Raw genomic sequence first — 72089 nt, forward strand, 5'->3', positions numbered from 1 at the left:
GTGATAAAATGGCTTCTTTGTTGAATGTTAGGAAAAGATGTAGGCAGTCCAAGAAAAGGGAGATTTCTTTTGTTGTTGGTCGAGGGGCTTGGAGTCTGGGCTTGGGCACTGTCCCTGAGCTCTTCAACTCAAGGTGATTTCTCTACCTCTTGAGCCACAGTGCAACTTCTGGTTTTCCTGTGGTTAAATGGAGATAAGAGTCTCTGGGACTTTCCTGTCCAGGGGGCTTGGAACTGCTGTCCTTAGATCTCAGCTTCCTGAGTAGCTAGGATTACAGTTGTGAGCCACTGGCACCAGACTAAAAATGGGGGGATTTTAGAAAAGAAAGTCCACCTCTTTACCTGTGTCTAAACCTCAGTTATCACAATTAGAACACTTCATCCTCAACTCATTTCACCAGACATTTGTAAATTTTCTCTTACTCTTTATGTAGGAATACTGCAGTCAATATCAACTCAGCTGTGGGACTGGATCAATTGTATGTTAATTGCTAGCACCTAAATCAAGAACTGTTACATCAAAACAAATGAACCACTCACTTGGAATAATTGTATTCTTTTTATTACAAATCTGTGGTTTATCAATTCCTAATGTGATATTGGACATCCTAACAGGGTGATGACATTTTCTTTCTCTTCAGCAATTGTCCTTCTCCCACATGTGTTCAAATATTTAAGATTTCAAAGATTTCTATTGATAATTCATTAAGCTGACCTCTAAGATAATGTGCATTTCTGGAATTTGGTCTGCTGTCTTGTTCTTACATGCACAGGCTTTCTATGATTTATTTGTTCTACAAGGAATTCTACTTTCCAATCTTTGTGTGATCAATTTTAGTCCCTTTCATCAGTCTTTCTGACTCTCTCTCAGGAGTCTCATTTGAGTCTGTCTCATAAAAAAATATATTAGTTATCAGCTAAATGACTCTCAATTTCTGTTTCGGGCCTGACTTCATGTAGGCTGTGATAGCAACCCTGACTGGCTGTGCTTACTGCAGTGTTTTTTGTTTGTTTTGTTTCTGGTTTTGTTTTGTTTTGTTTTAGAGGTCTAGGATTACTATTCAAGGTAGTAGCTTTTCTGGGCCCCTGTGATCCCCTGGCCTAGAGTCAATGAGTTAAGATGATTGCTAATTGTAGAATACACTTTGAATTATTACATTAATTCACAGAATTAAAACAGTAATAATATATTATTTGTTTAAATTCTGCTTCTCAATTTTACAATTCATGATATATATTAGTAAAATTAGATTCACTTTCTTCTTTTCTACAGCTGCTAAAAGTAAAATTACATATTAAACATTCAGCATTAAGAAATCAATAATAAGTAATCTATTATTAAAATGATATAGTACTAAACTGTGATTTGAATTATAGTTCTAACAAATTGTGATGTAAACAACAATTAATAGAATTATGGGTAATATTTTTTAAACTTACCAGCTTTTTATTTGTTTCCTAATTGTCTCATTTGTAATTTTTGGTCCAAGCTGTCTCTTCATCCTTATTGTTTAGTTTTCTATTTTATCTCTACTGGTTTGTATGTTGTTTTCCCTTTTTAGTGACTGACATGAGGCTGAAAATCTGTATGCTAGTTAATTACTTCCTATGCTAAAGTAAAATTATTATTCTCCACAGCTGTTCTACTCTTTGTATAGTATTTTCCCCAGTCCCATATCCTGTATTGCTGCTCTCATATATTTTATTGTATTTTTATTGTGAAAATACCATACAGAGGGGTTACAATTACATGGGCAAAATAATGAATACATTTCTTATTAAGCATTGTTGCCTCCTCCTTTGTTTCCCCTTCCCATCCCTTCTTTATTTTACTTTTTATTTAAATTTTACTGTCAAGGTAATGTACAGAGGGGTTATAGTTGCATAAGTAAGGTAATGAATTTATTTCTTTTCTAATTTGTTATCCCTTCCCCCATTTTTCTCCCTCTTCCCTCCCAACAGCCCCTCCAGATTATTTCCAACATATTGTCTTCTGTGTATCACTGTTGCATAGGTTCCCCCTTTGTCCTTTGCCTCATCATTTTTTCCCTTTCCCTTCCCTAGTTCAGATTAACATATTTACAATAACCAGGGTATCAAAATCAAATACAGTGACTACAGGGGATACACCATAGGTGGGGAAAACACAAAAGGATAAAAAGAAATCACGCAATACATTAAGAACAAAAACATCAAAGAACATGTCTTGGGGTTCATTTCACTTAGAATCACCTTATACAATCATATGTACAGAGCTATAGGGCTATTCTGCTCATTTACTAAGATTATCCTTGATGTACACAATAATGCTCCCCTATTACTTAGTAATCCCACTGCTGGGCATTTAACCAGGTGGCCACAAGCAAGGCCACATTAAAGCTACCAGCAAAATTATGTTTATCACAGTATTATTTACCATAGCTAAGATATGGAATCCATCCAGATGCCCCTCAGTAGATAAATGGATCAAGAAAATGAGACACGCGCGCACACACACACACACACACAGACACACACACACATGCGGAATACTATGCTTTCATCAGAAAGAATGATACCACCTCATTTGTAAGGAAATGGAAGTTCTTGGAAAAAATTATATTAAGTGAAGTAAGCCAGACTTAAAGAAACATAGGTCCCACGGTTTCCCTTATTTGTAATAATTAGTTTACACCAAGGATAATCTCATGTCCTATGTTGAGCATACAACATTATTGCTATATTGTTTGTTATTATTTCTGCAAACAGGCAGGTATATTTAAAGAATTATGTTCATCTTATCCATTACTGGAGGAAGAGCATCCAAAAGAGCAACCCTTACTAGGAAGAACAACTCCTACTTATTTAGCTTCATTCCTATGTAAGGCCAGTGTTGTCCCCTGTATCCTCATGCTGTACATTACAACTCTATACCGGTTCATCCTGTATATCTACTATCTTCTACATTGTGACCTAAATGCCCCAGCAATTCCACTTTGCTTTACTTTTCAAAAAATTTCACTCTTAATGTTTGAGGTTGATGTGTGTGTGTGTGTGTGTGTGTGTGTGTGTGTGTGTGTGTGTGTGTGTGTGTGTGTTCACAAAAATCAGAAGACAACATTTTTCCTCATTTACAATACATCTTTCAGGTCATTATAAGTTGTGGCTAATGGGAGAAGTCTCTTGCTATTTTAAGGATGAAACAGAAAAATATATTTGTGCATGCACCACAGTTGTTTATTAGTCTGTAGTTGAACACTGAACTTCGATTTATATCTTGGCTGTTGTTGTGAATAATGCGAATAACAATGAACTACAGATATATTTATGAGTTACCCAGAGAGAAATAATCACATGATTGGTGGGTCAGATGATATTTCAACTTTGGATTTCTTTAGAAAACTGCATACTACTTTCTACAAGGAGAGTATTAACCTGTATTTTGACCAAGAGTGTAGAAAATTTCCTTTTCTCCACACTCTCACCAGCCAACATTATTACCTTTTGAGTTTTTTTAAAGGGCAGGTATTTACTGTGTGCAATACCCAAGATGACCTCAGACCCAAATCCTTTTACTCCAACCTCCTAAAAGCTTCGAATTACAAGCCTTTACCACCACACCTGGTTCCTTTGATTTTTTTGATAAGAGTTATAATAGTTATGAAGTAGTATCATAGTAATTTTGAATTGCATTTCTCTAATGATTTTTGTTTACAAAACATTAAGCCAGCATAGAAGTTGTATTAAACACAACTTTGTAAACCCACTGGCAATTTTCAGAGCTTTTTGGTAAACATGTCTATTCAGAAATTTTGACAATTTTTAATCAAGTTTCTTGTTAATCTCATCTTTAATCTCTGTACAAAATCAATAATTAATTCAAGGTAGTAGAAAGGAAAAAATAAAGCAACTCCTAACATTTTTCAGTTTTCAATAACATGATATTGCTTAAATCATTTTCTGTTAATGCTTGAGACTATATAACTCAATTTAGTTAGACCTTATACAAGGCTATGTATTTTATTTTACATTGATTTTTCTTTCCAAACCCTGCATGACTAATTTCCCTTGGTTTCTTTCTGTCTCATGTAGTTCAGATTTCAAACTGAAGAATAAATGGAAGGAAGCAAACAAAAAAAAATACAGTTCCTCTCATCTGATGATGCCTCTACAAGAATGAGGAAAGACCTATGATAGAATATCAAAAAGGCAATTCATTCTTCTAGGTCTTCCTTATCTTTGTGATGTAACTTAAATGATGTAACTTAAATGGAAGGAAGCAAACCAAAAACTTAGTTCCTCAAATCTGATGATGCCTCTACAAGAATGAGGAAAGACCTATGATAGAATATCAAAAAGACAATTCATTCTTCTAGGTCTGCCTTATCTTTGAGATGTAACTTAAATGATGTAAAACACAATATACTGCTCAGATACTTTTGTTTTATCAGTTTTGTACATTTTCTTTTGGACTTCATCTCAGTCTACAACATTCCTTCATTATTATGTGCCTGATATTTTTACACTAACAAGACTTAAAATAACCAGTTTGATTTACAGCATGAGAAGTTATCTACCCGGCTTCCTTGGAAGTAGAGCATGATTAATAGATAACATTGCTCACTACATGTAATGGTTTCTGTAATACTTATGACATTCTATTTAGTATTTAAAAAAAACTTCTGGCTAAACTCAAAGCTCATTCATAGAAGTTTATGTTAAGTATTTTACAAGTTTTATTTCTCTTAATTCTTAAGATAACATTTGCTATAATGCTAATGTTATTAGTATTTTAGTGTTGGGAAAAATTATAATTAAAGGCACTAAGTGCATGGCCCAAAGACACACAGTGAGGAAGGAAACGAGTCAAAGTTTCCAAAAATCTTTCAGCAATACACAAAAGGTAGGTAAATTCTTTCCATTCTCTTACACTCTCAATTCAATATTCATATTGTCCAAGAAATTATAGCATAGCAAATATTGCCCATGGTGATTGTTTTCTATCACATTTTGTCTCCAACAGAGACTATGTTGGTGACATTGGGTTATCATGCACAGAGCTGAGCTTCTAAATTGAGGTCCAAAGAGAGACAAATTTCTTCTGTCCCACAGTTCCAGTTTCCTTTTTTAAAAAGTACCAAAACTTTTAAATATCATCACTTACTGTCTTTTAAGAATCCAAAAATGAAATAAATTCACACTTAATCAATCCAAAATGCTTTAAAAGTAGGAGATAATAAAACAGGCCCCCATGAAGTAAATTTTCTTCTACTTTTAAAATTATTCTGAAAGCCTTGTATTGGCTAGTCACATCTGTAATCCTATCTACTCAGGATAGCTACTCAGGAACCTGGGATTTGTGGATAACCATTGGAAGTCAATCAGGGCCAAAAAAAAAAAAATTCATGAAATTATTTTTCATACTTTTTAATGAACTAGCAAAGACCCAGGAAAGAAGATGTAGCTCATATAGTACCTCACCAACCTAGAGAGGAAAGGCCTAGCAAGACCTTTAAGCCCTGATTTCAAACTCTGAGCATACCATCACACATACATGCACATGCGTTCATGCGCACTCATTTTTTCCCTTCTCCTCCCCAAATTAGAGAAGCGTACATAAAAGAGGCAGATGCACCAACTTCAAATACAGAGAAAACAAGGGTTATAGAGTGGGGGAGGAATATACAAAGAAACAAAAATTCACATCGCACATTATAAGTACGTTAGAAACAATAGCAAGAAACAAAAAACTACTTGTTTCCCTATCGTGGGGTTCAATTCCCTTAACGTTATCATATCTGTTCATATGCACATAGCTTTTGACCTTGTCTGCTTACCCCAGACATATATTCGTTATTGAAAATAAGGGAAACCATGGGACCTGTTTCTTTAGACTTGGCTTACTTCACTTAATAAATTTTTTTTCCAAATCTTTCCATTTCCTAACAAATGGGGCAATGTCATTCTTTCTGATGGAGGCATATAATTCCTCTGTGTATATACACCACATTTTCTTGATCCATTCATGTAGTGGGGACAGCTGGTTGGTTCCATATCTTAGCTATGGTAAAAAAATGCTGCAATAAACATAGTTTTGCTGGTAGTTTTAGTATGGTCTTGTTTGTGATCATTTAGATAAATCCCCAAAAGTGGGATTGCTGGGTCAAAGGGGAGCTTTATGTGGAATCTTTTGAGGAACATCCATAATGTCTTCCAAAGTGGTTGAACAAGTTTACACTCCCACCAAGAATGTTGTATGGTTCCCTTGTGGCCACATCCCCTCCAGCATCTGTTGTTGTAAAAATATGGAACGCCCCACGAATTTGCATATCGTCCTTGCACAGGTGCCATGCTAAACTTCTCTGTATCGTTCCAATGTTAGTGTATGTGTGGCTGAATTGAGCACAGAATATTTTTTATATCAGAAGTGCAATTGTGGGGGCTGAGAAGGTGGCTCAGTGGTAGAGCGCTTGCCTTACATGCATGAGGCCCTGGGTTCGATTCCTCAGCACCACATAAGCAAAAAGAAAAAAGCTGGAAGTGGTGCTGTGGCTCAAGTGGTAGAGCATTAGCCTTGAGCTGAAGAGCTGAGGGACAGCGCCCAAGCCCAGAGTTCAGGCCCCACGAATGGATCCCCCCCAAAAAAGTGCAGTTGGATTTTATTAAACTAGACAATTCAACAAAAAATAAGTTCAAAAGAATTGTCATGAAATTTTAGAACCATAAATTTCTTACATAAGCACAAATTTAAGAATAAAGTCAAGATTGACATGTCAAAAACAAAATAATCCCAGATATTTGTTGTTCAAGAAATGTGTAGGAGGAGGATTCAATTATTCTATACAAGGCACCTGTCATAATGAACACTGCACCAAGCGTTAAGGTTTGTTAAAATTTTTAATGTATTAAATATATTTAATTTTGGGAATTTGTTTACATATGCCAAAATTAGGACTGTTTGTCAGATATAAAACTTTTTAAAAGTATTTAAGATTTATGGTAGCAGACATATACTACTAAGTATGTACATTTCAGAGTTTCGAGAAACTTTATTAATGAGAAGTTGCAAAGTTTTTGTGTAAAGAAGCAGAATGAAGTGTTAACACTTTGTTAACTACACGGTCTGTTAAAACTTTAGGGCTTCCTCAGTTTATAAGTTAATGAGGAAAAATGATGATATAAGCCATAAACAAATAATGAGAAGAGCCATAAATAGTAATCTTAGTGGGTAGCTTTAAAGACTACTCATATTCTATAAAACTCTTCTTGAACATCACAACCTCAGTCAGTGTTAAATGTACAGAATTATGAGCAAATAATAAAATCTAATATGTAGTACACTTCAAATAGGGAAAACAGTGATAATATTTGTTTTTTATTTTATTAATTATTAACATTTAATTATTGTTTTCTTTATTTGTAGCATTGTTTTACTTGTTGAAATATAGTACAACTTTTTTGGAGGGGTTTAGTCGTGGGGCCTGGGTGCTGTCCCTCAGCTCTTCAACTCAAGGCTAGCGCTCTACCATTTGTGAGCCACAGCACCACTTCCGGCTTTTTTCTTTTTGTTTATGTGGTGCTGAGGAATTGAACCCAGGCCCTTATTCATGCAAGGCAAGCGCTCTACCGCTGAGCCACCTTCCCAGCCCTAGTAAAACTATTTGTAAAACATCATTAGGAGGTACTTTGAGAAGGTTACTTGGATGGCCAAACCAATTTTTATAGGTGCATATTAATTTACAAAGAGGAAAATTAAGAACAAAGTATTTATTTAAAAAATTATCAAATAGAGTCTGAGTCAGAAGTGTTGATAAATGTCCACACCTAAATTTATTTTTTTTTTTTGGTCAGTCGTGGGGCTTGAACTTTGGGGCTGGGCGCTGTCCCTCAGCTCTTCAACTCAAGGCAAGCACTCTACCACTTGAGCTACAGCGCCACTGCCAGTTTTCTGGTGGTTTTATTGGAGATAGGAGTCTTACGGTCTCTCCTGCCTGGGCTGGCTTTGAACCGCGATCCTCAGATCTCAGCCTCCTGAGTAGCTAGGATTACAGGAGTGAGCCACCAGTGCCTGGCTTACACCTAAAATTTTATCCCTAGGCTGAAGCAGTGGTATTACAGAGTTGAGGCCAAAACAGTGATAGACTGTGTTTTGTTCTTTATTTTGATTTTGTTGGTCATGAGGCATGAACTCTGGGGCATGGGTGCTGTCCCTCAGCTCAAGGCTAGCGCTACCACTTGAACCACTGCACCACTTCCATGTTGTTTTGCTTATGTGGTGCTGAGGAATCAAACCCTGGGGCTGATGCATGCAAGGCAAGCACTCTACCACTGAGCCACCTTCCCAGCACCTGAGAAACTGTTTTAAAATATCATCTAAACAACATTTGCTTTCTGCTTTGGGTTATATAATGAAAGATATAAATATATTTTTATATTTTTGTGAATTGTACTTCTAAATTTATACTAACTTCAGCCACTTTATCCTTTTCAAAGTCATAAATATCTCTGAGAGTTTGCTTCTGTGAAGATTGTTTTTGCATTTATAATTTCATCTGAGTTATTTTTATTTTTATCAAAATAACTTTATATTTCATGTTGATTTGTTGTCATATATCAAATACCTTCAAATGTACACATAGAGTCTAAAGATAGCAGTATGAATATTCTCATACAGCTCTTGTTTGTCTGTTATGCACTTCTAGTATTGTGATATTTCTCTCTCTCTTTCACTCTCTCCCATTTCCTCTCTTTCTCTTTCATGCTCCATGTCTGGTACTTAGAATTTTGGCTGGTCTACTATTATCCTTCAGGATCCACTAGTTTTGTGGGAACATGATAGCGACCATCAGTTACCCTTGCATTATTTAAGAGTTATAAGAGTGACTTGATATTATTCTTTGCCATAATAAATGGCAAAACAGCATATCTAGGAATTCCTTTTCACTTTTACTATTATAAATTTTATCTCATAGGAATCATTGGGATGGATAAGATACTTTTAACCTGTGACCTAAAAGTTCTTTTTCTTTTACAAACAACCTTTTTCTTTTATTATCAATTAGTAAATACATATAATGAAAACAAAGCTATCCTATGGAAAGTGGACCGAAGTTGCTCACAGGGATGAAAAACAAAGGAATGTGGGAAGTGAGTACAAAGAATGCCCATCATAGAGTACAGATCCTAGGAGCAATTTATCATGTACACTTTGTGAGAATGACAATGTGCTGTGAACTATAGATTAAATCACTGAACAACTGATATATATATATATGCACATATATTTGTATAAGTATATTTATTTATATATGCACACATATGTGTATATGCCCTTATATATGTACACATGTATGTTACTGTACACACAAATACACACGTACATGTACACATGTATACATGCACACATGGAGAAAGACACATAGAAACAGCCAACACAAAGTTTCACTAGTTGTTGAATATGCCTTAAATGGAATGCTTGGAACAAAGTATGTTCAAGATGTATTTGTCTCTAAGCATTTCTTTTACCACTCTCTTATCTCTTAAAACTTGTACATTTAGAGAGATTCCACTTGCAAAATGCAGTACAAGGGATAGCAAATCACACAGAAATCTCAGTAAGTAAAGTTCATATGGTGTTTCCTTGCTCCCCACAGAATGCTTGCTCTTGTAGAAACTCTCAACAATCAAAGTAGCAGGAGAATGCCCTGGTAAAGAATAAAGTTATAAGGCTTTAAATGGCATCCTTGCTTGAGCTTTTTCCAGGGACTGGATTCTACACATACATTTAACTAACCCATGTGAAAAGTCTTATGTGAGAAATGCTGACTGAGGTCTTGCTGATTTCCTGGCCAAGAAAATAAGAAAAAAAGAAAATATTTTTAATGTTTTAAAGTTTGAGAATAATTTGTAACCTGTCAATAAATGTGTAGAACACAATTATACGAAGTAACAAAAAATGATGGCATTTCATTTATGTGCTCTTGGCCTTGATGAGTGATTTTAGGTGTGTCTACACAAGTAGAATCAGCATAAATCAAGCTAGCACTTCTTCATTTAAGATATAAGGAAAGGATACAGGTTGACCCATTTTAACAATGAGATGTACAAGACAGTCTATCAAGGGGTGGGGGGGGGTGAATGGGGAAGTTGAGGAGGTGTGAAGGAATGGTATGGTAGAGGACAAACAAATGAGGGGGTAACAATGTTAAATAAGAAATGTACTCATTACCTTACTTAGGTAACTGTAACCCCTCTGTACAGTATATTTACAATAAAAATATATATTAAAAAGATACAAGGAAAACTTCTGTACTTATAGGAAGTTGTATTTATCACTCAATATCAGTAAGGTATTGGTTTTAGGAACCCAGGTATATGAAAACTTGGGATACTCAAATTCTCTACATAAACACAGTATATTATTTACTTTAGAATCTTCCCACAAGCTAGTGCAGAGTAATTGCTATGAAAATTGTTACTATATTCTAGGTTTGTAATGAAACATAAAAATACATGCACTATCAACAGATACAAATTTTTTCAGATAAATTTTGTTTGCAGTTTGTGGACGGAATTGGGAGAGCAATTTTGAAAAGCACAAATGTCATCACCAAGACCGGTCTGCAAATTTTAACAAGAAGCTAATACAGCATCATTGAATAGTATGGAACTCCAAGGAGAAATACTTGAATTGAGACATTATCAGAAAAGGTAACCACAAGGGCAGGGAAGGTGGCTCAGTGCTAGAGTGCTTGCCTTGCAATGCATGAGGCCCTGGGTTCGATTCCTCAGCACCACATAAGCAAAAAAAAAGCCGGAAGTGGCACTATGGCTCAAGTGGTAGAGCGCTAGCCATGAGCTGAAGAGCTGAGGGACAGCACCCAGGCCCAGAGTTCAGGCCCCACAACCGGACTCAAAAAAAAAAGAAAGAAAAAGAAAGAAAGAAAGAAAGAAAGAAAGAAAATGTAACCACTCAAGGACTTTTTAGAAATGCAGCTGCTAGATTTTCATGGAGAGCTTTCATAACACTTTGTGAAGCACAAATCAGAACTTCACTGAAGTGTAAATGGATTTCCCTCTCCTTCCTGTCATGGTTAGTCATTATCAATCAACATATAGCTAATCTTGAATAATCCTCTAATAACAAAATATTGATGGAGTGTTTATATGCAGAAAACCTGGGAAGGCTAACCTTTTCCAATTAGGACATTCTGGATTCTATGACCCAGCAGAGAGAAAACTAGGTAAGCATCCATTTACGACCTTCTGAATAATTCTGATTCTGCCCACATCAGTTATCTACCCATACCTGTGCCCGAGCGAGAGGATTTTAAAAGAATTTAGTGATTTACAATTTAAACTTAAACATGGAATGAAATTAGTTCCAATGCATTACATTAAGATATTTAGAAACAACTGGGAAACCTAAAGGTCTATAAGATTTATTTTTATTGAAAATTAAGGAATATTGGAATTTGGTTCTCTACAGTTTAAGAAATTTGCAGCAGACTTGATACTTATTTAATTTTGTATATTGAAAGGAACACAAGCCTCAACAATATGTCAATACTATCCTCTTATTTATCTCTAAAGGTTTATGCTTCTGGTCTCTTAATATTAAAACTTCAAAAAATTATCTTTAGCAAGTTGTGCAAAGGGGTTTCAGTCCATCATGTCAGTGTTGAATAGAGTGTATGTGTATTTCAATGTTCAGTGCATCTGGATCATTGTCAAACTTTCCATTTTTCTTCCTTCCCTTACCCCAACCCCACCTATCCCTTCAAGTTTCCTAATATATTCTCACATATGTACATTGAGTGTTATGACTGTATTAGTACACCATTTCCCTCTCCATCCTTCTGCCCTACTTCCTTTAAGCCTAGATCCCCTTTTAAGACTTGTTTCAACTTCATGGTATTTTATTAAGTATCTCTACCTTTGGCATTTGGCTATGGGCTTGCCACATCCTCTCTTCCATGTTTGACCACATAAATGAATATATTTCTCCACATTTCTAATCTCTGAATGACTGACATAGGTCTCTTTTACTATTCACTTTCTGTCCTAAATTTAGAATTGCACCTTCAGGGCCATCCTAGAGACCTTTATTGTTCTCTACACACTGAAGATGGAAAGGAAATAATTTCCATGGTCTCAGCATTATGCAATCCATCATGAATTTCCATCACTTATCACTTCAGCAGTCTATGTTTAGGGACAATCTTCAATTTCTGATGATAGGAGCACGAGTCAGTTTTAATTATGCAGATTCCACTATGTAGTGAGCCCTGTAGTCTTCTAAATTTTCAATAAATTTCGAGTAACTTATTAATAATTTAAAAAGTTTTATTTCAGTATTTGAAATGCTGCCCCAATTATTTTAAAAGTTTCACAATAAGCTAGACTGAACTTTTCCCCCCATTTTCCCCACTAGTTCAGGTTAAGTCTCCTTTGGCTTTATTGTTTGAGAGGCCAAAGGAAGAGGGTAAACAGAGAGATGATATTACTCAGATATCTCCTTCCTCTTCTGTTTCTGCTATTCTTGTTGAGAGGAAGACTGGAGCAGGGAACAAGAGTGATGCTTGACTTCACCATACAAGGGAGCATTCCTGGCATGCCAATTATTGTTTCTCAGAATAACTTAAACAGCTTACTCTTGCCTTCTATGTAACAGTAACCTAACTATGGCTTCCTTGGTGCAGGAGGAAGCACACTAACAGGTTACTACCTGTAAACTGGTATTTTATATCTCAGCTTACTACCAAAAATATAAAGCTTTGGCTACATAAATGCAAAGGTACTGATTGTCCAACAATACCTTAGTGAGCAGTAGACAATTCTACTCAACTACCCTCTGCTCTCATATCCTCCCTTTCACTCCCCTCCACTCATTTACCCACCCCTTTTTCTTTGTCTCTCTCCTCCATATTAATCTCTATCTTCTCTCTTTTTCTTTTCCAGTAGCAAGTGATTTGGTTTATCAGACAACACATACACAATTGAACAAATATTTATTTCTCCTCTTTTTGTGATTATTTATTCTTAAGAAGTGAGTTCTAGCACAGCACCAGTGGCTTACACCTAGATACTCAGTAGGTTCAAATTTGACAATTGCAATTCCAAGCTATTTTAAGTAGATAAACCTAAGAGATTCTTTTCTGCACTTGTGGTAAAAGGAAGACGTGAAGGTATGGCTCAGGTGGTATAGAGCAAACATTGAGAATTAAAGCCCAGATAGAGCTCAAGGCCAGGAGTTCAAACCCCAGTACCAGCACAATATAAAAAAAAAACTGAGTCCTTTGTCTTAGAAGGGATATTTCTCCAAAAATTCATACCCAGGGCAATTTCCAAGGTCCAAGACTATTTGTAAGGCTCTTTCACATCTTAAACCGATTCCTCTGCTTGATTCACATTATGGAAAATAGGAGTCACACTTCGCATTAAAAAGTATGTGCATTACTGAACAGTTCTTCCCATTTTTAATGTAAAGGAAGCATGACAGAGGAATTCACCTCACTTGGGTGAGTTAGGTTTGACTCACTGACAGACTTTTGCAAGTAAATGAGGGTCTGTTTACATGTAAAGAAGTCTATACAGATGGTTTTCTAGGAGAGAGAACAAGGTAGCTGTTGTCCAAGTTTGAATCAGAGTAAGTTTATTCCTATGATATGGTAAAGAGAAGCTCATCTCATAGAACACTATGCAGACAGTAATTTCAAAAGTATTAAAAAACCCATGTCTATGTTGTGAACAGCCAAGTTTTCACAAACAAAAAACAGTTTCGTGAGCCATGAAAATATAAGTTAGAGCAAAGGGAACTATGTTAAATATAGTTAATGGCTAAGTGACATGTGTAAAAGAGTTCTGTAATCACAACTAAACTATAAATTTTTCATCATGTCCCTAACAAGAATCGCTAAGATAGGCCTGCCTAAATCTGTCATAGAGGACTGGGTTCATGCAATTATCAGTTTTGTTTAGGGTCTATTATCTTCTACAGTTGCTTGGGTTGCAATCCGCTCACACCACATGCAGTGTCTGGAAAAACGTGCTGTCTTGTTAGGCACCTAAGGGATTTTTGTGCCACTGAGAATATTAATCGTTTTTTAATTATGCCTGTCAGTGTGAAGTTGTTTCATGATAAGAATAATAGTTTCTGTACCCTTTGTTCCACTAACAAATCTCAGATGTAAATATAGCCGGGAGCCTGTGGCTCATGCCTATAATCCTAGCTACACAGGAGGCTGAGATCTGAGGGTCACAGTTCAATACCAGCCCAGGCAGGAAATTCCAAAGATTCTTATGTCCAATAAACCACCAGAAAACTGTAAGTGGCACTATGTCTCAAGTGGTAGAGCTCTTACCTTGAGCAGAAGAGCACAGGGACAGCACTCAAGCCCAGAGTTCAAGCCCCAAGACTGACCAAAAAAAAAAGTATGCATATATATATGTATAAATGATGAGATGAATTACATTTAAATATAAGTCAATATTTATGGTACACATTTAAAATATAACTATATATGATATATTTATAATACATACATATATTTATGTATAAGATCATATTGGCTTAGGGGTGTTTGTGTGTTCATATGTGTATGTGTGTGTGTGTGTGTGTGTGTGTGTGTGTGTGTGTATAAGTGTCCGGGATACCTACCCTCATCTCTGTGGTGCCTCATCCTCCCAGCAGGGAGAGCATCCAGGAGCCTGACCCCAAGGAAGGTGGATGGGGGAGGGTAACTAAGGTTACATCCAGGGGGATGATCCGAATTCAGTCCTGCAACCTAAGCCTGGACAGATAAAGGAGAGGAGAGGTTTAGGGGAACATCAAGGGAAGCCCCTTATCTTTGGCTACAAGTACCAGCAGATAACTATATCCATCTTTCTTAGTAGTCAGATAAAAGGTGTACACTGTTCATTTATTTTATGATTGTGTTAGTCTTAGGACTTGGATTCAGGGTCTGGGTGTTATCCCTGAGCTTCTTTTGTTCAAGGCTGAGGCTCTACCACTTGAGCCACAGCACATCTGGCTTGTGTGTGGATTTGGAGAGGGAGGTGATTTATGGGAGATAAGAATCTCCTGGACTTTCCTGCCCGGCCTGGCTCTGAGTCATGACCATCAGACCTCAGCCTCCCAAAGAGCCAGGATGATGGATGGGAGCCATGAGCCTCTGACCGCCACCATCCATTTATAATGGGGTGGGCCACCCACATTACACCTCCTTGTTGGGAGTAGGAAGCAGACATGAGTGGGTTTGATACTTCGACAGCCTACTTATCTTTGAGCATTGTTCTGGGTCAGTCTGATGTGGCTTCCTCCTTATCCACAGCAATGACATGGCTCTGTCACAAGAACAAATGTCCAACGGAAGGTGTCAGGTCTTGGGTCTTTCGTCTGCACCCCACCCGCCTAACCAAAACTACACTCCCCAGCAAAAGGTATTAGACATGGACTGTTTTCATTGTCTTATAGCCAGGCCCTGACCAGATAGGTGGGGGTATGGGTCAGAGTCCCAGGATTGTGCTGGGCAGAAGGACAAGGCAACATCTCCTCATCCACTTTCCTTCAACGGTGTAGCAGAGGGATGTGAGGAAGGACTCAAGGGATGGACAAGGAATAACCATCACAGTCTAGCCGGGGCACAGAGGGGCTTACCTCATGAAGCTAGTTCAATAGGCTGAGCAAAACAGCTCCTGACCCTCAGCCCACCTCCAGAATGTGAGGGCCACCTTCTGTTCCAGCCACATGGGGATGCTGGGGCACCTCCTCCAGCACCTATTCAACCAGTTCCTGAGAGAGAAAGAGAGAGAGATAGAGAGAGAGGGAAAGAGGGGCGAGAGAGAAAGAGAGGGAGAGAGGAGAGAGGGGGGAGAGAGAGAGAGAGAAAGAGGAAGAGAGGGCCAGAATTACACTTAAGCCAGGTGCTGGCGGCTCAGGCTTATAATCCTAACTACACAGGAGGCTGAGATGTGAAAATCATGATTCACAGCTAGCCCAGGCAAGAATGTCTGTGAAACTCTTATACTCAAAGAACCAACAGAAAACCGGAAGTGATGCTGTGGCTCATGCGGTAGATCGCTAGCCTTGATCTAAGGAGCTCAGGCACAGCATCCAGGCCTCAAATTCAAGGCTCACACATGACAAAAGTGGATCTCCCACCACAAGAAGTGGGCTGAATAACACTCACTGTCCTAGGAAGCATGGCAGAGAAGTCAGGCCGAGCTTCCTGTCAGCTGGAGGTCATGAGTAGGTCACCTGGCTTGTCAATGCCTCATTTTCCCCAGTTGCAAGACTGAATACAGTGAAGGATCACCTTCCTCATGGGGATAGATTAATGATGAAAGACAGCCATGTTTTGTTTCATAATCCTATACCTGTTGCAGGATTAATAACAGACCCCATCTGAGCCATTTCTAGGTAACTTCCTGTCATATGCTCACAGAATTTTTGAGAACCATATCTGACAGCTGCTCCCTCTGTGCCTGGCCCAGCTCTAGAGAGCCCTCTGTATTAGTCCCTTGTTTCCTCACAACTGTCCCGTGAGGAGACTGAGGTCCGATGGTCGACATCTAACCCAGAGCTTCACCTGTGGTCAAGAATCGGCTGCCGTGGACTAAGAGATTTGGACAATCCATCTAAAAGGATAACTGAGTGGGGCGCTAAATGTCTACCACCCCCACCCCCCACACACACAAACACACCTCCACCATCCTTTGCAGGCAAAGATGTTTTACTTTCTTTCTTTTTGTTGGTTGTGGGGCTTGAACTCTGGGCCTGGGTGCTATCCCTGAGCTCTTCAGCTCAAGTCCAGCACTCTACTACTTGTGCCACAGCACCACTTCCAGGTTTCTGTTGCTTTATTGGAGAGAAGAATCTGAGGGTCTTTCCTGCCCAAGCTGGCTGTGAACCATGATCCTAAGATCTCAGCTCCTGAGTATTTAGGATGACAGCCATGAGCCATTGGCACCCAGCCAAAGAGGCTTTTTCATGCCTGTCATCCTATCCCCTCAGGAGACTGAGATCTGAGGACTGCAGTTGGATGCACCCTTGGCAGCAAAGTCATTGAGAACTCTTATCTCCAATTAAACACCCCAAAACGTTGCAAGTGGAGCTGAGGCTCAAATAAATGGTAAAGTGCTAGCTTTGAGCATAAAACAAGTGATGGGACACAGGCCTTAGTTTTAAGCTTTTTCTAGCATAGACGCACCCAAGGAAAGGAAGCAGGTGAGCACATGGGAGCTCAAAACGCACACATAATACTCAAGACTCACAGAATAGACCCCATCCTGCTCTGACTCTCTAGCTTCTATGTCCTAGATCATGGCAGTCTTAGATGGGACTGACCATGCACCAAGTCAGGACATTCAAGTACAATCTCATACTGAGGATCCCGTGACCTCATCAAGGACTCAAGATCTCTCACTGTCCTGCCTCGACACTGGGCAGTCAGGTGAGGTCTAGTTATACAACTACAGGATATGGGAATGAAAGGATTTCTCAGCCAAGGGATGCAGACTGGAGGGCTCTAGGTCCCTCTCTCTCAGGGAGGAGAAAAGGGCTCATCCATCCCAGGAATGTTCCTGGGTTGTGAGTATCCTCAAAGAAACAACCCTGCTCCGAGCCCACTGCCTCTGGTTTTCCCACTAGCCTCAACCTTCAATCGGCCCTCTCTGAATCCCAATCTGCCATCTAGATTAATGGCTGAGCCAGCAAAGAGACCCACCTCTACCTCTGAGGATGGCAGTCACGGGGCCCTAGAGTCCCCTAAAGGAAGTCTGAGGGCAACACGGGTCTGACTCTCGCCCTCATTCCCTGGGTGTCCTGTTCCAGTGGCCCGCTTACCTCTGTCTCTGGTCGAGGAATGAACACTGGGGGTGTCATCTTCAGATTGAGCCAGCAAAAGTCCCAGTCCCCAAGGATGTACTTCACAGGCATCCTGCAGCAGATGACAGCCAAATCGTCAATGGTGAACCCAGAGTGCCAGGACTTTTCATAGGCATGTGGCTGGGTTGAAGGCTCTATCACTGATGTCTAGGTTGTCAGGTGAGGTCATGGCTTCAATGGCCTGACACACCTGATCTGGGATCATCCTCCCTCTTCATCTTCCTGCTTATCCCTTGCCACCCCCCTCTTGACACTCCCTCACACTATACCTCCCTAGCCCTTGGACAGTTTCTTCTTATCTGACCAGAAAATAAACTTGGTGAACCAGGGGAGATTGAAACTCTGTGACCCACCCTGAGCCCTAGGGTCTACCCGAGGCTATTTCCCTCTGCAGTCAGCGACCACTCAGATCTTGGATGTCATGAAGTTGCTGATGTCATGAACGGGTCAGTGGCTTGGTCCTACACACTAGCTTTAGGCTCTGAAACTGTCCCCACAGAGATTGTGAATGGTTGGCTCCCTTGATCCAGGGACTCCAAACCAAGGCTTGCATGCTCCCTTCTTCCTTCCTTTCCTCCTTTTCTCCCTCCATCCTTCCCTCCTCTCTTTCTTTTTCCTTTCTTTGTGTCACTCCTGGGCTTCAACTCAGAGCCTGGGTGCTGTCCCTGAGCCTTTGTACTCAAGGCCAACAGTCTACAGCTTGAGCCTACTTCTGGCATTTTCTTTTTGGTAGTTAGTTGGAGATAAGAGTCTTACAGGCTTTTCTGCCTGAACTTTAAGCTTCAATCCTCCTATTTCAGCCTCCTAAGTAGCTAGGATGACAGGTGTGGGGCACCAGCATCCAGCTCAAACCAAGATTTCTTCATGTGCTGTGGAACCAGCACTGGAACCTTTCATCGTGTATGATCCCCTCCCCTTCCCCCTCCCCCCAGGACCTGGCGTACACTGTAACGGTTTGTTGGTGAATGAGCATCTGTCTATGACAATACGACAGAAAAGTCCCATCCAATTCAGGTAAGCATCCTGGGTGGGGGTAAATCCTGATGTAGCTCTCCCACAGTTCTCCCTCCTCCCTCTTCCCACCCTCCTGGTGCCACCACACTTAACTGTTTTGGTTCTAAGGACGTGAGCCATGATGTACTCACTGGATTCCAGGGCCTCTGGGAGGCCTATCTTCTCAAGGATCTCTCTCCAGCGGCTGACCAGCTGTGTGGCACTCACTTTCCCACTCAGCTGTGAACAAGCTTGCCCTGAGGTGAAAGCCTGGCTCAAGGGGCCTCCTCTCCACTCCCTGGGGCCAGACAGGATGGTCCACCATATCCGGCCCCCAAGTTTCATGTTCCAGAGGTAGGATCCCTGAGGCATCCTGGGTCTCTGAATCTCCCAGAGTCCAGTACAGGTCCTGGGAATTGTCTCTACTCACAGCTAGTAGGCTGCAGATGGTGAAATCACAATCTCTGCTCCCCACAACATCCTCAACTGAGGTGGTCACCCTAGAGAGAGTTGGAGAAGAATCGGCAGCTGCCGGAGAAAGGCAGTCAAGGCACGATGTTCATAGCAGGAGACCATCTGCCTAGGGAACTCTGCTTGTGCTGCTTTGAACGTCATTGTTTGGTGGCTGAAATGGTCCATCTAATTTGAACCAGAATCCCAAGCATTAGTCAGAAATTGCCAGCTTCAAGGAAAAACCCTGGAAAAGCTGGCATTTCACATGTTCCAATCAAACTTAAAGGGTTCCAAAGTTAGTGGTCCCCTTTTCCTTCAAGACAGCCTACAGGGGGTTATAGAAAATGGCATTCAGAGAGCCCTAGCTAACTGCCATGTCCTGATCCCAAGCAGGCTCCAGCAGAGGGAACATACTTGCCTACAATTGCGCAGCTGGAAACAGTCCAGGAGGGACACAGATTGGAGTCTGCAGGACTCCAGGGAGGACTACCCACCAGTGCACTGCCCCTGGAGGGAATCCATGCCACCATTGGGGGCCTGGAGCCCCATGCCAAGATGCCCATGTACACCGTCAATACCCTGGGTAAGAATCCCCTCTCATCCTCGGTCGTGGTGAACCATCTGCCATGTCACACCGATCGTCACTTCCCAGACTCTCCTAGCTTCACAACCCCTGCCCTACTACCTCCCATCTCGTTCCCTATTTATATTTGGCAGACTCCTTCCCAACCTTGAATTAGCTCCAACTATACACACCAGAGCAGACTGGCTGGAAGAGTGCTGCTGTGGTCACAGTAGTCTAATGAGCCTTCTGGCTGAAGACAGAAGAGCAGGTGTCCACACTGGTCTGTGGTTCACACAGGCCTCCTAGGGGAGACCCACACAGGCCCAGCAGTTACCGTGGGCTGCAGGAAAGGGGAAGAAAGAGGTGGAAAGGAACATCTACTGAAACCTTCCCTAAAGGAGCCATGAAACGGTGAAAGAGAAAACAAAAATTGTGGCTGGTCTCCTAGTGGACATTAATGAAAAATGAACAACAAATAAAATGCTTTTGCTTTTTTTAGACATGGTGACTTAAATATATTTTCATTGTTCTCATCCTCCCTGCTCTCCCAACAAACACACACACACACACACACACACACACACACACACACACACACACACACACACACACACACACACAGACTCAGAGCAGTGCCTCTCCGGAGTTTCTTTCTCATCTGGGCAATGTACCAGCTTAAGCACAGGGTTTCCCTTGTCAGAACCAGGGGCAACCACCCAAAGGGAACAATGCTCTAATAATGCAGAACCACACTGCCTCCCCGTTTCTCCAGGGCCAGACCCTTCCCTTTGGGAACAACCAGCTTTGACTCTTCATTCACCAAATCTCTAGGCCAGGACGCTGGGTGAAGGAGTCCTGAGACACGTGGCTCTTCAGAGCCTGGACAGAAAACAAAGCAGGGGGTCATGGTGCCTCCAGAGAGGTGTCTGACCTGGGGTGGGGGCGTTGTTGGGGACTTTGATGGGGTTCTAAAGGCTATATACATGGATAGACTCTTGGGGAGGACTAGGAGACCAGATGGACTGGGAGCACTAGCAGAAGCTGGCAGAGCTGGGAAATGTGATCAAAAAGAGCTCAGGACAATGGCCAGGCCCTGAGTTCAAACCCCAGGGCTGGAAGAACAAAGCTTTGTTGAAGGCTTTTTATTTTGCTTTGAAAACACTTTATTCTTTGTGATAAGCATAACATGGGCCTCTTTCCTGGCCACCAATGGGCCATTAGATATCCCTTGAGTTTGGGTCGCCTCCCTGCAGCCTCTGCCTTACCCGACCCCCAGTTTAACCTTCCCATCATCCGGCTGATGGAGGCCTGAGAGAAACCCACCTGGCCACTTAATTCTGGTGGCTGCCAAGGCTTTTGAGAGTCAGTATGTCACATAGAGAGTCATCATCCGCATCAGTCTACAAGAGAAAGTGAGGGAGCACTCTTCCCCTGAGCCTGGGAGCTGTGGGCGGATCTGGATGTGGGGCATCTGGCGCAGGACGTGCTCCTTGGGGGAGTCCACTATGGGGTCAGGAACCCTGACCTCTCCTCTGGCAGTTTCCATGCTGTCTTCAAGTGGCAATTCTTCAAAACCTTTCTGATCCTCCCTCATTTCACCCACCACACGTCCTGAGGCATCTGAAGCAGTGTTGGTGGTGGGGTGGGGGGGTTCAGCCTGTGCTGGCATCTGGAGACTGCTGTCTGTGCCTTCCCTTGCTAGGAGTGACAGCAGCTCCCGCAGCACTCTCCTCTTTTCCATCTTTTCCTGCTACAGCCAGTGCATCCACTGGGCTTTCTTCCAGCACAGCTCATTCAGGACCAACATCTGCTCTTTACACACCATGAGGGACTCCTCGATGGTTTGGATGTGTGCCAACAGCTGGCTGCATCAATGGTGGAGCTCACCTGCTGGACTCTGGAAGTCCACCTCATCAGGCAGGTCATGGACGAAGCAGATTTTCTTCTCAGATGCCCATGTGTCCTGCTTCCCATCCCCATGCATGCTGTGGTGGCAGCTCATGGGGCAGAGGGCCTGTGGCTCCAGCTCAGTCTGGCACTGAGCTGCTGGGTTAGCCAGAGTGTGCCTGCAGCTGGCACACACTCCTGTGGCAGGATTTTCCCCCTGTGGATCTCAGCCTCCGAGTGTGCTAACAGAGCCTAGTCCATCTACCAGGCAACATGGAATGTGGGCATGGCCACCATTCTTGTATCCCTTTGGTCACAAAGAACCATGAAATAATGGTGTGCCCAGAATCCTGTGATGCAGGCAGAATGGACAGAGTGAAGATGACAGTGGCTCCCCCAGCCCCTTTCCCAGGGAACTCTGTCCAATTCAGTTGGGGACAAGAGGGTGACCTTCTTTAGCTGGATGGCTGCACAGATTGTTGTGTATGTGTGTTTGTTGCCAGTCCCAGACCTTGAACTCAGGATCTGGGCACAGTCCATGAACTGCTTTTGCTCAAGGCTAGCCCTCTACCACTGGAGCCACACGGCTCTACTTCTGGCTTTGTTGGCAGTGAAGTTGGACAGGGGTTTCAAGGACTTTCCTGCTTAAGGTGACTTTGACCATAGCCTTGTAAGTTTCAAGGAGGACCTGCGCTGCTGCTGCTGCTGCTGGCCACCCTGCTCTGAGGCCTGGGCCCAGGAGGCTGGGGTGAGGCCTTGGTGGTTTCTAGTTCCCCCACCCTCTTTGGTGGTTTCTAGTTCTCCCCCCTTGGTGATTTCTAGCTCTCCCCTTGGTGGTTTCTAGTTCTCTCCTCTTTGGTGGCTTCTAGCTCCCCCACCTTGGTGGTTTCTAGTTCCCCCCAGTTTAATGGTTTCTAGTTGTCCCTCTTTGGTGGTTTCTAGTCCTCCCCTTGGTGGTTTCTAGTTCCTCCTCTTTGGTGGTTTCTAGTTCCCCCAACTTGGTGGTTTCTACTTCCCCCCCAGTTTGGTGGTTTCTAGTTCCCCCTCTTTGGTGATTTCTAGTTCTCCCCCCCCCCTTTTTGGTGGTTTCTAGTTCTCCCCTCTTTGGTGGTTTCTAGTTCTCTCCCCAGTTTGGTGGTTTGTAGTTCTCCCCTGTTTGGTGGTTTCTAGTGTCCCCCCCTCCTCTCCTGGTGGTTTCGGGTTCCCCCCTTCAGGGCCCGGGGCTGGTCTGGGGTTGTGGGGTGGGGAGGTGGTGGTGGATTTTCAGGTTGGGCCGGGTTGTTGGAGGCCGGGGCCTGGTTCTGTTGGCCTGTCTGTCTCTGTGTCTGTCTGTCTGTCTGTCTGTCCATCTGTCAGTCTGTCTGTTTGTGTCCCTGTCTGTCTGTCTGTCTGTCTCTGGGTCTGTCTGTCCATCTGTCCATCTGTCCGTCAGTCAGTTAGTCTGTCTGTGTCAGTCTGTCTCTCTCTGGGTCTGTCTGTCTGTCCGTCTCCTCTTGGTCTGTCTATGTCTGTCTGCCTGCCTCTCGGTCTGTCTGTCTCCTCTCCATCTGTCTTCCTTTCTGTCTGTCTGTCCATCTGCATCTCAGTCTGTCTGTGTCTCTGTCCATCTGCTTCTGTCAGTCTGTCCATCTCCTCTCAGTCTGTCTGTCTGTCTGTCTCCTCGCAGTCTGTTTGTCTTCCTCTTGGTCTGTCTGTCCACCTGGATGTCCATCTGCTTCTCCTGTCTGTCTGTCCATCCGGTCTTGGTCATCCATCCATCCCTTGTCTGTCTGTCTGTCTGTCCCTCAGTCTCGGAATCTGTCTGTCTCTGTCTGTCTGCAGGTCTGTCTGTGTCTGGGCCCCTGTCTGTCCGTGTGTCTGTCCGTGTGTGTGTGTCCATGTTTCTGTCTGTCCGTCTCCTCTCTGTCTGTCTCATTGTCTGTCTGTCTGTCCATCTGTCTCTGGATCTGTCTATCTGTCCATGTGTCATCTTCTCGGTCTGTCTGTCTGTCCGTCTCTGTGTCTGTCTGTCTGTCCGTCTCTGTGTCTGTCTGTCTGTCCGTCTGCCTCTCAGTCTCTCTGTCTGGGTCTGTCTGTCCTGTGTCTGTCTGTCTGTCTCCTCTCTGTCCATCTGTCTTCCTCTCTGTCTGTCTGCCTGTTGGTCTGTCTGTCCACCTGGCTGTCCATCTGCTTCTTCTGTCTGTCCATCTGTCTGTCCTGTCTTGATCATCTGTCCATCCCTTGTCTGTCTGTCTGTCCGTGTGTCATCCTCTCAGTCTGTTTGTTTCTGTGTCTATCTGTCTCCCCATCCATCCGTCTGTCCCCAACACCCGTCCTCTTCCCCCCTCAGGCCAGGCCGACTTTGACCTCGCCAACGGCCTGGATGACCCCGGTGAGTCCTGACCTCTCACCTTCCCCCCCCCATGGCTTCACCCTGGCCGCTAGGCCTCACGTGGGGCCTTGATCCAGCTGTGGGCCTGAATCCCATGTGACCCTTTGCCACCCCCTGAGGCCTTGGGGTCAGGGGTTGGGGGGGTCAGGGGAGGTCAGGGGTCACCACCCTCTCTCTTTTCCCCCGCAGATCCCTCCCCGAAGCCCATCTCGGATGAGTGGGGTCCTCCCACACACACACCAGGCCCACCCAGGGTGGGGAAACTGAGGTACGGCCCGCTCCTGGCACACAGGGCTGTACCTGCAGCTGCCTGACCTGCCCAGGCCGTGACCCCCGGGTCGGGATGGAGGTGAGCAGGGTCAGGAGGGGTCAGGGGGAATCAGGGGTCAGGGGAGGGAGGGGGTAAGGGGAGGTGGGGAGGCTGGCCTCCATCCTCCCTCACTCTCTCTCTCCCCGCAGACGTCTACCTCCCGCCCTGACGCCGGCCTCCACCCCAGCCCCAACCACCGCCAGGCACAGGAGGTGAGGACATGGAAGGGGGGAGGCCTGGATGTGGAGGCTGGGGATGGAGAGGCCCGGATGGAGAGGCCCGGATATAGGGAACCCAGTGTGGAGGCCCGGATTTATGGACTCGAATGTAAGGACCAGACATGGGAACTTGGATGTAGGGACCTGGATGTGGAGACCCCAGTGTGGAGACCCGGATGTAGAGACTCGGATGTGGAGACTCGGATGTGGAGACCCGGATGTGGAGACCCCAGTGTGGAGACCCGGATGTAGAGTCCCGGATGTAGGGACCCCAGTGTGGAGACCCAGATGAGGAGACCCCAGTGTGGAGACCCAGATGTAGAGACCCGGATGTGGAGACCCCAGTGTGGAGACCCGGATGTAGAGACCCGGATGTAGGGACCCAGACATGGGAACTTGGATGTAGGGACCCAGATGTGGAAGCCTGGATGTAGAGACCCAGATGTAGGGACCCCAGTGTGGAGACCCAGATGAGGAGACCCCAGTGTGGAGACCCGGATGTAGAGACCCGGATGTAGGGACCCAGACATGGGATCACGGATGTAGGGACCTGTATGTGGGTACCCCGATGTAGGGACCCGGATGTGGAGGCCGAGCTCCCAGGGCTGCGTCTCTCCTCCCCCTCCACCCCAGGTGCTGGCGACGAACACGTGATCCACAGAGACCCTCCAGGGTAAGTCCCGCCCCCTCGGCCACTCCACTTCCGGTCCCCTCATGATCTGGGCCCAGGCGTGTATTGGGACTTCCGGTCGGCATGAGAACTTCCGCTCCTGACAGTATGTGAACTTCTGGTCCAGAGTATTGGAACTTCCGGACCTGATTGGCAACTTCTGGTCCCTAGTATATAACAACTTCTGGACCCGACTGGGTATTTCCGGTCCCTAGTGTATAGGAACTTCCGGTCCTGGTGATGGGGACTTACGGTCCCTAGTGTATAGGAACTTCCAGTCTTGATTTGAAGGGCATTTCCGGTCCCTAGTATATAGGAACTTCCGGTCTTGACTGGGCACTTCCGGTCCGTACTATATAGTAACTTCCAGTCCTGACTATGGGCACTTCCGGTCCCTAGTGTATAGGAACTTCCGGTCCTGACTATGGGGACTTCTGGTCCCTAGTGTGTAAGAACTTCCGGTCTTCACTGTGGAGACTTCCAGTCCCTAGTATATAACAACTTCTGGTCTTGACTATGGGGACTTCTGGTCCAAGTGTACAGAAACTTCTGGTCCTGATTGGAAGGGCACTTCCGGTCCCTAGGGGAGAGGAACTTCCGGTCCTGATTGGAAAGGCACTTCCAGTCCCTAGTGTACAGGAACTTCCGGTCCTGATTGGAAGGGCACTTCTAGTCCCTAGTGTAGAGGAACTTCCGGTATCTAGTGTATAAGAACTTCTGGTATTGACTATGGGGACTTCCGGTCCCTAGTGTATAGGAACTTTCGATTTTGACTGTGGAGATTTCCAGTCCCAAGTCTATAGGAACTTCTGGTCCTGACTGGGACTTCCCGTCCCTAGTATATAGAAACTTCCGGTCCTGATGGGAAGGGCACTTCCGGTCCTGATTGGAAGGGCATTTCCGGTCCCTAGTGTGTAGGAACTTCTGGTCTTGACTGTAGAGACTTCCGGTCCCTAGTATATAACAACTTCTGGTCTTGACTATGGGGACTTCCGGTCCCTAGTACACAAGAACTTCTGGTCTTGACTATGGAGACTTCCTGTCCCTAGTACACAAGAACTTCCGGTCTTGACACACTAGGGCACTTCCTGTCCCTGTTCATGGACACTTCCTGTCACGGCTGTGATAGCACTTCCGGTCAGGCACCCTTGTCCCGCCCCCTTCGCCTTGGCTCGCTTCCTGTTTTCCGGACACTTCCCGACCAGAAGATGCAGGAAGACGCCCCACACCCCCTTCCTGGATGTGTTCCCCCCCATTTCCAGGTCCGGTCCCGCCCCCTCCAGGCAGCGCGCTGGCCCATGTCGTGTCCCCCATTGTGTCCGTGGTGGTTGTGGCCCTGGTGGGTGCCGCCATCACCTACTTCTAGTCTGTAGGTCCAGACGCTGCTTCCGGGGCACGGGCCGGGATGCAGGTGGGAACCACCCCCTCCCAAGGTGCCCGGATGAGGGGGACGCGGGGCGGAGCCTCCCATGATCCCCCGCGGGTGCTGTAGCCTGTGCCTCCCCTCCCCCTCAGGCCTCGCCCCAGTGTGAGGCTGGATTCGAACCCAGGGCCTCCAGCAGCAGGCAGAAGTGGAAGCATAAGAAGGAGCCTGGGGGAGAGGGACGAATAAAATCAACGTAAAGTGCACATGCGCGCTGTCAGGCCTGTCTGCCCCGCCCATCTTTCCATGGCACATGCGCAGGCTCCGCCTCTTTGGAACCACTCCCTGCACATGCGTGGTGCGCGAGCCCAGGTAGCCTTTCCCTTCCCCTCTGGCCCCTGCTCAGTGTGGAGACAGGCACAGGGCGGGACAGGATGGTGATGGACAGCTAGAGTGTCCAGTCAGTCACTTGTGGGCGGGGCTTCGGCTTGACAGGACCTAAGACCGAGTAGGAGGCGGGGCCTGGAGGTAAATGAAAGCTTGTGTGGCCACCCAATTGCAAGGGGCGTGGCCTGAAGTTGACAGGACACTTGATAATACAAGGGGGCATGGCCTGAAGGTGACAGACAGGACACATGATTATACAAGAGGGCGTGGTCTGAAGGTGACAGACAGGACAAATGTCCACACAACAGCCAGGGGGCGGGACCTGGAGGAGACAGACAGCCCCTGTGGCCTTTCAACAGCCAGGAGGCGGGACCTGGAAGTGAAGGACAGTCCCTGTGCCCATATATTCACTAGTGGGCGGGACCTCTGGGTGATGGGCACCCACAGCGTCCATAGAGCTAGCCACGAAGAGGCGTGGCTTCACACATATCGACTCTCCAGCTATTGGCTTAGCAGGGGGCGGGGCCCAGGGATGATTGACAACACGCCCTGCCTTTCAATATCACCCAAGGAAGAGGCGGGACTGGACCCCCAGCTTCCCTGGGCCGGGCCAAAGGATGGAGAGACAGGCGTGTCAGCCAATAAGAGCGGGGGCGTGGCTAGAGGAGTCCCCGGGGAAGCCAATGGGTCCCTCCCTCCAGAGAAGACCCGGATGTCGTGCAGGTTCAATGCATCCTAGGCCTAGGGAGACACAGACCTCCGACCTCGACTTATCCTACCAGGATAAGGAGCTATAGGCCCATCTGGGTCAATCTCTGGAGAGGTCATTGGGGTCCCCTGGGACAGGCACAGAAGGGGAAGAGGTCGCAGGCCTGGTCATCCACCCATCCATCCACCCAATCACCCCCACCTCCCTTAGAGTGGTTCAACATCTGGGTACCCCACATCTCCAATCCCACTGGGCCAATCTGAATCCGAGTTCAGGTAGTTAGGGGCGGGACTGTAGTGTGAGGTCCAATCAGCAGCGAGTTGGATTTGTGGGGGGGGGGCTAAGGGACGTTTCTTACAGCTGGACCAATGACAAGTGAATTAGGAAAGTGAGGACGGGGCTTTCATGGAATAGGCCAATCAGGTGTGAATCTAGGTGGTGGGACGTCCTGGAGGAGGGCGAGACCAAGCCTGTATCATAGCAATCCACTGGAAATGGTCTGAAATGGAAGGCGGGACTAGTCCAATACCCTAGCAACCACTGGAAATGGCCTGAAATGGAAGGTGGGATCAGCCCTGTATTCTAGCAATGACCGGAAATGGTCTGAAATGGAAGGCGGGACCAGTCCTATACCCTAGCAATGACTAGAAGTGGCCTGAAATGGAAAGTGGGACTAGTCCTATACCTTAGCAATGACCAGAAATGACCTGAAATGGAAGGTGGGACTAGTCTTATACCCTAGCAATGACCGGAAGTGGCCTGAAATGGAAGGCGGGACCAGTCCTATACCCTCTGAACGGCCTGAAGTGGCCTGAAATGGAAGGTGGGAGTAGTCCTATACCCTAGCAATGACCGGAAATGACCTGAAATGGAAGGTGGGACTAGTCCTATACCCTAGCAATAACCAGAAGTGGCCAGAAATGGAAGGTGGGACCAGTCCTATACCCTAGCAATGACCAGAAATGGCCTCAAATGGAAGGCAGGACCAGCCCTGTATCCTAGCATCAACCAGAAATGACCTGAAATGGAAAGCAGGATCAGTGCCCGGCCTCTGACCCCCGTGACCCCTAACCCTGCCGTGGGGTGCGGTGCTCACGAGGTTTTATTGTGTGAGAAGTTAGAGGACATAGGCCCGGATGTGACAGGGCCCCAGATGGGAGGCTGGGGAAAGGCCACGGATGGGAGGCCCAAGGTGGAGGTCCAGGATGAGAGGCTCAGGATGTGAGAGTCCCCGGATGTGGGAATCCCTGGGTCTGAGAATCCCCAGATGTGAGACTCTCTGAATGTGAAAATCCCCGGATGTGGGAATCCCCGGATGTAAGACTTCCCCAGATGTGAGAATCCCTGGATGCGAGAATCCCCAGATGTGAGAATCCCCGGATGTGAGAGTCTCTGGATGTGAGATTTCCCCAGATGTGGGAATTCCCTGGTCTGAGAATCCCTGGATGTGGGAATGCCTGGATATGAGAATCCCCGGATGTGGGAATCTCTGGATATGAGAATCTCTGGATGTGAGAATCTGTTTGTAGGAATCCCCAGATGTGAGAGTCTCTGGTTGTGAGAATCCCCGGGTATAAAAGTCCCCGGATGTGGGATTCCCCGGATGTGTGAATTCATCCCTGGGAATCCCCGGATGTGTCAGCAGAAGTGAGAATCCCCGGATGTGAGAATCCCTGGATGTAGGAATCCCCGGATGTGAGAGTCTGTATGTGGGAATCCCCGGATGTGGGAACCTCTGTATTTGAGTATACCCGAATGTTTAATACCCGGATGTGAGTCCCCGGATGTGAAAGTCGCAGGCCAGGATCTGCCGTAGCCCCGGGCAGTTGGGGGTTGGGGGTCGGGTCGGGGTCAGAGGTCGGGGATCAGGCGGTCGCAGGCGCAGAGTGGTCCGGGCGCGCAGCAGGGCTGCAGGCGCGGGTTCCAGGTGTTGTGTGCAGGGGCGAGGGGCGGGGCCGCGCGGGGGCGGGGCCACGCGGGGGCGGCGCGTGCGCAGCATCCAGGCCACCGTGGCCTCCACGCGCCTGCGCGTCGCCATCGGGCCCCGCAGCGGGCGGGTCTCCCCCGGGTCCACCGTCAGGTCAAAGAGCAGTGGCCGCCGGTGGTGGGTCATGCGCTCCCCGGAGCAGGCGCAGGCAGGGAAACCGAGGCAGGTGCCCGAGCCCGGCGGGTCGAAGCGCGGAGTGGCGAAGTGCAGCTTCCACACCGTGCGGCCTGCGGTGGGGGTGGGGGGAGTAACATCCAGGGCCTCACATCCGGGGATTCCCATCCGGGAATTCACATCCAGGACATCACATCCGGGGATTCACATCAGGGCATTCACACGCAAGACCTTACATCCGGGGATTCCCATCAAGGACCTCACATCTGGGTATTCACATCTGGGTAGTCCCATCTAGGACTTCACATCCAGGGATTCACATTCAGGACCTCACATCCGGGACCTCACATCCGGGGATTCCCATCCAGTACCTCACATCTGGAGCCTCACATCTGGGAATTCCCATCGGGGACTTCACATCCGGGACTTTACATCCGGGGATTCCCATCTCATGCCTTCCATCCAGGTCCTCACATCCCGGGATTCCCACATCCGGGGATTCCCACATCCACCCCCAGGCCTTGCATCCGGGTCTCTGCGTGCATGCATGCAGCTCCCTTTCCCACCCCGGGGCCCGGCGGAGGTGGAGGCACTCACTTGGGCGGTCGAACCAGCGCACAGCGTGCAGCCGGGCCTCGCAGTAGTGCAGCAGGAAGTCGTGGCCTGCGGCCTGCGCCATCCCCAGCAGCGCGGACATCAGGTTCCGGCCATCCACCTCCTTGCAGGACCCGGATGTGCAGGCTTCTGAGCACTCAGAGACCCGGATGTCCAGGCCAGAGCCCCCAGAGACCCGGATGTGCAGGCCAGAGATCCCAGAGACCTGGATGTCAAGGCTTGAGCATTTAGAGACCCGGATGTGCAGGCTTCTGAGCCCTCAGAGACCTGAATGTGCAGGCTTCTGAGACCTTCATGACCCAGATGTCCAAGCTCCTGAACACTCAGAGACCAGGATGTGCAGGCTTCTGAGCGCTCAGAGACCCGGATGTGCAGGCCAGAGATCCCAGAGACCCGGATGTCCAGGTTTCTGAGCCCTCAGAGACCCAGATGTGCAGGCCAGAGCCCCCAGAGACCCGGATGTGCAGGTCCAAGACCTAGGCCTCTGGTCTTACAGACCTGGATGTGCAGGCCTGAGGCCTCAGATACCCGGATATCCAAGCTTCTGAGCGCTCAGAGACCCGGATGTGCAGGCCAGAGATCCCAGAGACCTGGATGTGAAGGCTTGAGCATTTAGAGACCCGGATGTGCAGGCTTCTGAGCCCTCAGAGACCTGGACGTGCAGGCTTCTGAGACCTTCAAGACCCAGATGTCCAGGCTCTTGAACACTCAGAGACCCGGATATCCATGCTTCTGAGCACCCAGAGACCTGGATGTGCAGGCCTGAGATCCCAGGATGTGCAGGCTTCTGAGCCCTCAGAGACCCAGATGTGCAGCCCTGAGCCCTCAGAGACCCGGATGTCCAGGCCTGAGTCCTCAGAGACCCAGATGTACAGGCTTCTGAGTTCTCAGAGGCCCGGATTTGCAGGCCTGAGCCCTTAGTTACCCGGATGTAAAGGCTTCTGAGCCCCCAGAGACCCAGATGTCAAGGCCTGAGCCCCGGGTCTTGGGTCTCAGAGACCTGGATGTGCAGGCTCCTGAGCCCCCAGAGACCCAGATACGCAGGTCTGAGCCCTCAGAGACCTGGATGTGCAGGCTTCTGAGCCCCCAGAGACCCGGATGTGCAGGCCTCAGCCTCCCCCCCTTGGGATCCCCGAGGCCCAGGATGACCCCCCTTCCCCCCCACCCCGTGGGGACCCAGGCCGGCGAACTCCTACCTGTCCGCTGGAACCCAGCCCCCGGCCAGGCGCACCACAGTGGGGAACAGGTCCATGAGGCTGGTGGGCTCAGGCACCAGGCGCCCTGCGGGCAGCATCCCAGGCCAGCGCACCAGCCCAGGGACCCGGATGCCGCCCTCCCAGCCGCCCATGCCTTTGCCACCTGCAAGGGGGGGCAAAGGGCAAAGGTCAAGGGGCGGGGGCGGGCCGCGTGGGAGGCCCCGCCCACCCTGCCTCAGTTTCCCCCTCGCCTCGGTGCACGCTGTTGGAACCCCCGAGGCGGGTGCCCCCAGCCCGGGCCTCAAGCGAGGCACCGTGGTCCGACGTGAAGTAGACGAGGGTGCGGCGCCCCAGCCCCGCACCGTCCAGCGCCACCAGCAGTCGCCCTGCAGGGGGAGGAAAATGGGTCCATGCCTCAGTTTACCCCCAGCGTCCACCGTGCCTCGGTTTACCCCCAACATGCACCATGCCTCACTTTACCCCCAATGTGCACTGTGCCTTAGTTTACCCAAATGCACTTTGCCTCAGTTTACCCAAGTGCACCGTGCCTCAGTTTACCCCAACCCGCTGACCCCGTCCCAGTGCCTCAGTTTACCCCCATCCCGGTGCCTCAGTTTACTCAACCCACTCACCTCATCCCCGTGCCTCAGTTTACCCAACATGCCCAGTGACTCAGTTTACCCAAATACACCGTGCCTCAGTTTATTCCAATACCCAGTGACTCAGTTTACCCAACATGCACCGTGCCTCAGTTTACCCCTATACGCGGGCCTCAGTTTACACACATCCACCGTACCTCAGTTTACCCAAATGCACCGTGCATGAGTTCACCCTGAACATGCACCGTGCTTTAGTTTACCCAACATGCACCGTGCCTCAGTTTACCCAAGTGCACCGTGCCTCAGTTTACCCCCAACATGCCCAGTGACTCAGTTTACCCAAGTGCACCGTGCCTCAGTTTACCCCAACCCATTGACCCCGTTCCCATGCCTCAGTTTCCCCCATCCCACTCACCCCATCTCCGCGCCTCAGTTTCCCCCAACCCACTCACCCCACCCCCGTGCCTGTTTCCCCATCCCGCTCATCCTGTCCCTGTGCCTCAGTTTCCCCATCCCACTCACCCCACCCCCGTGCCTCAGTTTCCCCCATCCCACGCACAGTGCCTCAGTTCTTCCCCTCCCTGCACTCACCCACCATCCAGTCGAGCTCCTCCACATTGTCGCCGTAGGCGCCGTGCGCGCTGCGGCCCCGGAAGGCAGGTGAGGTGACCAGCAGGACGTGGACGTGGAGGAAGGAGACGAGGAGAAGGAAGGGGCGGGCCTGGATCCTGCGGAACCACGTCAGACCCCGCCTCCATCATCAATAAACTCACTGATAACCGACCTGATCAGGTATTGCCAATAATCGATCAGATGATTGATAATCGATCCTGATCTGATCAGATAATACCAATAATCGATCGTGATGTGATTGATAATACCAATAATCGATCATGATCTGATCGATAATACCAATAATCAATAGAGATCTGATCGAAAATACCAATAATTGATCGTGAACTGATCAATTATTACCGATAATCGTACAGATAAGATCAGTTATTACCAATAATCAAACATCATCTGATCAATATGACCAATAATAGAACATGAGCTAATCAGATATTACTAATAATCGAACAGGATCTGATCAATAATACCAATATTTGATCGTGATGTGATCGATAATGCCAATAATCGAACATCATCTGATCAATAATACCAATAATTGAACATGAGCTGATCAGTTATTACCAATAATCGAACATCATCTGATCAGTTATTACCAATAATCGATCATGATCTGATCAATACTACCAATAATCGATCGTGGTCTGATCTGAGGTCTACCAGATGTCTCTACAGATCTACTAGATGGAACATCCAGGGACCTGAGGTCTACCAGATGTCTATAGAGATATACTAGCTGTAACATTCAAGGATTTGAGGTCTACCAGATGTCTATAGAGATCTATTGATGGAACATCCAGGGATTTGAGATTGACGAGTTGACTTTAGAGATCTACTGGATGTACATCCGGGGATCTGAGGTCTACCAGATGCCTATAGAGATCTCCTAGTGGAACATTCAGGGATTTGAAGTTGACAGTTGACTATAGAGATCTACTGGATGTACATCCGGGGATCTACCAGTTTACTATGGAGATCTAGTAGATGGCATCTGTCCCCCTCCCCGACCCCAGGCTGACCTGTGGATGAAGGCCTCAGCCTCCCGCAAGAAGAGCCCCACACTGGCCTCGAAACTCAGAGGCTGCTGGATGACCTGGTGATCCCTCATCAGGAAGCAGTCGGTGTGGACGATGAAGACACCTAGGAGGTGGGAGGTGCAGGCCAGGAGCAAGGCCCCACATCCGGGGCCCAGCACCCAGGGCATCCAGCGCAGGCCCAGCAGGCCCGTGAGCTTCCCAGCGGCCAGGCAGAGCAGGGAAAGCAGCAGCAGCTGCGCCCCCAGGTCCAGGGGCCCTTGCAGACGCGCTCCCTTCTCCGAGGGCTCCGCTTGCAGGCAGTCCCCCATCAGGGTGAAGGGGACCCCGAAGAAGGAGTCGAACACGTGGTTCAGGGGGTGGTGGCAGTGGTCAGTGGGGGACTCACAGTTGAGGTCCAGGTGCCATTTGCCTGGAGGGGAAGAGATGGATGGATGAGTGAATGGATGGGTGGATGGGTGATTGGATGGGTGGATGGGTGGATGGATGGATGGATGGGTGGATGGATAGATGGATGGATGGATGGATGGGTGGGTGGATGGATGGATGGATGAATAGGGGAATGGGTGGATGGATGGATGCACAGTGGATGGATGGATGGGTGGATGGGTGGATGGATGGATGGATGGATGGTTGGATGGGTGGGTGGATGGATGGATGGATGGATGGGTGGATGGATGGGTGGGTGGGTATATGTATGTATGGATGGATGGATGGATGGGTGGATGGATGGATGGATGGGTGGATTGATGGGGGATGTGTGGGTGGATGGATGACTTCTCTCTTACCTATGAGGCCGGTGGCATATCCCTGCTCCTGCAGGATCTTGGCGAAGGTGATCTCGGAGGTGGGCAGCCCGCCCGACACGGCCGCCCACTGCAGCACGCGTGCCCCGTTGGTGGTCACCATGCCTTCCAAGAGAGAGGAGAAGGACCCTAGGTCAGTGATGATGGCATCCTGGGTCAGGAGGGGGCATCTAGCACCTTCAGGGGGAAGGCCTGCTGTGTCTGGGATAGTCTGGGACCTGCCCACCCGGGGTGGAAAGGACCCCAGCCCTGTGAGCCCCCGGGGGAAACCAATATGGCATCACTTCCGGTTTCCTGGCGGTTCAGGGGGGAAGTCCCAGAGTCTCAGGGATTTGAACTAGAGATCCTCAGAGTAGTCCTCCCCTCCCTCTGGTGGACCACAGTGCCCTAGATGTTGGGCCTCAGTTCCCTGGATGTTGGACCTCAGGTCCCCGGATGATGGAGTTCAGTGCCCTGTATGGTAGATATCAGGACCCCAGATGTTGGACTTCAGTTACCCGGATGTTGTAGCTCAGTTCCCTGGATGTTGGATCTTACTACCCCGATATTGGAGCTCAGATTCGGGTATGTTGGCCCTCAGATCCCCAGATGTTGGAGCTCAGTTCCCCGGATGTTGGGGCTCAGGTTCCTGGATGATGGATCTTAGTACCCCGGATGGTGGATGTCAGGTCCTCAGATGTTGGAGTTCAGTTCCCAGAATGTTAGGCCTCAGATCCCCGGATGTTGGGTCTTAGTACAATGGATGTTAGAGATAAGGTCCCTGGATGTTAGAGCTCAGTGCCCCGGATGGTGGTGCTCAGTTCACCGGATGTTGGGCTTTAGATCCCTGGATGTTGGGTCTCAGATCCCCAGATGTTGGATATCAGGTCCAGGGATGTTGGATCTTAGTACCCCGGATGTTGGCTCTCAGATCCCCGGATGTCCCGCCCCCACCTCCCCCCCACCGCCCCCTCTGTTCCCCGGATGTCCCCCCCATACCGACCCAGGTGCACAGGGTAGCGTCCCGTCAGGAAGGCTGCGCGGCTTGGGCTGCAGACGGACGCTGCCGCCAGGTGCTGGGTCAGCCGCACGCCATCCCGGGCCAGGCCGTCCAGGTGCGGGGTGCTGTGGGGGGGGGAGAGGGAAACTGAGTCACAGCCAAGAACATACGGGGACCTGGGGTCTAACATCCGGGGATCTAATGCCCAACATCCCAGGAGCTGAACTCCAACATCCGGGGCCCTGAGATCCCACATCCGGGGATCTAAGATCCAACATTCGGGGACCTGAGATCGCACATCCGGGGTACTAAGATCCAACATCTGGGGACCTGAGGTCCAACATCTGGGGACCTGGCATCCAACATCTGGGAACCTGAGGGCCAACATCTGGAGATCTAAGATCCAACATCTGGGGCCCTGAGATCCCACATCCAGGGTACTAAGATCTATATCTGTGGACTGGGCTCCTACATCCGGGGATCTAAGGCCCAACATCCGGGGACCTGAGGGCCAAACATCCGGGTATCTGATCTCCAACATCCGGGGACCTGACATCCAACATCCGAGGTACTAAGATCCAACATCCGGGGAATTGAATTCCAACATCCAGGGACCTAACATCCAACATCCAGGGATCTGAGGTCCACTAGATGTTTATACAGTTCTCCTGGTGGAACATCCGGGGAACTTAGCTCCAACATCCGGGGATCTAAGGCCCAATATCCGGGGACCTGAGGGCCTACATCCAGGCAACTAAGATCCAACCCCTGGACCTGAGCTCAAAAATCCGGGGACCTGCTCTCCAACATCTGGGACACTAAGATCCAACATCCAGGGATCTGATCTCCAACATCCGGGGGCCTGATCTCCAACATCTGGGGTACTAACATCTAACATCTGGGAACCTGATTTCCCACATCTGGGGTATACTAAGATTTAACATCCGAGGACCTGATCTCCAACATCCGGGGCACTAACATCCCACATCCGGGGATCTGATATCCAACATCCGGGGACCTGATCTTCAACATGCAGGGAACTGAGATCTACATCCTGGGAATTGAACTCCAACATCCGGGGACCTAACATCCAACATCCGGGGACCTGAGGTCCACTAGATGTCTATACAGTTCTCCTGGTGGAACATCCGGGGAACTGAGCTCTAACATCCAGGGTACTAACATGTAACATCCGGGGACCTGATCTCCAACATCCGAGGACCTGACATCTAACATCCGGGGTACTAACATCTAACATCCAGGGACCTGATCTCCAACATCCGGAGCACTAACATCTAACATCCGGGAACCTGATTTCCCACATCCGGGGCATTAAGATCTAACATCCTTGGACCTGTCCTCCAACATCCGGGCCACTAACATCCCAAATCCGGGGATCTGATATCCAACATCCGGGGTACTAATATCTAACATCCGGGGACCTGATATCCAACATCCGGGACACTAAGATCTAACATCCAGGCAACTGGTATCCTACATCTGGAGGAATAAGATCCAACATCCGGGGTCTGAGCTACAAATCCGGGGTACTAATATCTAACATCCGGGGACCTGAGCTCCCACATTCGGGGCACTAACTTCCAACATCTGGGGACCTGAACTCCTACATCCGGGGCACTGAAGTCCAATATCTGGGGACATGATCTCTCACATCTGGGGGTACTAAGATTTAACATCCTTTAACCTGATATCCAACATCCGGGGCACTAACATCCAACATCCGGGGACCTAGTCTCCAACATCCGGGGTACTAATATCCAACATCCGGAGAACTGAAGTCCAACATCCCGGAACCTGATTTCCCACATCCAGGGCATTAAGATTTAACATCCGGGGACCTGATATCCAATATCCGGGGCACTAAGATCCAACATCCGGGGATTTGATATCCAACATCCACGATAGTAACATCCAACATCCGGGGAACTGAGTTACTAGATGTCTATGCAGTTCTCCTGGTGGAACATCCAGGGATCTGAGCTCCCACATCCGGGAAACTAAGGCTCCACATCCGGGCCTCCCCCTCTGCTCACCGCAGGCTGTGGTTCCCAAAGCTGCCCAGGTCGCCCAGGCCAAGGTCATCGGCCAAGAGCAGCAGGAAGTTGGGGCGCAAGGGGTGGGGCCTGCGCAGGGGCCAGGGGGGAGGAGGAGGAGGAGGAGGAAGGCGAGGGGTGGGGCTGCGCAGCCGCTGTGCGACCTGAGGAGGAGACAGAGGAGGAGGAGGGGTGGATGGGTGAATGGAAGGGTGGATGGATGGATGGATGGGTGAATGAATGGGTGGATGGATGGATGGATAGGTGGATGGGTGGATGGATGAGTGGATGAGTGGATGGGTGGATGGGTGGATGGATGGATGGTTGGATGGATGGTTGGATGGATGAGTGGATGGGTGGATGGGTGGATGGGTGGATGGATGGATGGGTGGATGGATGGATGCACAGTGGATGGATGGATGGGTGGATGGATGGATGGATGGGTGGGTGGGTTTATGGATGGATGGGTGGATGGATGAATGGATTGTTGGGTGGACGGATGGATGGGTGGGTGGATGGATGGATTGATGAATAGGTGGATGGGTGGATGGATGGATGGATGGATGGGTGGATGAATAAGTGGATGGGTGGATGGATGGATAGGGATATGAATGGATGCATGGATGCTTGGATGGATGGATGGATGGATGGATGGATGGATGGATGGATGGGTGGGTGGGTGGATGGATGGTTGGGTGGATGGATGGATGGATGGGTGGATGGGAGGAGGGATGGAAGGACTCCCCCTCCCTCCAGGCCCTCTCCTGACCAACATGGCTTCCAGGATCGCGTACTTCCCATGATGCTCCCGGTTTCCTGGAAGAGAAGGCCGGAAGCAGGAAGTGGGGAAGAGCTGAGGAACATCCGGCCACCCCAGGGCCAGGCTGCTGTTGCCCCCACCAGTACATCAGCCCCTCACCTCGTCTTTCCTGGCCTGTGGCGGGACCCTGCAGCCCCCACCCCGGGGCATGGTGGGACATCCGGGGGGGGGGGCTCCAAAAAGCAATCGAAGCCCCCTCACCCCGGGTCCCCACACCTCTCCCCGTGTTCCCCAGAGGACGAACTTACATCCACAGTTCTCTGCCATCAGCTCCTGGGCCTGCTGCTCTCCCTGCCAGCCAGGAAGCTGGCAGGGCTCAAATGTCCACGTCACTCCAGCAGCCAGAACTCACAACCCCCCTCCAAAATAAAAGTCCCCTTGTTCCTTGGAAAGCACCACATCCCCCCTCCAAAATAAAAGTCCCCTTTGTTCCTTAGAAAGGAACAGGATGTGGTGCTGAAGGTGAAGGTGGGGAAGGAAGGGAAAAGCCCGGAGTTGCTGGGCTGAGCGCCAAGAAATTGCCAGGCCTGGCAGAGGCAGGAGGAAGGGGAGGAGGGAAACCTCGAGAACTACATGGAGGGCTGCAATAAGAGTCAGGACCTTCAGGGAGCGTGGCCAGTGCCCAGGGGGTGTGGACTGCACTCAGTAGGGCGTGGCCAGAGCTCAGGAGGGAGTGGCCTGGGCTGGGAGGAAGTGAGGGACTCAGGAGGGCGTGGCCTGTGCTGGGAATGTAGTGAGGGTCCCAGAAGGGCGTGGCCTGTGCTAGGAGCGGAAATGAGGGCGTGGCTTGTGCTGGGCGGAAGTGAGGGTCTCAGGAGGGCGTGACCTGTGCTTAGGAGGGCGTGGCCTGTGCTGGAACTAAACTGAGGGTCTCAGGAGGGCGTGCCCTGCAATGAGGCGGAAGTGGGGGTCTCAGGAGGGTGTGGCCTGCAATGAGGCGGAAGTGAGGGACCTATGTGGGCGTGTCCTGTGTTGGGAAGAAAGTGAGGGTCTCAGGAGGGCGTGTCCTGTGTTGGGAAGAAAGTGAGGGTCTCAGGAGGGCGTGGCCTGTGCTGGGAATGTAGTGAGGGCCCCAGGAGGGCGTGGCCTGTGCTAGGAGCGGAAATGAGAGTGTGGCCTGTGGTGGGCGGAAATGAGGGTCTTAGGAGGGCGTTGCCTGTGCTGGGGCAGAAGTGAGGGTTTCAGGAGGGCGTGGCCTGCGCTGGGGCGGAAGTGAGGAAGAATTCCATCAAGAAGCAGCAGGGCTGCTTTATTGCCTCCGAGTCTAGGAAAGGACCCCAACGGCCCAAAGCGCAGCTGGCGCCCGGGGCCAAGGTGTGGAGCGCCCGCTCCGCCCACATCCGGGTTCCACCTCTCACATCTGGGTCTCAACCCCTCTCATCTGTGTCCCAACCCTCAAATCCGGGTCCAAACCCCACACATCCGGGTCCTGGCGCCTGCCAGTGGACCTGGAGATGTGACATCCTGGTACTCGCCTCCACGTCTGGGTTCCCAGACCTGGAGATCCCTAACATCCGGGTACCCACCCCATATCCGGGTTCACGGACCTGGAGGTCCCTAACATCTGGGTACTCACCCCACACCCAGGTTCATGGACCTGGAGGTCCCTAACATCCGAGTACCCAGCCCACATCCGGGTTCACGGACCTGGAGGTCCCTAACATCCGGTCTAACATCCGCATCTCGGTCCTGGACCCTCAGTGGATGTGGAGGGACCTGACATCCGTGATCCCCATGCCACATCCGGGTCTTAGACCCTGTCAGTGGAAGGAGAGGAGCGTGACATCCGGGACTCCACACGCCACAGCCAGGCCCGTGGATGTGATATCCGGGTCCCGCCCAGCACACATCCGGGTCCCTGCCACAGTCCACATCCGGGTTAATGGACGTGGACTTACATAACATCCGGGTTCCCCATGCAACATCCGGGTCCTGGCCCCTCAGTGGACCTGGAGATAGGTGACATCTGGGTCCCCCAGTCAACATCTGTGTCCTGGCCCCTCAGTAGACCTGGAGATAAGTGACATCCGGGTCCCTGACGCCATATCCAGGTGAGTGGACACGGAGGAGGGTGACATCCGGGTCCCCCAGTCCACATCCGAGTCCTGGCACCTCAGCGGACCTAAGATAAGTGACATCTTGGTCCCTGACGCCACATCCAGGGGAGTGGACACGGAGGATGGTGACATCCGGGTCTGTCCCAGTCCACATCCGGGTCCTGGCCCTTCAGTGGACCTGGAGATAAGTGACATCCGGGTTCCCCAGGCCACATCTGGGTCAGTGGACGCAAATGAGGGTGACATCCGGGTCCCTCCCAGTCCACATCCGTGTACTGGCTCCTCAGTAGACATGAAGGAAGGTGACATCCGGGTCCTGACCCATCAGTGCATCTGGAGGAAAGTGACATCCAGTTCCTCCATGCCACATCCGGGTCAGTGGACATGGAAGAAAGTGACATCCTGGTCCCTTCTAGTCCACATCCGGGTCCTATTCCCTCAGTGGACCCAGAGATAGGTGACATCCGGGTTTCTCCCAGTCCACATCTGGGTCCTGGCCCCTCAGTGGACCCAGAGATAGGTGACATCCGGGTCTTTCCCAGTCCACATCTGGGTCCCTCCCAGTCCACATCCGGGTCCTAGCCCCACAGTGGACCCAGAGATAGGTGACATCCGGGTTTCTCCCAGTCCACATCCGAGTCCTGGCCCCTCAGTGGACCCAGAGATAGGTGACATCCGAGTCTTTCCCAGTCCACATCTGGGTCCCTCCCAGTCCACATCCGGGTCCTAGCCTCTCCGTGGCCTCTGGTCGGACCGCAGCTTCTGTACAGCGCGCGCAGGTTGGGAGCCCCACATCCGGGCATCTTCCAGCTGGGGTCCAGGAGTCTTGCTGGAGCTGGACATCCAGGTCTCACGCGCTTTCCTGGCAACCGAACCCAGCGGCCTAGAGGCAGGAATGAAGACCCACATCCGGGTCTTCTCGGTCTGTTGCCCGGCAACCAAACACAGAGGCATAGACTCTGCGGTGGAGCCCAATGTCCTGGTATCTTCACTTGGTTGCCCGACAACCGAACGCCGCGGCCTAGCGGCGGGAATGAAGGCCCACATCCGGGTCTCCTCAGTCCGTTGCCCTGCCATGGCACCCAGCGGCCTAGTGGCGGGAATGAAGCTGAACATCCTGGTCTCTGGCGCGCAGGGGGTGTGTCCGGGCGGTGCCCCGGGGTGGGCGTGACAGACGTAGGCGCCGCGGTCGTGCTTGGAGGCGGCCCGCACCTCCAGGCTGCCGTCGGCGCCCAGCGTGAAGCGGCCTCGCCTCTGCGGCCCATGCAGCACCAGCCCGCTGGGCAGGCGCCAGGACACCGGAAGCGTGGAGGTGGGGCAGCGCAGCCGGAAGCTGCCTCCCAGCGCCAAAAGCAGCGCTGCCCCCGACGCCGCCCCAGGGGGCGGAGTCAGCGCCTCAGAGGGCGGAGTAGGCGCGTCAGGGGGCATAGTCAGTGCCCAAGATAGCGGGGCAGGCGCGTGATGGGGCGGAGCTGGCGCGCCAGTGGGCGGAGTCAACGCCTCAGAGGGCGCAGTCAGCGCCCAATATGGCAGGGCAGGCGGGCCAGGGGGCGGAGCTGCCTCAGAGGGCGGAGCCAGAGCACCAGGGGGTGGAGCCAGCACCCAAGATGGCAGGGCAGGCATGTGATGGGGCAGAGCTGGCGCGCCAGGGGGCGGAGTCAATACCACAGAGGGCAGAGCCGAAGCCGCAGGAGGTAGAGCCCGCGTCCACCATGGCGGCAGCCACACCCATATCCGGGCTTCGCCCGCCAGGTTGTGTGCCACGCATGCCACGGCGTCGCTGCCACTGCTGCGCAGCGCAAGCACATTCATCTTTATCCCAACTATGGGTGGATAGATGGATGGGTGGATGGATGAGTGGATGGATGGGTGGATGGATGAGTGGATGGATGGGTGGATGGATGGATGGGTGGATGGATGGGTAGATGGATGGGTGGATGGATGGGTAGATGGATGGGTGGATGGATGGGTGGGTGGATGGATGAGTGGATGGGTGGATGGATGGAGGGATGGATGGATGGATGGGTGGATGGATGGATGAGTGGATGGGTGGATGGATGGATGAATGGATGGATGGGTGGATGGATGGATGGAAGGGTGGATGGGTGGGTGGATGGATGGGTAGATGGATGAATGGATGGATGGGTGGATGGATGGATGGGTGGGTGGATGGATGTATGTGTGGATGGGTAGATGCACGGGTGGACGGATGGATGCCCCCCACTTCCCACACTCACCTGCTCCCAGCATCCACCAGGCGCCCATCTGGCAGCCTCCAGAACACACGTGGGGCGGGGTCCCCTCGCGCGTGGCAGTGCAGCGTGAGGTCAGCGCCGTGGGGCACGCGCGTGGCGAGCGGGCCTCGGGGTCGGACGCTGGGGGGGAGACGCGCGTGCGCAGGCGTGACTTCGACGTGCACAGTGCGTTAAGCACTGTTCAGCGTGTTGGCGGCCACGCACTCGTACTCACCTGCATGGCGCGGGGCCTGCAGGCAGCGCAGCACCAGCGTGCCATTGGGGAGGACATAGATGTCGCTGAGTCGAGGGTGCGTGTGCGCATGCACGGGTCTCGCGTGGGTCCCGTCAGGCAGACGCCAGTGTAGGGCCGCAGGGGGCCAGGCCTGGGCTGTGCAGGGCAGGTGCAGGGTGAGGCCCGCATGGGCCGACACAAACTCCGTGGGCGCCTCACGCAGCACGGGGGGAGTGGGGAAGGCGTGCATGACATTTCCACGTGTGTCAGCGCCATGCATGCGCGCTTCATGTGTATCAGGTGAGTGTGGAAGGGATGTGATCGTGTCCCTTTCACGAGTGATATTTCCACGTATGAACATTGTGTGAGTGTCAGATTCATGCGTGACATTTACACGCGTGTCAGATCCATGCATGTGCGGTCCAAGAGTATCAGGGCCATGCAGAAGGGACCTGATCGCGTCCATTCCATGCGTGACATTTTCATGCGTGACATTTTCACGCGTGTCAGGTCTATGAATAATGGACCTGATCGTGTCCATTCCACGCCTGTCATGTCCAAGCGTGACATTTTCACGCGTGTCTGATCCACGTAAGTGCATTCTAAGAGTGTCAGGTCCACGCAGAAGGGGTCTGATCATGTCCCTTTCACGCGTGACATTTCCACGTGTGACCATCATCTGAGAGTCAGATCCACGCGTGACATTTCCACTGGTGTTAGGCCTATGAATAACGGACATGATCGTGTCCCTTTCACACATGACATTTACACGTGTGACATTTACACGTGTGACATTTCCACTCATGTCAGATTCAGTTATGTGCGTTTCACGCATGTCCAGTGAGTGTGGAAGGGATCTGATCGTGTCCATGTCACGTGTGACATTTTCACACGTGATCATCAAGTCAGTGGCAGGCCTATGCGTGTCCAGTTTGCTTCTGTGAGGTCCACGCCTGTCCTTTCTACGCATGACCATCGTGTGAGTTTCAGATCCACGCGTGACATTTCCACGCGTGTCCATCATGCCAGTGTCAGATCCACTCGTGTCCATCCCATGCATGTCGGGCGCTGCTGGGGTCAGCTCCACGCCTGGGGATGGACAGACGGACGGAGGGAGGGACAGAGGGACAGGGCGTTGGATAAGGGCCCCTGTGCTGGTCGGAGACAGTGCTCTGTCCCTCTGTCTGTCTGTCCATCCGGCTGTCCATCTCTCTGTCCGTCTGTCTATCCATCTGTCTGTCAGTCTGTCTATGTCTGTCTGTCTGTCCCTCTGTCTGTCTGTCTCTGTCAGTCTGTCTGTTCGTCTGTCTACTTGTACGTCCGTCTGTCCATCTATCTGTCCGTCCGTTTCTCTGTCCATCTGTCTGTCCCTCTGTCTCTCTGTCCCTCTGTCCATCTGTCTGTCCCTCTGTCTCTCTGTCTGTCCATCTGTCTATCCATCCATCAGTCCATCCATCTATCTGTCCATGTGTCTGTGTCGCTCCATCCACCGATGTATCTGTCTGTCCATTCATCTGTCCATCCATCTATCTACTGTCTGTCTACCTACCTGTGTATCCTTCCTTCTGTCCCTCTCTCTCTCTCTCTCTCTCTCTCTCTCTCTCTCTCTCTCTCTCTCTCTCTCTCTCTCTCTCTCTCTGTCTATGGCTCTGTTTGTCTATCTGTCCATTGCTCTGTCTGTCTATCTATGATTCTATTTGTCCACTGGTCCATCCATCTAGCTATCTGTCCATCTGTCTGTCCACCTGTCTCTCTATCTGTCTGTCTGTCTGTCTGGTGTCTGTCTTCCTATCTGTCTATACATCCATCAGTCCGTCCGTCTGTCTACCCATCCACCTGTCCATGTTATCTCTTTCAATCCATCCATCCATCCACTCGTCTGTCTATCCATCCATCTGTCCATCTGTCTCTCTGACTGTGTATGCCTCTGTCTGTCTATCTGTCCATTGGTCCATCTATCCATCTGTTCATCTGTCCATCTGTTCATCTCTCTGTCCATTCTGTCTATCTATCTCTATGGCTCTGTCTATCTGTCCATTGGTCTGTCTGTCTGTCTGTCTATCTATCTATCTATCTATCTATCTATCTATCTATCTATCTATCTATCTATCTATCTATCTATCTGTCTGTCTGTCTGTCTGTCTGTCTGTCTGTCTGTCTGTCTGTCTGTCTGTCTGTCTACCTATCCATCCATCCAACCATGTATGTTTCTATCTGTCTGTCTGTCTATCCATCCATCTGTCCATGTATCTCTCTGTCTGTCTGTCTCTCTATGGCTCTGTCTGTCCATCCTTCCATTGGCCGGTCTGTCTGTCTGTCTCTTTCTATCTATCTGTCCATGTCTCTGGTGTCTGTCTGTCTATGGCTCTGTCTATCCGTCCATCAGTCTATCTGTCTGTTTATCCATCCATCAGTCCATGTATCTCTCTGTCTGTCTGTCTGTCTCTCTATGGCTCTGTCTATCTGTCCATTGGTTTATCTGTCTGTCTGTCTACCTATCTGTCCATCTGTCCTTCTATCTATCTACTATCTGTCTACCTGTCTATCCGTCCTTCTGTCCGTCCATCTGTCCACCTGTCTCTGTATCCATCCGTCTGTCTGGTGTCTGTCTACCCATCTGTCTATATATCCATCAGTCTGTCTGTCTGTCTACACATCCATCTGTCCATCTATCTCTTTGTCTATGGCTCTGTCTGTCTATCTGTCCATTGGTCTGTCTATCTATCCATCCAGCTGTCTGTCTACCTATCTATCCATCCATCCAACCATGTATGTTTCCATGTCTGTCTGTCTCTCCATCCATCTGTCCATGTATCTCTCTGTCTGTCTATGGCTCTGTCCATTTGTTTATCTATCTATCTATCAGTCTATCTGTCTGTCTATCTGTCCATTTGTCTGTCTACTGTCTGTCTACCTGTCTATCCGTCCTTCTGTCCATATGTTTGTCTGTCGCTCTATGGCTCTGTCTATCCGTCCATTCATCCGTCTATCCACCTATCTGTCTGTCTGTCTATCCATCCGTCCCTCTATCTATCTGTCTGCTCTATGTCTGCCTGCCTGTCTGTCCGTGCGTGTGTGTTTGTCTCCCCAGTCATCCTGTGCCCCACACGGCCAGGAACACAGACAACAGACAGAGTAAAGGACTTCGCCCCTCCCCTCCCCATGCCCTCTGACCTGTCCATGCCCTCTGCCCTCCCAGTGACCCCTGACCTCCCTGTGACCTCTGACTACTCTGTGACCTCTGACCTCCTGTGACTCCTGGCTTCCCCATGACCTCTGACCTCCCAGTGAACCTCCCGAGACCTCCCCGTGACCTCTCCATGACCCCTGAGTTCCCCATTACCTTTGACCTCCCATCCACTTCTCACCTGCCCATGGCCTCTCAACTCCCCGTGACCTCTCCATGACCTCTGACCTCTCTGCAACCACTGACCCGACTGTGACCCCTGACTTCCCTGTGACCTCTGACCCCCCATGACCCCTAACCTCCCCGTGACCTCTGACTGTCTTGTATCCTCCCTGTGACCTCTAACCTCCACCTCTTATCTGGCTCCCCTCAGTCCTCCGCCCCCACGCCAAGAGCCTGCAGGAAACAGATGGGTAAACTGAGGCTCACCTGTGTCCAGCTCCTTCCAGGCGCCACGGGGCGGGGTCACGGTGGGCGGGGCCGGGGGTCGGGGGTCAAAGGTCCCGGGGTCACCGTCGGGGAAAGCCGCAGGACGGGAAGGGAGGGCATCCGGGGCATGGCTGTGCAGGGTCGTGACCACGGGGTCATGGGCGTTCGCCGTGGGGCCCGGCCGGGCGTGGTGGGCTTTGTGCTGTCGCCCCTGCCTGCGGCCGCCGCCAAACCTCCTAGGGGCCGGAAGTAAGGAGGCCGGAAGTGAGGAGGACGGAAGTGCAGAGGTCGGAGCAGCAGATGCTCGAGGGGTGGAGGCCGGAAGTGGTTGTTACTATTGTTATTACTATATTATTACTATTATTACTGTTATTGTTTTACTATTGTTATTATTACTGTTGTTATTACTATTGTTATTACTGTTATTGTTACTATTGTTATTACTGTTATTGTTGTTGTTGCTATTATTTCTATTGTTCTTGCTATTATTACTGTTATTGTTGTTGTTATTGTTACTCTTATTACTACTGTTATTATTACTTTTATGGTTGTTATTGTTATTATTATTACTCTTGTTGTGACTATTATTGTTGTTGTTGCTATTATTAACACTATTATTACTGCTGTTATTATTACTGTTATTGCTATTATTACTGTTGTTGTTATTGTTGCTATTATTGCTATTGTTGTTATTAGTGTTATTGTTACTGTTGTTATTGTTACTGTCATTGCTGTTATTGTTTCTATTATTACTACTGTGGTTGTTGCTATTGTTATTACTATTGTTATTCCTGTTATTATTACTGTTGTTGTTGTTATTCAGTTTATATTATTTTTTGGGTCTAGTCGTGGGGCCTGAATTCTGGGTCTGGGTGCTGTCCCTCAGCTCTTCAGCTCAAGGCTAGCACTCTACCACAGCACCACTTCTGGCTTTTTGCTTTTTACTTATGTGGTGCTGAGCAATCGAACCCAGGGCCTCAGGCATGCAAGGCAAGCGCTCTACCACTAGCCACCTTCCCAGTCCCCAGAGGGTTTTAATAAAGCAAGCCTTAAGAAAGAAAGATAACATGAAGTGACAACTACAGAAATTCTACAGAGATGACACCTTTCACATATCTGTCTTCCTTCTCTTCTCATACTTCAGAAAGCATTGACTAACATTATAAATATACTGCAATTATAAGTTAAGGATCAGTGTTTTTTTTTTCAACCTGAAGCCTTTTTTCCATGATTCTTGACATAAACTTTTTGGGAGATTTTTTGGATTGTGATGGGATTCCACCCAAAACAAAGCCATGTATATCAAGAAAGTCAATATTTTCAACTCAGAGTACTAAACAAAAGAGGGAGAAAATTAAATTAAGGTTAGCAATATATGTCAAGCACAAATATACACAATATCAAGATATCTTGAAATTGTATAGTTTTACTGGATAAAGTGGCTCAAACCTGCAATATTATCTACTTAGAAAACAGAGATTAGAGTATTGCAGTTCCAGGCAAGCCCAGACAAAAAAAAGAAGTTTCAGAAACTCTAACCATTTGCTGGGTGCAATGTGTTTTGCTTGTGTTAGGAGGACCGCAGTCCAAGCAGGCCCAGGCATAGTGATACTACCTCAAAATAAGCAACCAAATTACAATCTGCTGGTATGGCAATAAAAGAGATGCTGTTTCACAAGTATAGGATTTTGGGTTCAATCATCCAGTATTCCTAGGCATTTAAGTGTGTGTCAGGGTAAGAATTTGGCATGTCTGAGGTCAAGACTTCATACTCATTTTACAAGCTCTAATAAAACCTTTGCCTCTTTTGTTTTTTTTTAAATATAGCATAACTTCCATGCCCAAACCAAATAATTTCCTATTAGAGATTTTCTCCTATCCATTAAGTAATATATTATGTGTTGGATACTGTCCTACTGAAATCACACTAAAGATCAAAAACCCATTGCCTTAGAAAGTGACTGCATTAGGAAAGAGAATCTCAAAGGTAGCATTTAAGTTGAACTCTCCTCCAAGAGAAGCAGAAGGCCTTGAATATTCCAAGGAAAGAGGACTCAGAAGGAGCCAACTCTGATCTTGGCGTTTTAGTTCCACCAACTCAGAGGGAATGTATTTACAGTGTTAATGCTACCCAATCTGTGGTAGTTTATTATTACAATTACTAGCAAACATGTGGAATCTATAAGACATGAAAAGTCATTGATTCTTGGGGTCCATGACTCAAATTTATAATCCTAATGATTAAGAAGGATGAGACTTGGGGGATAATGGTTTTCAGAATGGTAGGAAAATTCATGAGGTTCTATCTCCAATTAACTTCAAAAATTTCTGGGCTGGAGACATGGTTCAAATGGTAGACTGACTACTGTTAGCAAACTGAGCATGAGTTATATTCAAGCCCCAAATTGGGATAAAGAACTTGTCCTTAGAATAATACTATGAGAAACAGAATTATGAATAGGAAAGCAGAAACAAAAGAAATAAACTTATTCATACAGACAAGGCTTCCCAAAATGAAATATGGCTTAAACTGTAATATTTAGGGTTTTCCTCCTATACAGTAGAAATAAATGGTATTTTGATTTGGCAAAACTAAAGTGTAAAACTGTATGCAATAAATAATCACATTACTTTTATGTTTCCATAATTTAAATTTCCTACAAAGTTATAGAATAGTGTAGCTTTTGAAAATAAACCAATGTTGCACTTTCAAATATGATTATATATCCTTGCAAGTGTTGTCTAAAACTGATCTACACTGAAATGATTGCCATTGGTATCTTTCTCAAGATTCCAAATGTTTATACTTTCAGCTGACCTTCCACAAATCTCATACACCAAAAATAACTTTTTAGTTTGTTCATGCAATCATAGGAATATAAACATATGTGTCAAAATGTTAATTACCTTAATCTACTGTCATTAATGTAATATAACTAATACAATTAAGTATATACCTTGAGGAAAATAAGATTCTTCCTTCTAAATACATGCTGGCAGGCACACACACACACACACACACACACACATATTTACCACTCTGACTCAGGTTAGATTCCTGACATTGGGTATCAGACACTTATCTAATAATCAACCTTTCCTGCACAGATATAAAATACATTCATGTCCCGACCCGCAGGACGTCAACGAGGGCAGTGAACCTAAGCGAGAAGGAATGAAGGGACAAGAGACACGAAGAAGGACAGCAAGACAAGGATTCTGATCAAGCTGCCAAATTTTATTTTTTCACACTGGGGTATTTATATGCTTAGAAGAAGGAAGCTTTTTCATTGGGCGTAGGAGCTGCAGGATGCTTGCTTAGGGCAGTGAAAAGGTGGTTGTTAGCAGCTACCGGGTGTTTGTATGGGGGGTGAAAAGGTGGTCGTTAGCAGCTACTAGGGGGTGAAAAGGTGGTTGTTAGCAGCTACCGGTATTTGTATGGGGCAGGATGAAAAGACCGGATTCTGTGAACAGCCTCCTGATGTTCCAGTGAGATAGTCAAGCCTATGATGCAGATAGACTCCCTGCAGGGCTCTTGACACATTCATACTTCCACAATACAAAAATACCAGATCATTCAAAATAATGAAAATAATTAAAGAATCACCCAGCTCCTGTACCATCTACGCCCTGATTTCATTCATTTATGTCAATACATTTTTCATATCATAATTAAAATTGAAAGACCCCCGTCGGCGTGGGGTGCCCTTCGATCTGAAGAGACCCTTCCCCAAGGAACAAGGAGACCACTTGTGCGGATGCAAACAGCAAGAGGTTTATTCGGGCATGCCTCAGCTCCCAGGTGCACTCAACCTCGAGATCCACAAGGTTCGGGTTGAGTGTCTGGGAACCGGTTACTCGGGTACCCGGGGCGACAGAGTCTATCGGGAGACTTGCGCGCCCAGTGTCTGAAAAGCACCCTATTTTATGGGCAGCAGAAGCGAGGTTACAGAAGCGAGATGCCTGGTTACAGGGTATTGATTGGTTAATTTCAAATTACGCTCAGGGTGGGGATTGGTTAGGTTATGTTGGCCAGATGGGGTAGGCGGGGTCGGGGGAAAGTTGACGTGTCGGTACTTGTCTTGACAGGCCTGTGCTGGTCGTTATGCGCAGAAACTGTTCGTTCCCTAGTTTTGACAAGTGATTTACTACATCCTGCCTTACCCTGCTATTAGGGCTAAGTTTTACAGGAAGGGACGGGTGGGTCGGCTATTTTCCAGGAATGTCTGGTTTTAAGGCATGTATTAGGGTCATACTGGGGTCTGCAGGCAGTGACTCAGAAGCCCAAGGTTTCGTTTAGCGGCTCGCCCGTATCCTGCCCCAATCTCTTAGGTATGCAGGGGAAGGGGCAGCAGTTTTTCTTACAGTACCTAATGGGTGAGCATGCACTGGGGTCTGGGGTCTTTCAAAAATATTTTTGAGTCTCTCATTAGCAGACAAAAATGTTATCATACAATAGAAAATGTAAGTAAAATTACTTTTCCCTGGGTAATCTTTTATATATATTATCAAAGACTTCGGTTTCCTTGTAGAGTCTGCTTCTGGCATTTTGCCCTAATGTCTAATATTAAATTACAAAGGACATGCCATATTCCTCAGTTCATTTTTCCTAAAGGTTATGCTATGGAGTTGAATCTGATTTGCTTGCTTATTCTAAATTAAATTTTCTCAACAACTTGAATTATTGTTTATGTTACTCCTAAAACATTTGAAATATCAAAAAGAACTGGAAATTCACTTTGACAATGATTTGTGAATGGCAACAATGCTTGTGGATGGAATGAAGGACTTGAATGATCTAGAGTTCCTTAAAAATGGCACTGTTCTTTAAAGGGCTGATCATTTAGTAAGCTTTAAAGTGTGGTCTTCTTATTTCATCTAAGAAGATAAAAGTATGCTTTTCATCACATTTTTGCCTTCAAAGCACTAAAATTATTTCCTTTGTACAGTTCAGGCCCAGCTACTACTGCAGTGAAACCCACAAACAACTGCACAACTGTGTTAGCTGCTCTAGAATTTGAAATTTTCTTCTAGTAGCCCTAGTGATTTGAGCCCAGATTCATGGGATAGTCACATAATCTACAGTTACAAATCACCACAATATACAAAGACTACATGCAAAATGAGGTTCAATTTTTTTCTTTGTTGTTTTCTTTTTGTCTTATTGATTGTCTTTTAAGGAGCTAGGAGCTGTGTATTTCTCATTATTGTTGATGTGACTTAAATAAATTACCAGATTTTTCAAATAAAATAAAGAGATAAAAATACATATTTAGTCACAAAATAAAGCTAAACATTTGAGTGATTTTTTTTATTCTAGTCCTGTTCTCAGTTATCTTCATATAATGTCGAGGTGAGTCAAGCATATGTATAAATTGACATGTATAAGCACACAGAACTCTGGAATCTTTAGATTTTGATTTCTATATCAACTTCACCTAGAAAAGAAAATTATCACTCAGTTCATGTCTTAAGTAATCTACTTAATACGAGTTTTAATCATTTATTTCTTTTAAAATAAATTTTTGCCAATCCTGGGTTTTATTTATTTTTCTTTCTTTCTTTATTATTTTTTAAATTGTGAAAATACCATACAGAGGGGTTACAATTACATGGGCAAGGTAATGACTACATTTCATATCAAGCATTGTTGCCTCCTCCTTTGTTTCCCCTTCCCATTCCTTCCAATCTCCTCGTTGGTATAATTTGTGGAGGGGAAGGGAAAAATAAATTGTTTAAATAAGGATACAGGTGGACCCATTGCAACAATGAGATATACAAGATGTTATGTCGAAAAACCAACTTTACAAGTTTTATTAATTTTAACAATAGATCTCATAATCTATGGAATTGATGCATTGCATAAGTATTTGATTTATTATTTCCACTGAATTAATATTACATTTATTTTATTTTTTTGCACATGAAATAATTACATTCTTGAGGATAAAACATCCCTGTTTTTCATTTTGGTTGCCAAAGTGGAAGTATTAGACATTTTGAAATTTTAAATTTAAATTTGAACCTTCAAATTTCACTAGGACGCCGGGCACTGGTGGCTCACGCTTGTAATCCTAGCTACTCAGGAGGCTGAGATCTGAGGTTCGCGGTTCAAAGCCAGCCCGGGCAGGAAAGACCGTGAAACTCCTATCTCCAATAAACCACTAGAAAACCGAAAGTGGTGCTGTAGCTAACATGGTAGAGCGCTTGCCTTGAGCTGAAGAGCTGAGGGACAGCGCCCAGGCCCAGAGTTCAAGCCCCACGACCGACAAAAAAAAACAAAAACAAAAACAAAAAAAACAAATTTCACTAGGACTTGAATTGTGTTACTTACAACTTTAATGTTAAAATAAAGAGCATTATTAAATAGAAAGCAACATTATAAGTTATCACACCTTAATCCCTGAATTGACTTAATGATAAAAAACAATTATATTTATATAACATGCTGTATATACTCAAACTATGAGATACAGAAACAGAAGACTTCTTTTTTTGTTTTGGTTTGTTGTTCTTTATAGTTTGTGATGATTCTGTCTTCTTTACCTTGTGCCTAGTGTATTCATTGTACGTCTTCAGGAAAGTGGGGGGTGGGCACAGAGCTTTAGGGAAAAGGGTGAAAAATTGCACCAGTAGAGTTCATTGAACATTGATAAAAGTGAACTATTTAACACATGGATGGGGACAGGACAAATGAGGGAACTGAAGACATTTCATAAAAGGAAATGTACTCATTACTTGACTCATGTAATTGCAATTCCTCTATAAATCACCTTAATAATAACAACAGAGAATTTTTTAAGGTCAAACAGAATGTTGCTTGTTAGAATTCTAGATTTTTTTGTTCACTGATTTGAGCTGGTTGAGTCTATCTCTGAAAATAGCTACATTGACATTCATTGGGTGAATTGTGAGCTACTAGTATATAAAAGTCAATTATGATTGCTTGTATGTTTTTTGAGACTCTGATTTATTTACTTCTTTAATTTATCTACAGGTTTTTGGTTGGGCTTGTTCCTGTTTTTCAAAAGACCTATTGGTGCATAATTAGTGCGGATTCAAGATTGTTCTAATTTATTGCTGTACATACTCAAAGCTATAAATTTTCTTCTGAGTATTGCCTGTGCCCTCGTGTCCCAGGGGAGGTAGTATTTTGTGTGTTCACTTCCACTGAATTCCATAAACCTTGGAACTGACCTCCATATCTCCTCAGTGACTCACTGATGATTTAGCAATGTGTTATTCAGTCTCTGTGAGTTTCAGAATTTTCTGTAATGCCTTTTGATGTCAAGACCTAATTTGGTCCCATCATGGTTTGACAGGATACAAGGAGTAATTTCATTTTTACTTTTGAATTTTCACAGATTTTCCTTGTGATCTAAGATATGACCTATTTTGGAGAACATTCCATGGGCTGCTGAGAGGGATATATATTGCGATGCTGCTAGGTGAAATATTCTGTAGATATCTATTAGGTATAGCTTGTCATTGCAGTTATTTAGGTCTGAAGTTTTTTTGGCTAAGGTTTTACCTGGATGGCCTGTCCAGTGGTAAGAATGATGTGTTCAAGCAACCAACAATGTGTTTGGATGCATGCATATTTTTAGGTTAAGTAATATTTGTCTGATGAATTTGGGAGCTCTAGGATTCAGGGCATTGATATTTAGAATTGTAATATCCCCATGATGGAGAGTTCTCTTTATCAATATTTAATGTCCTCCTTTGTCTCTTTTTACTTTCATTCCACTTTTAATTTAAAGCCTATTTTGTCTAATATTTGTATAGCTACTCTGGCCTGTTTATGAAGTCCATTTTTAATTTGTAAAAATGATGTACAGAAGGGTTACAATTACATAGTCAGATATTGAGCACCTTTCTTTTGAATAGTGTCACTTCTTCCCTCATGTTCTCCCAGTTTTTCCCTTTCAACCTCCCTCCCCCATAAGTTGTATAGTTCATTTTCAATGTAGTGTCTATTGAGTAGCACTGCTACATTTGTTGACCCTTTGTCCCACCATTTCTGTGTTTCCCCTTGCCCTTTCCAAACTTACATATAAAACCAAAGGTACAGAAATAAAAACAGCAACAGAAGACAGAAGGAAAAAGCAAAATAATAAAACTCTCATTATCATTTCTTGGAGATCATTTTGATGAACATTATTTTATATGATAATATTGATATAGCTATTGAGCCTTTGTGATCCTCTCCAAAGGGCATCCTCCATTTGATCTCACTGTATAAATTTTTAGAATCCCATATAATTTATCATGTCCAAGTCAAATGTTTTCACTTTTATCATCCAATTGTGTTTACTTGTAGAATTATAGGCACATTCTAATACAATAAATGAGGGAAATCAAGCAACCTACATATATATGTATGTATGTATATATATATATATATGTATATATACATATATATATATATATACAAGACATATATACTTTTATTGATCGCTATTTACAAGTATGTATGTATGTATGTATACATACATATATACACATAAATATTCAAATTCCATTCATCCATCAGAGACAATAATATTGTACCATTCTTAAGGAAAATGAAACACGCAGAAATAATAATGTTAAGTGAAATTAACTGCACCCAGAGAAACTTAGGTTTCCTCACTTGTGGTAGATAGCAGCTGATTCTAAATGTAAATTTATAAACATTTATTAAACATACTGGATGGTATGCAAACAGATACAAATGAATTATCTGAAGTGTCAGAGTCTATGTAGTGTGAAAATATTATCATTCTCTTAAAAGATTAAGTCAAAGCCCAACAAAATAAATGCCAGTAAATGTGTAGTGCAAGAGAGGACAGTGGGGGGCAATGTGAGAGGGGTAGGAAATTGAAGGGGAAAAGGATAGGCAAGAAACCATTGCATACTTCCCAGATTTGAAATATACAAAGCAAGGGGTAGTGTGAAATTGGGGTGAAGATGTTGAAGTGGTAACACAATTCCAGGTGCATTGTACACATAAACTGCTTTGTTAAATGGCAAGTAATTCCATACATGACATAATTTTGAGATACGTAAAGACTGGGCTTGATTGGGAGGGATGGATGAGAATGTTGAAATGGGTGAAATTGATCAAGATGCTCTGTATCCATAAACTGTTTCAGTGAATAGCAACTCCTTTGTACAAGTAGTTAAAGATATTAAAATATTCAAAAAATTAATTATGATTGTTGAATAGAGAGTTTAACCTCAAGTAAATTCCCATTTAAAAATATTTTTAACCTGGAGGTTTGGAGAATCAAATTCCAATAATAAAACATTATGAATCTTTTTTTCTGAAAATTTGAAATTTAAATAAAAATTCCTTTGCTTTTTGTCAGCAATTGGGCTGCTATAAGAGAATACTTCAACGTAAGTGGCTTAAAAACATCAGGAGTATATTACCCATACTCTAGAAGCTTGAACATTGGTTATAAAAATGGTTATTCAAAGCAATTCCTTGTCTTATGGGGGGTCTACTTTCTGGTTCATTATAATTTATTTGCTGAACTTTCACATGGCAGAGTAGTTATATTGGGCTTCTTTTATCAGGATCATTATTTCAGGGTCATCTCTGAAAAGTTGATTCTAATGTCACCAGACAGGGAATACAATTTCAAAATGTGTATCTGGAAGTAGTTACATCGTCCAATATATTTTGCAACTTTTGCTTTAACTCTTAGTGTAGTGTATCATTTGGATATTATTTCATAAGAAATAATAACTTAAGGACAAACCTATATCGTGTAAATTATGTGAATGATTCTTCTTAACAATGGGAATAATTATAGTAATGGCAAAGTGAAGTACGATTGTTTAGTGGCTCTTGAATCACATCATAGGTAATCATGTAAACATGGTGCAATATTTCTAAGGCCCTTCTGATGTATTTGAACAATCTCCAATGAATTAATTGCTTTCAGAAATACAGATCTCCTTTGATTTTAATTACTGTCTGCTATTAGGACTCCCACAGACACCAAAATTAGAGGATGCTAATTTCTCTGAAAAAATACATAATGTAATTGTTATAATTAATATAACATGAAGAATGTAATATTATTAGCATTATAAATACCAGAGTTCACATTATATAATACATTGACATCCTTTGGTTACATCAATTTTTAGAATATTTATAACTAAATGTAAATTGTTTGCAAATAGTTATTTAATGATGTATAAAAAATGAGAAAAAGATTTGTGTACATATTTACTACAGATGCAAACAGATTCAGGTGGTTATTTATGATCCCTCATTTGTTGGTTTCATTCATGCATAGAGAACATGCAGAGAAGTGGCAATTGAAACCTTGCATTTACTAAAGAGTTAACTTACATGAAATTTATGTTCTGCTAAATATCAGATTTTATAAATTAAATTGTTTTTGTCCCTTCCTTCCTTCCTTCCTTCTTTTCTTCTTTCCTTCTTCCCTCCTTCCCTCCATCCCTACCTCTCTCTTTCTCTCTTCTTTCTTTCTCTTTCTTGTTTCTTTGTTTCTTTCTTTCTTTTTTCTTCCATTCTTCATTTCTTTTTTTTTACTCAGAATACTTCTTAACACTATAGAAAAAATACCAAATGTTGTACTCCAATGTGTTATGAGGAATTATAACTATTAAATAGATTAATATTAATTTTAATAACCTAAGCTATATCTTAAAACAAAAAACTAAAAACCACTAAAAAGCACTTCACAAAAATGCAGGATATGTAACAAATATTACTTTTCATGTCATTGTTTATTTCTTCAAACTAAAATAAGAATTTAGACATAATATTGTACATGTCTGTGTGTGTGTGTGTGTGTGTGAGAGAGAGAGTGTGTGTGTGTGTGTGCGTGTTTTGTTCTTGTGATTTGAACTCAAGGCCTATCCTTTACTTTTATTCACTCAAGGATAGTGCCCTAACATTTGATCCACAACTCCACTTCTGGCTTTCTGTGTGTGTGTGTGTGTGTGTGTGTGTGTGTGTGTGTGTGTGTGTGTGTGTGTGTGTGATTAATTGAGATGTGTCTCACAAACTTTCTTGCCAAGGCTGGCTTTGAAGTCCAGCTTCCAGAATAGCAAGGATTAGAAGCTTGAGACACTCATATTCAGCACAGATATAATATATCTAAGAATAAAATAAATTTCTTATTATTTGAATTCCAGAGGTCAATTTAACAAATTAACATTTAGATATTTATTTAGTTATTAAATCTGAACCTGTACTGTGGAAAAATACTTTTCATTTTTATGAAAAACTATGCACTAAAGGTTTCAATGACAGAATCTTTGGACAAATTGAATACTCTATTATTCAAAAGCGACAAAAGGATCATTAATCAAATTTCTCATGTAAGCTAAAATCAATAGGATCTATCAGGCTGACTGAAGCAATTTGTCATTAACTTTAAATTTTATCTATTGCAGCTACATGATTTTCTATTCTTTTTACCCTAAACTTTTTTGACATAAAAATTTAGATTCATACATTTTTTGAATATGCAGAAATCTTAGTTACTGGTCATGTATTTCTGAGATTTGAGTACCAAGTCATTTCAGAGAAACACTGAATTTCATATATTTTATGTCAACACTGATTTTTAGAAATTGAATCAATCTCAATATGAGCTAACTAAAGCAAAATATTCTATGACTTATCCAATTATTCCTATATATTTGAATATAACATTATTGAATGGCAGGAAATTCATATTATACCTACTCTCTATAGAAGTTATAGTATTCATTTTTCCTTCAACTAGAAAGAATGAACCTCACTATAAATGACAAAAAAACTTGAATATAAATGCCATAAAATTATGAAAAATTCAAGTCATTATGAGTTAGATGAAATAGTCATTTTTGAAGATCAAAAATGAAATCTCTTGAAGCTTCCTTATCTGTTAAATAAAATGTATTTGCAGTCTAAATATTTCATTCATCTCTCCAGCAATTGTATAACCAAACCAACTCCATGCCAAATAGCTCCTCTGATTAATTGAAGTAAATACTTAGGAACAGAAGTTATCACAATTGTACAGAAATATCTACCCACCATTCTAGAAATTAAATCTGAAATCATAAAGGATTGGGATTAATAATTAGTTTTCACTATGTTGCCATAAAGAGGTGGTGAACCTTTTCAAGTGGGCACAGCTGTAGAGATTTGGTCACTGAGAACTTGTGATCAGAGGACGTTAAGATCAAAGTCCTTTCCTATTCTTCCTTCTTTTTCTTCTCTGTCTCCTTCTCATTTTCCTTCTCCCTCTCTCTCTACCCCTCTTTCTCCCTCTCCCACTCCTATTCCTCCTCTTCTTTTCTTCCTGGCTTCCACGAATATACATACTCCATCACATGTTCCTGACATGGGTACTGTGTCAACCCAAAGCAATGAGGATAAGAAACATAAACTGAAATGTATAAAATCAGAAGCCAAGATTAATCTTTCCTCCTTTTAAGTTGATTTCATAAACTATTTTGTCATATTAATAGGAGACTGACACAGCATGCTCTCATTTATTATAAGGGATAAGATTTACTCGAAAAAATCTGACCAACATTGCCCTAATGAAATGATTGATTAAATTAATATTATAGTAGGGCAAATCTACTTTAAAATATCAGTTATACTTCAAAAAGAGGCAAAAAATTTACCACTATGGTTTGCTATGACAAGACATCAGAATTCACCCTTTTCCTCAAGGAAATAAATCTGTAATTGGCACTATTGTCAATTTCACAAATGATTTAATAAGACTGAAGAACAAATTTCAACTCAAACTGCGTGATATAAAATTTACTTTGTCCATGTAAACAACCTTTGTATTCTGTCTATGTTTGGTCCCTAAAATGACTTGCATTTTATTCTAATCATATTTTTAATTAACTTTAAGTATGTGATTGGGGGTTGCTGTTTGACCAGGCAGTTTATAAATAGTGTTTAGTGAGTTATTTTGTTTTCCTTTTATCTCTCCTGAGGTTTGAACTCTTTGCCTGGGAGCTGACCCTGAGCTCCTTTGGATGAACACTAGAAATCTATCACTGGAGGAACAGCAGCACTTTCAGATTTTTCTCAGATTTCACTGGAGATAAGAATTTCATGGACTTTCCTGCCTGGGCTGGCTTCAAAACTCAATCCTCAGCCTCCTGAGTATCTAGGATTACAGGCATGAGCTGCTACTGCCTGTCTTAATACAATGCTTCCTTTTTTTTTTTTTTTTTTGCCAGTCCTGGGTCTTGAACTTAGGGCCTTGACAATGGGCACTGTCCTTGAGCTTCTTTTCCTCATGCTAGCACTCTGCAACTTGTGTCACAGTACCAATTCCAGCTTGTTTTGTTTATGTAGTACTGAGGAATCAAACCCAGGGCTTCTCACTACCACTAAGTAAGTCTACCACCAAGCCACATTCCTAGCCCAGTACAATGCATCTTAATGATCATTGTCTCTCATCCTTCTCAATCCTATCTCATCTCTCAATTTACATAATTTTGTAGAAGATTCACTGACTCACAATGTCATATATAGTCACTTAGAGGATATGTCACATTTCGTATTTTATTGATAGTCTCATTCATCAACATACTAAACTTATGCATTACAGAATTCTGTGATTTTAAATGCTAAATTAACACTCAGATTCACCCACTACTATTCTAAAATTTTTCCTAAGGTTAATGCAAATGCAATCTGTAATTCTTCGATAAAGTACAATGATTCATAGAAAGTTAAGAGTTGGACTATGAACATCACCTTCAGTTCTAGAACATTTTATCATTACTACCCCCTCAAAATACTCCAATATTTATTAGTAGTCACTTCCTGTCATCATTTCAACCTACACTCCACTTGACCAACCATTACTTCATAGTCTACCACTACAGATGTGCCAATTTTAAAAAGCTCATTTAATTAGAAAATGCAGTCTATTTTATCCATTTCTCCCATGTAATATTAGTGTTTCCCAAGTAAGTTCATGTAAATTTTTCTGATAGATAGACCATATTGTTTTGTATACATGTATAGAATTATATAATGTCCTCAATGGGCATTTCAATATTTTATTATATATTATTGTAAAAGGTTTTGCTATCTATATTCTTGTACATGTGTCTCATTGGTCATGTGTTGAAATCTATTTTGTATATAAAACTATGACTTAAAATGCTGGATAATAGAGCAACTAGATGTGTAGTATCTTAAAGATTGCCAGTATGTTTAATAAACTGACTATATCACTGTAAGTGCTAAGCAACAATGTATAAGGATTCCAATTTCTAAATAGTGGTTGTGCAGTGCTATCTTATTGTTGTTTCTATTTCCACTAATCTCTATATGTATGCAATGTCTAGGTATGCTATGATCTTTTAATATGTTCTTTGGTTGTTGGTATATTATTACAGAGATATGTATTTGGATTTTTGGATAACATATTCAGGATGGTTAAAGTTTTTCATTGGCATTAATATGCTCTTAATATATTTCTGATTCAAATCTCTTTAAATAAGTGTATATATATACATACTATGTGTACCTATGCATATTTCATATTTATATGTGTATATATACAAATAACTATATATGTATATTATTATTTTCATTTGTCCATAAGCGATCATTTTACTTTATTTGCCAAACATGTCCTTTATTGATTTTACTTTAGCATTAAGCAGTCTTAAAGATAGGCTCAAGTCTAACATTTTAGTATTATCTTAGACACCAATGGCCTTCTAGTCTAATGAAACATGAGCCCTCAGAATGTTGACCAAATTTCTTAGTTCGTTTACACAATTACTATAATTATGTATTTTCGCGTCTATGTTTCATTTCACCAGAGAATCTGTATTTATCCTTTATGTCATACATGAATACCAATGCCTTTGGAAGATATTTATTAATTGGTGCATATTAATTGTACGAAGAAATCTTATTGAAATATTTTGCACATGCACATATTGATCAAAGGCCTGATTAACCTGTTTCTGTCTTTCTCCATTCCCGTTTCCCCTTATTTTTCAACTGTTTTCTGTTAATGTCTTTGTGCTATCTCCACACATCGTCAAAATGTATTTCAGTGTTGTTCACCCAGTATCATTGAAAATTATAAAATGCTGAATATAAAGGCAAAAATCTAAGTAAATACAGACACATAATTTTTGTGGATTGGAGGATACATTTGAGCAAAGTTATTTAATTGTCTCCTGCTTCATCCCCCTCCTTTTATTTGGTCATTCTTGGGGCTTGAAATCTGGGCCTGGGTACTGTCCCTCAGCTCTTCAGCTCAAAGTGAGTGCTCTACCACTTGAGCAACTGTGCCACTTCTGGATTTCTGGTGATTAATTGGAGATAAGAGTCTCACAGACATTCCTGTTCCAGCTGGCTTTGAACCGCAATCCTCAGATCTCAGTCTCCTATGCAGCTAGGATTATAAGCATGAGCTGACAGTGCCTAGCTTCACAATTTTATTTATAAGTTTATGACAATTTCTTGAAACACCTGACCAGCACTCTTGACTCATTGACAAAAGAAAATAAACTGGAATATATTTCTCTGTCTAATATTAAAGGTATTAGTGTAAAATTGTTATATTTATAGAGGAAAGATTATAAAGCTCAATGGGTCTGGACGGCACCAGATTAGAGCCACATACATATTATCAAGGAATATTTAATAAGAGTTTAAAACCAAACACTTGTGGAATGACATTCTCTTTAATAAGTGGTGATAGATTAGACAGTATTGGGGAGAATTAAAAAGTGAACGTTGACTTAAATATAACAATTTATTCAAATATTATCTTCAAGCAGGTTTTGAAAGTGGCATATAAAACAAAAGAGTGATGTAAATATAAAGCAAAGGAAGATGTCTTGACAATTTAAGCATACTTAAATATGGCATTAAAATTATTGGAAAGGAAAACTTGATATAGTATAACTCAATAAAACTCAATAAAAGTCTAAAATAATTTAGTCTCGTATACAAATAGTGAATAGAATTTAGGAGCAGGGTGCTCATCTATCTCATCACAGCTAGGCTGTGATTTGAGTATTACTGTTTGAAGGCAGCCCACAAAATAAAGTCCCTGAGAATCTTATCTCTGCTTAATCAGCAAAAAAGCCAAAAGTGAGGCATGACTCAAATGGTAAATTGTTTTTTTTATTTTTTTTTTATTTTTTATTTTTTGGGTCCAGTCGTGGGGCCTGAACTCTGGGCCTAGGTGCTGTCCCTCAGCTCTTCAGCTCAAGGCTAGCACTCTACCACTTGAGCCACAGTGCCACTTCTGGCTTTTTTCTTTTTTGCTTGTGTGGTGCTGAGGAATAGAACCCAGGGCCTCATGCATGCAAGGCAAGCGCTCTACATTGAGCCACCTTCCCGGCCCCTCAAATGGCAAATTGTTAACAAAATGCAACAAATCTCAGGGGCCCTGATTTCAATCCCCAGGACCATACATACATGTACAAAATTAATAATAGTAATACTAATAGTGATGATGATGATGGTGGTGGTAATGATGATGAAGGGTACCCATAGTCAAGGATAAAATATTTGCAAATCCTGTACCTGAAGAATGCCTCAAATGTAGACTCTACATAAAATGCTCAAAACCTAATGTTAAAAAAAAAATCGATTAGAAACCAGCAAAATACATGTTGTGAAAAATAAGCACAAGAAAAGCATCATCAGTCATCAAATGAATGCACATTAAAACTAAAATGACATTATAAAACATATATGAGAATTACTTCACATAATACAACAATGTCCGTACTAAATGCTATCAAGAAACATAGAAACTGGATGCTGGCAGGAATTCAAATGGGAAAGCCACTTCTGAAAACATTTTGACAGGTTCCTAGAATATGAAATATGCAACAACCTACAGTATAGCACAGGAATTGAGTTCTTTAGGCTTTGTCTCATAGAAATAAAATGTAACATTCACCCAAAGGCCAAAACACATAGGTTTATACCAGCATTATTTCCTCTAGTCAGTTCAGGCTTTCTTCAGGTAAATGGGAAATGAATTGTGCTACATTCTATAATGACAGAACTAAAGGCAACTTCTGGGAATACAATACATTATTAAGGCATACAACAACTGACAATAATCTACCATAGATTTGAAGGAAATTCTAAAAGCTTATTTATTGCATGAGCTAGAAGTTGGAGAAAAAAAATGTGTTGGTTGCCAGGATGAAACAGGTTTGGGATGGGACAAAGAGAAGTAGTGGGTTTAATTATAAAAGGGAAGCATGAGACAAGACTCATTTTTGGTAAAGAAACGTTATCTGTAAATATGATATATTAATATAGAATTGATAAAATTATATTGGACTTAATATGTGCACAAAATAATTAAAGTAACTGAAGTCTGCATAAGGCACTTGTGAAATATTAATGTCCTACTTGTGATGTCATTCTATAAATATTTAAAGAAACTGGGAAAATATTCAAGGGATTTCTCTGTGTTCTTCTTATAACATCATAAAGATCCATACTAAGCTCAATAGAATTTAATGATATCTAGAAAATAGAAGTCAATATCGAATGTTTACATTGGAAAATAGTCTGAGTCCAAGCTTGCTAATTAGAAGGCAGAACTTTAGAACACCAACATCCAGGGCCAGTTCTGACAAAAAAAAAAGTGAGAAACTATAAAAACACAGAAAGCTAGGTATAGTGTAATTTCCCTCTTATTTCATGTTTGTGGAAGCCATAGGTAAGAGATTATTGCTCAAAGGAGGCTTGGCCAAGAAGTAAGACCTCATCTGAAAAATAGTGGTCAGAGCCTTAGCAACTTCAAGCACCAGTAGTGCCAAAGGAAAAAAGAAAACAAGAAAACAAAACTAAAGGAAAGGATAGAAAAGGAAAACTATTTCCTCTTCATTCTTGTAGTTTTATGTCATTGGATACAAGAATTGAGAGTAATTTGTATACTGTTTTAAGAATCAGGCCTCTCTAACATGAAAGCATTTATTTCAAGTAATTATTTTATTATTACTATTTATTACCTTATTATGCCTTCTTGGAGATTGAACCCATGGCTTTGTATATATTAGTCTAGTCCTACAACTGAGCTGTACCCCAGCTCTCTTGTATAGTTTTGGAAATTTTTTATGAATTCTTCAATAGATAGCTACTCTACTTTTCATCTTATCTTTTCTCTCCCACTTTTTCCTCTATATATTTGTTTTTGTTTTGAAAACATTCCTCAATTTTATCTTCTAAACCTACAATTTTGCTTTGAGATTACCGGGAAGTAGGTTATTTTATGACATCTATTAAATTATATACAGATATATGTATTTCATATGCATGATTGATTCTTAGAGTTCATTGCAATATGGTCATATGTACATAGGTATTGAGCCATTGTGATCCTCTCCTAAGAATAGCTGCCCTTGTTTTCACCATGTGAATGCTTAGATTGCTGTTAGTTATTCATGCCCAAGTATAATTATTTGTCTTTTACTACCTACTGGATTAACTTGTAGATTTATGGGCATATTCTAGTTATTATAAATGAGGAAAATCATGCAGTATATATTTAATTGGATCTGGCTTATTTCACTTAATATCATTTTTTCCAGTTTTTCCAATTCCTCAGGAATGGGGTAGTGCCATTCTTTCCGATAGAAGCACAGAATTCCATCAATACAACAGAATTGAAGACCCAGAAATGAATCCACTCCTACAGGCACATAATCTTTGATAAGGGAGCCAGAAACAGGATGGAAGAAAGACAGTGTAAAACCGAATTTGGAAATCCTTACCCAAAAGACCACCAGAGACCATCAACAATGTAAAAGCAAAGGAGTCTTTATTGCAAGCTAGAACTTGGTCCCACCACATACATGGCAGCAGCCCATGACGCTAAGAGGCCCCAAGACCAGGGTTATAGTACTTTTTATACAATTTTTAGGGAAGGCAGGGACTTTGTATACATCATAGCATCTTACAACAAATTATAACACATCGCAGGGAAACTCTTAATACAATTCTATAGTATGATTGGCGCACTACAAAGCAGAAACAGGTTGTTGGTTAGATCAGAGGGTTGAAGTACTTTAAACTGGTTGGCTTGCACCACAGGGAGTCTCAAGGACACACTTGCTAAACTGCAGGGTTCCTTTTTTAAACAAACACCACCTGTGGCCTGACTGCGGGGGTCACCATGCCCTCCAGCACCTGCCTGCCTGCGGTTTCCCCAAGGATAGTTTATGCTCCTAGTTGCCAGGGAATTGCTTCTTCTGTTCATTCCCAGGTCGGGCTCATGGTCAGCTGCATAACTCATACTTCAGAAGATGACATCTAGCTCAAGATGGAGTCACTCAGGCCTCAGGCTCCTCATTTCCCCCTTTCTGATAGGCCTTAAGGGCCAATCATGGTCCTTATGGGCACACATCATGTTCTCCATTGGGTACCAGATGATATTGAGCCTTTAAGATCATCAGCTGTACAGTGTTAATGCGTTTTCTAACAAACATCCCTAGCCGGTTTACAACACTGGACCCGACTGTGAGTAACAAAATTAACAGTACCAAAGGCCCTTACATTTTTTTCCACCAGTCCTGACTCTGTATATCAGTTAACTTAATTTTATACCAGCAGTACTCATGAAGCTCCAATATTAAGACATACTCATACCATTTACTACATACTTAAACTGTCTGAGGTTTGTCTTCTTTACTCCAATGACTTAATGTTTTAAGACAATCCTTACTTTTCAAATCCTTTTTTATCCAAAGAGGATACTAATTTTTTCCCAATTCCTTTCCCAAGGCTTTCTTTACTACCCTCCTCTTGTTTGCAATTCCTTGAACTTCTTTGTGGCTAGAGTTTTAAAATGCCCATTTTTCCTTTGGCTTGCAGAACCAAGTTATCTCAGAGCAGCCTCAAGTCACCACTGGGATGCAGAAACTTGCTAGATTTTAAGGCTAAGAGCAGGGCTGGGTCTCATTACTACCTGTATTGAAAACAAACTCAGGTTATTACCATACCAGAGCCAAACTTGGCTGTGACTATAGAGTGGATTTTCAGTCACTATGCACTGAAGTGCCTAAGGCAAGCAAGCCAGTGATATCCTTGCCCCCAATATCCACTGTGGGAATAGAGAAGGTTTCTGGATATCACCCAAAAGAATGAACCACAAGATCTCAGTTTTAGCAGCTTTCAACCAGGATGCAGTCTCAGGTGATGGAATCAGGCAGTTCACTCTACTTTTTTCACAGTGGAGGTGGTCAGGGTAACTATGTAGATTTCTTCCAGGGGACTGTCAAGCTGTAGCAGCAGCAGCAGGGTCTTTCAGTGGCTTCAAGGGACTGTCACACCTCCTGCTGGGCTGCAAATTCCTACACAGACTGGTTAAGGATACATTGCATAGGCTAGGCAGGCTGTGACCCCACTAGTTTTTAAGACTATTTAGACAATAGCCCACGACAATTTACCAAGATGACAACTTTTTAAACTAGATAGTTCTTTTAATAAGGCTGATTTTCTAGGCAGATATAGAGGGCTCAGGCCTGTACTATTTCCCATGCCTTTTCCTTCTGTCTATTTGGACACAACTTTTTAAAGTGACTCTGGTCCCTTGTTCTTAAAAGCGGAAGATGGGTGAATATTCATCTTCTGTAACTTCTTTAAGCTGACTCAGGGGTGTTGATCCTACCTAGCCAGGAACCTATAACCTTAGCCTATTTTACAAAGAACAATATTTTAACTTTTGGCAAATGCACAAACCATTTCTCTGGCTACAGCACTGTAGCTTGTTTAGCCTTCTGGTTTGCAAAAGCATCTTTCTGGATGGCTTAGGAATGTGGTCTCTAATGATGCCCCAGTTACCTATGCAGACCTTCAGAGAGATATCAATAGAAACACACTTACAGGTTTACAAACTTTTTCCTATGGAGATGAATTTCATGTAGCTGGTGTCAGCTCAAAAATTATTGCCAATTAGAATTTTTGGCACATACAAGGGTTGGGATTTAAACTATCCCCCACATTTTATAACTTTAGCTTTTTACTACTGTCACAGGATGGCAAGTTCCTGTCCCTTACGAGGTAAATAGTCATGGACATTAGGCATGCTTACAAACTGTCTTCGCATGACCTCCTGGCTCTAATCAATTCTTGAAGGGCCATGCACAAATGACTCTAGGATCCGACATTTCTGCCATCCAAGCAGTGGCTTACTACCTCTGGATGCTCCACCATTGCTTTCGTTCCAGGAGTGTCTTCTCCACACTGGAAAAAATGCCTCATTGGCATTTCCCTTAGTTGGTCGCTGAACTTGAACTCAGGGCCTGAGTGCTGTCCCTCAGCTCTACAGCTCAAGGTTAGCACTCTGCCACTTTGAGTCCCAAAGCAACTCTGCTTGCTCGTTCAGCACTCTGCTGGATGATTAGAGGTGACAGTCTCACAGGGACCTTTTTCTTCCCTCTGCTGGCTTCGAACCAGTTTGCAGATCAATGAGTCTTATAGAAGGCCACTTTATTCCAATTAAAAGCAACAAGGTGGTCAACATAGAAGTAGCTTTTAAGCATGCTCTTACCTGGAACTTATAAAAGCCAAAATTACATCTAACAAACTTGTAAGAATCCTTTGTACTTTGCTCTGGGCTTGCTGGAAACTGTTTAAAAAAAAACCTATAAGAGCAAACTAGAATAGCAATTATTTTGGTAATCCTAATTTTTCCTTTGTGCACTTTGAGGCAAATATTAAGAACAATTTTACTCTTAAACTTTATATCCAAAAATCCATTCCTAATTTTTAAGCCTCCTATTAATCTCCTTTTTAATATTCTATACATTAGTTTTTAGTTGCATTTTAAAAAATCTCTTAAAATCTTGAGGCAAAGTGTCATTCATTGTCTCTTGGCTGCTTGTTTTAAAACAGATACACACTAAAACTTTTAAACTTAAATGTCAATTTTTCCTTAATGCAAGAATTACAATCACCATCACTGTACCAAGAAGCTAGACATAACACCCTTAGGACTTTTAGAAACATATACTACTTGTAGAACATCATTGAAAGCAAATCACATTATACAAATAAACTTTTTAACCCTCTTTTTAAGTCCAAGGGGCAGTTTTAGCAATACTAATCAGACCATCACATCACTCATTTTAACAATCATGTTTCCAGTGTCAATCTGTAGGGAAAAGGGACAGAACAAAGATGGGCCACTTGGCCCCTCCTATGGAATGGGCACGTACCTAAGCCAACTCTTTAGTGTTAGGTGAACTGCCTTTGTGCCAGTTTGCCCCCTTTCACCATGCATGGACTCCTCCCAGGGCCTGTCCCATTATCTGTGGACTTCCTCAGATCCTGTCCCACCATACATGACCAGCTGAACTGCGCTTCTGCCTGTTCACTCCTCACCCCTAAAGACAGGTCTTCTGTTGGTTTCTAAGTTTTCCCTTTTCTTATCTCTTGGTTCTCGAATGAAATACACAGTTTTAGACAGAAAGAACAGGTAACATCTTTGACAGTGTTAAACTAACCTTTACACTTAAATTTCTAATATTTATCCCCAAATTTTAGCCAAGGAACTAAATTCCAAACAGCCAATGTATTTGTGTTAACCCAGATATCTTGATTACAGTATAAACAGCCTTATGCATTTTAAAATATTAGATTTTAAAATACCAGATTTCTAATTTTTTAATTTTTATTTATTTTTATTGTGAAAATACTGTACAGAGGGGTTACAATTAGATGGGCAAGATAATGAGTACATTTCTTATCAAGCATTGTAGCCTCCTCCTTTGTTTCCCCTTTCCATCCCTTCCCAGCCTCCCCCCACCCCCCCACCCAATCCTTCCCGCCCCTCCCCCCCTCAACAAAGTTGTAAAGTTGGTTTTCCACATGAAAGCTTGTACTTTTCATTGTTGCAACGGGTCCACCTGTATCCTTATTTAAACGACTTGTTTTTCCCCTTCCCCTCCACAAATTATACCGACATCAAATACAGTGAAAGCAGGGGTTATACTGTGGGGGAGGGACATACAAAGCAACAAAGAAATAATCTTATAAATGCATTAGAAACAAATGCATGAAAGAAAAAAACACATTTGAATACATATCTTAGAGTTCATTTTCCTAACATCACCTGATCTGACCTTTTCTGCTTGACTCAGACATATACTAGATATTGCAAATAAGGGAAACCATGGGACCTATGTTTCTTTGGGCTTCGCTTACTTCACTTAATATAATTTTTTCCAAGTCTTTCAACTTCCTAACAAATGGGGCAATGTCATTCTTTCTGATGGAGTCATAGAATTCCATTGTGTATATATACCACATTTTCTTGACCCATTCATCTACTGAGGGGCATCTGGGTTGGTTCCATAACTTAGCTATAGTAAATAGTGCTCCAATAAACATAGTCGTGCTGGTGGTCTTGTTTGTATACTTTTGGGTAAATGCCCAAAAGTGTGATTGCTGGGTCATATGGGAGCTCTATGTGGAGTCTTTGGACGAACCTCCATACTACTTTCCAAAGTGGTTGAACAACTTTACATGACCACCAACAATGCAGTAAGGTTCCCTTCTTTCCACATCCCCTCCAGCATCTGTTGTTTTTAGAGTTCTTGATTTCAGCCATTCTAACTGGAGTGAGGTGGTATCTCAATGTTGTTTTGATTTGCATTTCTTTTATGGCTAGAGAGGTTGAGCATTTCTTCATGTGTTGATTGGCCATCCTTCTTTCCTCTTCAGAGAAGTTTCTCTTTAAGTCTTTAGCCCACTTAGTTATTGGGCAGTTGTTTCTTTGAGGATTTGTTGTCGGGGGATTTAATTTTTTGAGTTCTAAGTATATATTAGATATGAGACCCTTGTCCATTGTATGGCTAGTGAAGATCTCCCAATCCGTAGGCTTTCTATTGATCTTGCTAGCTATGTCCTTTGCCATGCAGAAGCTCTCTAACTTCATGCAATCTCATTTGTCCAACCTTTCTTTGATTTGTTGTGTTTCTGGGTCTCTATTAAAAAATTTTCAGCCTGTGCCAAGGAGACCTAGCGTTTCTCCTATTCCATCCTGTAATGTTTTCAGAGTGTCTGCTTTGACTCGAGGTCTTTTATCCATTTGGAGTTGATTCTGGTGCAAGGTGATATGGCCCCCACAAACAGGCAGGAATTGCAATCCTAATATCAGATAAAATAGACTTCAAATTAAAATTCGTGAGAAGAGACAAAGAATGTCACTACATACTAATTGAGGGATCTCTCCTTCAGGAGGATATTACAATTCTAAATATCTATTCACCAAACAACGGAGCACCCAAATTTATCCAAGAAACACTACTTTCCTTCAAATCCTACATAGATCCAAAGACATTAATTGTTGGGGATTTTAACACACCACTTTCCCAACTAGATAGATCAACTCAGCAAAAACTCAACAAAGAAACCGCAGATCTAAACAACTGCAAAGATCAACTAGATTTAACAGACATCTGCCGAAAATTTCACCCAGCAGCATAAGAATATGTCGCGACCACCTCGACCAGCAAGGAAGACGCGACCCGGGATTCTTCTCAATGCGGTTTATTCAGGACCTTTTACAACATCTTCTCTCCTGCTTCTTCTGCCCGCTTCTTCCTGCTTCTCTGTCCCCCCGCCCCCCTCCCTCCCCCCCCCCCCCCCCCCCCCCCCCGCGCTCTGGTTATAAGTCTCCTGGATGGCCAATCCTGAAGCACCACGTGGCATATACCGATAGGGTTGCAAACACGGAAGCAAACTAGGAACCAAGTCATAGCCATATAAGGAGTTTTTTTTACAGAGAGCACTTGTCACCGGGAAGACAGAAGGCGGGAGCCAGCGCCATCTTACCAAGGAGCTACAATGTTGCTTTTGTGGCCACTCCTTACTGCCTGGCCGTCTTTGGTCGTGGGTCCCGCAGCTCTCCACAAGAATACACGTTTTTCTCAACAGCACATGGAACATTTTCTAAAATAGACCACATTTTAGGCCACAAAGCAAACTTGTCCAAATTCAGAAACCTTGCATTCTCTCTGACCACAAGGGAATAAAATTAGAACTCAACACCAGATTTTCTATTTTTTAAGTTAAAGAATCCTTAAAAAGCCGTTAAAAACAATGTGAAGATTCCTTAAAATTTTTGGTAATGTCCAAACCTCATAACCTTTTGAATTTTAAACTTAAACTCACCCATTGTTACAGCATGCTGACAACTCTTATCTTGAACATGTTCATAAACACATACAAAACACTCACACAGATCTTAAAGCACACAAAAAATCAAAATCAGTTGTACGTACATTTTCTAAAGTTTTTAAAAAAATTTTAAGACAATATTTCTTTT

The 72089-nt window shown here is 44.8% G+C and overlaps 2 protein-coding genes, 1 long non-coding RNA gene and 1 other non-coding gene across 4 annotated transcripts in view; all 4 read right to left on the reverse strand.

Moving 5' to 3' along the window:
* Window positions 1–6277: 6277 nt before the first annotated feature.
* LOC138840850 (U6 spliceosomal RNA) lies at window positions 6278–6384 on the reverse strand. Its single transcript, XR_011376244.1, has one exon. It is a non-coding gene; the product is annotated as a U6 spliceosomal RNA (small nuclear RNA).
* A 22456-nt stretch (window positions 6385–28840) lies between these two features.
* On the reverse strand, window positions 28841–30483 carry LOC138840846 (steryl-sulfatase-like). The gene has a single exon (XM_070041260.1). It carries the CDS (start codon window positions 30058–30060, stop codon window positions 29551–29553), a length of 510 nt encoding a protein of 169 aa, XP_069897361.1. The 5' UTR covers window positions 30061–30483; the 3' UTR covers window positions 28841–29550.
* Window positions 30215–40351, reverse strand: LOC138840845 (arylsulfatase L-like). The gene is made up of 10 exons (XM_070041259.1): window positions 40202–40351; window positions 38575–38621; window positions 35755–35876; window positions 34755–34877; window positions 33952–34378; window positions 32894–33030; window positions 31955–32089; window positions 31704–31866; window positions 30775–30916; window positions 30215–30712 (listed from the first exon to the last, which is right to left on the reverse strand). The coding sequence occupies exons 1-10, from the start codon at window positions 40256–40258 to the stop codon at window positions 30215–30217; spliced, it is 1851 nt and encodes a 616-aa protein (XP_069897360.1). The 5' UTR covers window positions 40259–40351.
* A 29270-nt stretch (window positions 40352–69621) lies between these two features.
* LOC138840841 (uncharacterized) overlaps window positions 69622–72089 on the reverse strand; it is a 2722-nt gene continuing 254 nt past the window's right edge. The window contains exons 2-3 of the long non-coding RNA XR_011376241.1: window positions 71597–71713; window positions 69622–70909 (exon numbers count right to left, since the gene is read on the reverse strand). This is a non-coding gene — a long non-coding RNA (uncharacterized lncRNA). The remainder of the gene's footprint in view (window positions 70910–71596; window positions 71714–72089) is intronic.

The sequence above is a fragment of the Dipodomys merriami genome, unplaced genomic scaffold (assembly GCF_024711535.1).
Source record: "Dipodomys merriami isolate MVZ:Mamm:240054 unplaced genomic scaffold, mDipMer1.0.p SCAF_302, whole genome shotgun sequence".
Classification (NCBI taxonomy): Eukaryota; Metazoa; Chordata; class Mammalia; order Rodentia; family Heteromyidae; genus Dipodomys; species Dipodomys merriami.

Excerpts from the sequence above, each read along its gene's own strand:
- LOC138840845 (XM_070041259.1), bottom strand. The coding sequence starts at position 40,258 with ATGTGGGCTGGGTACTCGGATGTTAGGGACCTCCAGGTCCATGAACCT. Across the intron at positions 35,877-38,574 it reads CGATCCTGGAAGCCATGTTG|CACCCCGCACCTGGACGGCC; the intron begins GTCAGGAGAGGG and ends CCCCCCCCACAG. Across the intron at positions 31,867-31,954 it reads TTCCAACAGCGTGCACCGAG|GTGGCAAAGGCATGGGCGGC; the intron begins GCGAGGGGGAAA and ends CCCCCCTTGCAG.
- LOC138840846 (XM_070041260.1), bottom strand. The coding sequence starts at position 30,060 with ATGGGAATCCCCGGATGTGAGGCCCTGGATGTTACTCCCCCCACCCCC.